The 72,089-nt window shown below is 47.6% G+C and overlaps 1 protein-coding gene across 1 annotated transcript; it reads right to left on the minus strand.

Moving 5' to 3' along the window:
* Positions 1-7,226: 7,226 nt before the first annotated feature.
* Positions 7,227-54,265, minus strand: LOC147737198 (uncharacterized). Its single transcript, XM_086919073.1, has 2 exons — positions 54,151-54,265; positions 7,227-10,911 (listed from the first exon to the last, which is right to left on the minus strand). Exon 2 carries the CDS (start codon positions 10,112-10,114, stop codon positions 8,708-8,710), a length of 1,407 nt encoding a protein of 468 aa, XP_086775199.1. The 5' UTR covers positions 10,115-10,911; positions 54,151-54,265; the 3' UTR covers positions 7,227-8,707.
* Positions 54,266-72,089: the final 17,824 nt, after the last annotated feature.

Below are 72,089 nucleotides of genomic sequence, written 5' to 3' on the forward strand. Positions count from 1 at the left end.
ACAGCGTTCCTTTCCCCCTCAAAATACTATGAATTATTTCGATCAGCAAAATTCTCAGTCCGCACAATATTACAATGACGATTATTGTACTGAAAATGAAAATCTTGATTTCCATACTAGCTAGGACAGCCATGGACAAAGCAAGGGAGTGGTATCAGTTCCAGTTGATCAGAATGGGCCTTATGTTGACGTTGTTGCATTGGGTGTTTCAGAGCCATTTCTTTTGTATACTGGTGCAATGAGGAGTTCTATTATTCACTCCAAACTTCCTGGGGCACCTTTGTCTGGCTTAACGAATGTTTCTGTAGGATTCTCTGGCGCCCCAGTTCGCAACCCGGTTTCTTGCCCTTTGCCTATTTCCATTGGTCCTTATGATTTGGAAGCCCCGCTCATTTTAATGACTGGTTGTGGTGAGAATTTGTTGGGTTTGGATTTATTGAAACGTCTATATGCCACATTCTATTATTCCCCCTCTGGTGTACAACTTACTTTGGGTGATAAATTAGTCTCTCCCCTGTATTTGTCTAAGGATCAACTGCCGCTTGAATTGCGTTCACTTCCTGCTACACTTTGGGCCACGGATCCGAATGATGTTGGTTTGCTTAAAATTCCACTTTACGTGATCACTGTCAAGCCTGATGTTAAATTGCCTCACATTCCTCAGTATAAGATTTCTAATGATGGCGAAAGAGCTTTATTGGCTATTGTTCATGATTTAGTCCAGAAAGGGGTGGTTGAAAAAACGAGAGGAAATGTTTGCAATAGTCCTGTTTTGCCTGTTCTTAAACGTACTGATCCTTCTAAGCCTCCTGTATATCGTTTTGTGATTGATCTTCGCTAGGTCAACAAAATTGTTGTCCCTCAGTTTCCTGTTGTCCCAGATATTACTGCCTTGCTCACAATGATCCCTGCTTCAGCTGTTTGGTTTTCAGTTATTGATCTCAAAAATGCTTTCTTTAGCATTCCTATTGCTGAGAGCAGAGATCTCTTTGGTTGCTCTCTTGGAGGCCGAAGTTTTCGATTTAAGCGTGCACCTCAAGGCTATTGTGAGAGCCTCTCCATTTATAGTCAGGCTTTGAAATATCAGCTTGGCGCTTTCTCTTTGCCTCCTGGTGCTACTCTTATTCAGTATGTGGACGATCTGTTAGTGGCTACTGATTCAGAGGATGTTTGTAAAAATGAAACTGTTTCGCTTTTGTATCATTTGTCTGATTTACATCATAAGGTGTCACCTTCTAAATTACAATATTGCCCCCAGAACGTATTCATGCAATTGCACGGATGTCTGTCCATCCACACAAAGAGAGGTGGGTCCCTTTTTGGGCATTACCTCTTATTGTAGACAGTTGATTCCGAATTTTTCCTTGTTGGCTAAACCTTTGTTTGCACTTACTCTGAAAGATACACCCCAACCTCTTCCTTGGACTGATGAATGTCAGAAGAGTTTTTCAGATTTACGTACTGCTTTGTGTTCTGCTCCTGTGTTGGGTACTCCAGATTATAGTAAGCCTTTCACACTTAATGTGCATGAAAGAGAAGGTTGTGCGTTGTCAGTCTTGACACAACAATTTGGAGACAAACAAAGGCCATGTGACTATTTTTCGGCTACATTGGATCCTGTAGCCAAGGCATTGCCTAGTTGTCTCAGAGCAATAGCAGCAGCAGCTATCTCTACTCGTCAATCTGCTGGATTGGTGTTGGATCACACTCTTGTTGTTATGGTACCACTTGCAGTGGATACTCTCTTGAACAGAACGAAAACGCAATATCTCACGAGTGCTCGCTTGTCTGGGTACGAGTTGACGCTTTTGGCTAGCCACATACATATCAAGCGATGTAATGTTTTAAATCCAGCAACATTGTTACCTATTCCAGAAGAGAAAGATATACAAGAACATCATGATTGTTTTCTTCGTACAGAGAGGGAAACAAAAGGCAGAATAGATTTGAAAGATACACCACTCGTGGACCTGGATGGAATCCTATGGGTGGATGGATCTTGTTTTAAGCTTCCTAATGGCGAGACGACTGCAGCTTATGCTGTTACTACTTTGTATACAGTAGTAGAAACTGCACGCATTACACAGAATTCAGTCTAAGCAGCTGAGTTGATTGTACTGACGAGAGCGAGTGTGTTGGCTAAGGGAAAGAGAGTGACTGTTTACACCGATAGCCAATACGCCTTTGGCGTGGCTCATAGTTTTGGTCGCTTGTGGAAGGAAAGAGGATTCTTTACTTCCCATGGGACTAAAATACAACATGGTCAGTTGGAGACTGACCTTCTTGTCAGCACTTGCCTTGCCTATTCAAATAGCGATTGTAAAGTGCAGTGCACATAAAAGGATCACTGATGATGTGGGTTGTGGGAATGCTTTTGCAGACGAGTTAGCGAAAGAAACAGTGAAAGACGTTAAGAGTCGTATGTATGTTGCAGGTCCTGCAAGATGGGTCAGAGAAGTAGGTATGTGTGAGGACACAGTAGAAAGTGTGAAAATTATTCAAGAAGAAGCAACAGAGAAGGAATTGAGCAAGTGGAGAGAGAGTACGGGAATGTTGGACGCAACAGGATGTTGGACGGAGTTGTCAGAACACCAGCGCTGGTTGTTACCAGATGCCTATGTACTACCTGTAGTTACTATGGTGCATGGCCCAGCTCATATCAGTGCGAAAGGAATATGCAAGCTTCTGGCTCCAGTATGGCAGAATGAAGGTATCCCCAAATGTGCGGAAAACGTAGTAAAGCACTGCATTGTTTGTTTGATGCATAATCCAGGAAAGGGAACCCCCAACTCCGCCAGGTCATTTTGCTCCCCCTACGTATCCTTTTGAGGTATTACAAATTGATTATATTCATATGGAACGTTCCAACAACCTCAAGTATGTCCTGGTGGTGGTTTGTGCCTTTTCCAGATGGATAGAGGCCTACCCCCTAAAGGATAATACTGCTTTGCCCACTGCCAAAGTCCTCTTGAAGGAATTCTTCCCGAGGTTTGGTTTGCCGCACATTGTCTGGAGTGACAATGGAAGTGAATTTGTTGGTCAAATTATGAAGAAGGTGTGTGCGGGTCTCGGTATTAGGCAGAAATTCCATGCGGCAAACCACCCACAGTCAACGGGTTTGGTAGAGGGCTATAATGGCACTCTCAAGCTCAAATTAGCAAAGATTCAGGCCAGCATGGGCCTCGCTTGGCCCGATGCCCTACCTTTGGCACTCCTCTCTACAAGAACACTGTACATTCTCGTTTAGGACTTAGCCCTTATGAGGTCGTTTTTGGGCATCCAGCCAATGTCTGGGGAGTCCCTCGACCTAAAAAGTATTCTGATATTCCATACCCATTGTTGATTGATTACTTGCATGACCTCACCACTAAATTACGTGTTATTCATCAACAGGTCCAAAACGCTTTGCCGGAGGCTTCCTCAGATCCAGGTCATTCCATCCAACCTCGTGATTACGTATGCTTAAGAAACTTCCAGAGGAAAAAGAACTTGGAACCTCGCTGGGGGCCGCCGCAACAAGTGCTCTTGGTGACGCTTACAGCAGTGAAGGTCGTCGGGAAGAAAAACTGGGTTCACGGTGTGCACTGTAAGAGGGTTCCCTTGCCTTTACCTTACGACCAGTGGGTCCGAGAAGGCATAGCCGACAGTGAGAGTGAAAAAGTACCCCGATTTGTACCTTTCAGTAGTGCACACCTGGACTGGACAAGTTCTGAGAAAGAAGATGACGACGTGTTGCAAGAGGCTGTACCTTCACAGAAACGATGGAACACAATGAATCCAGAAACTTTGTTTCGAGATCAAACGATACCTGGCAAGACACAGTACAACCTAAGACCTAGGTTGGCTAAAGACAATTGAACTTTTTGTGTTTTCCATTTTGTTTTTGATTACTCTTGCTGAAAGACATTTCCTTTTTCCACTATCCATCAAGTTGCAGGGTCACGGTATGGGTCTTAGGCTGTGACCTGAGTAGTGACCTAGGTCAGCAGGACTTGCAGTATCAAAGGACGGCTAATAACCACAACTAAGTAATCCAGGAAGATTACCATGAGTAACGCCTTAGAGAATGGATAATAAAGTGGAAGGGAAGGATAAGAAAGTTTCAATGCAGCTTAAGTACAAGAAATTATTGTTTAATAGATGTGGCGTAGCCTTGTGTATTCTAGTATGTTTATGTGTTTTATTAGCTGGTGTGGGTTGGATTATCCACCTTATGCAGCAGGCACCTGTTCCTACTTCTGTTTCTTTGCCTTCTTCTACTACTACCTCTCCGCATAAGTTCTATACACTCCCAGATCATGAGCAAACTAGGAGAACAGAATACTTCAACAATTCATTCATCCAGTTGTTACATCAGCATCAACTGGTAGTTAACACTACTGACTGTTGGGTTTGTGGCTCATGCCCCATAATGCTGAGAAAGAGAAGCCATATTTAGTCCTTCTATTCTCCTATGAAGGTTCCGCTTGGGCTTATTTGGCTGTTTTCTAATGCATACCAGAATCAACTTCGATATCCTCCTGATGGTCCGTATAATGGTGGAGCAGATTTTAGTCATAGTCCTTTGATTAAGGGAACAGTGATCCCTGTTGATGAGAAGCGGGCATATGATGGTTGGAATGTGACTCGTTACGTTACTAGCCTCACAGATAAGGCTAGACAAAGAAGATCTTTGCCAATTTGGACCGTACCCCATAAAGTTAACTTATGTCTACAAATAAATGGTCGGAATAATAATAACAAACAGGAAAAGAGTGTTTGTTCCCATACATACATCTATTCACCCTTGATTTCTTCACCGCTGGTACCATCTCAAGGTACATATTTTGTTTGTCATGATAGAGCCTACACATGGCTTCCCACCTACTTTTCAGGAACATGTTACGTGGCTTTTCTCCTTCCCCCGACATATACTGCTCCTTCAGGTCATCACAGAAAAAGATATGGCAGAGGGGTTATTGATTCTGGAGACACAGCTGGACAAGAGGGAGGAGACTTAATCAAAGGGTTTCTTCCCTTCTGGGGCCCAATGGTCAATAGCGGAAACATTAGACCGCTAGTTTGTGCTGTTGAGGCTACGATAAATGTAACTTCCGGAGCCTTGAGTAATTTGACAGCCGAACTTCAGGCGGATCGCCTTATGACTTTGCAAAACTGAATGGTTTTAGACATTGTCCTTGCAGATAGAGGAGTTGTCTGTAAATTGATTGGATCTAGTTGCTGCATTTATATTCCTGATAACGCCCCTACAGTATACCAAGCCATTTCTAAGTTACACTTGATTGCAGAGTCTATTCATCAGGACACAGGAGATTGGTCTGTGATGGGATGGTTTTGGGGACTACTGTCCACTTGGGGATGGAAAGTAATAACGTTCCTTGGAATGATTTTGGCCATCATTTTCTTTTGCTGTCTTTGTTTGCAGTGTTGCCCAGCCATCTGTGGTCTTTGTGCCACCTTGTGTGTCTCAAAGCCTGTGTCATAGCAGACGGAGAACATCAAAATGATGTTGCAGCAACAACCCAATGACCTCATGACCATTGACTTCGACTCAGACTAACTTGAGTCCTTTGTGTTTTGCCTGAGTAATGGCAAAAGGAGGATCTGAGGTTCTGTGATTTTCGACTTCGCTCTGTATCTAGCCGCCATTTTGTGATAGCCGCCATTTTGTGTTGCCTTTACTCAGGCTGCACGGCGAACATAGTGTTTTTGCCTTTTCAGCTGCTATGCATCTCCTCTGTTAAAAAGTAACCCTTTGTCCTTGCTTACGCAACCGATGTCAGGGTCTGGCCGAGTCCGTTAATCTATGTCTAGACTGATTGATTCCACCATTCTTCGCTTACTGTATCTTATTTGACTGGCCTTCACCATTCTCTCCTTGTATTCTCCTATTACAGAACTATCCTTTGAAGCACACAAATACGTCCTGTCACGTGCAAATTGAATTACATGCACTAGCATTGATTAACTTGAGGGGAGGGGAAAACACGTGGTCTGAAAGAAGGGCGTATTCGAGATACTCAATAGCTTGTTTTCAAACTTTTCCTATTTGTCCGTTTTGTATGTTTTGGGAGTCGATATTGTAAATATGTGTCCTATATAAGAGTGTGCGCCACGGAATTAAGTGGCAGTCTCCTGAGAACTTACCATTGGTGTACTTCTAGGACCACTGTGATTAGCTGCAGCTAATAAACCTGATTTTCTACACCTAACAGAGTGTCTTGTGTCTCTGTTTGACAAGGCAGGTGAACCTGGATATTTTAGGTGTGCCCTGCGCGGCTCGGCCCATAAGGCCCAGTTCTCCAGTATAAAGTTGACACAAGTCGTCAATCGGGGCATTGAGATAATGTGGATATGGTGTGAACCCGGTTAAGACTGACCTAGTGGCCCCAGGAATTGACATGGGACCTAACCGAACCGGCGTTACGGTGTGTGGGAGGGTGCCATTAAATCAAACACGATGCTGCCATGCCGAATTTGGAATCTCTTGTGTCCTATATAGAGTATAGTTCACAGGAATCGCAGTGTGAGTGTATGTATGAAACGTATCCTCATCCGCATTTATTACAGGAAACGTGACCCAAGAGTAGAAAAGCTACGGGGAACGCCGAATCAGCACTCACCACAAAGATAACAGACATACCATCATCTAGTACTTCAAACTACGTCAGATGACGCCGGAGCGCTGCCCAACTATGCTGAGCTATGTCAATATCACCCATGAGGACATAAAGAAGAAAAACAATTTATATAAATTGCAGTACAAAAAAGCATAGTAATTCAAAACGTAAACCTTTCAATAAATCTCATGCTTGAATTAAAATATAACACATTCGTATAGGTAGGTTAATCCGTCACGCATGTTAACCGGAAAAGGTGTTGAGGGTATTGTGGACAGATACAAGCACTAATCAAGACTTTGGGTGCCATGTTGCGGGAATTCTGCTCATGCCCAGAACTATGCGCAGGAAACCAGGACCTCAGTGTATTGTGGTGTACCAAAAATCCACCTCAGTGCCCAGAACCCCTATCCGTCTAGCAACAGTTTCTCATTCATTCTCCGTACTACAGCGAAGCTACCAATGAACAAGCGACTTTGGGACCTCTCAGGAAAAGTGGGAATCAAAAACACTCTTTTGTTTTTATTCTCATAAATGTCCACAACGTGAGCAATCAGAGACACAGTAGAGTTTAAAATGTTTATTTCAACTACGTGCTCAAAGATGCAGTATCTTTGCTAACATAAGTAAAAAGATGCATAAAATCAATACAATCAGTATTGTTACAATTCCATAAAATACAAAGGGAGAAATCATATTATAATGATAGTGGAACCAGGTCTATAGCGCCTTGTGTACCACCCTCCCCTTGCTAGGAGCTAGGTATTATAATAATAGAAGATCTCTAGGTTAAAACCAGGAACCCCATACCTCCAAAGTCAGGTGAAGTGAATCACATCCCAGATCAGCACAGCTCTTTGTCGATTGAAAGTTTTTTTCCAAGTGCTAGTCTCATGCATGCAGTGCAATAATAAAAGCACCCAAGTTTCAGAAATTAGCAGCTGTGTTCGTGTTGTGTCTAGAGCATGGGCCGATCAACCTGCATCAACAGCATACATTGTTATTTTAACATTGAACACTTTGTGCAGACTTGAGGTCGCAGTCTGAGTCTAGAGATGTGAAAAACAGACCGTTCTCATGTGAAGGAAAAGCAAGCAGTTTGTTTTTATAAAAACAGAGACGTAGTGCCATGTGCAAAAGCAGCAAAAAATTGGGTTTGATCAACTAACTCACTTATGCTAATATAGCAATGTGTGCAGGCAGAATCATATTCATCCCTACACTTTTACGGGTAGCATGAACAGGAACACTAGGATGTTTTTCTTTGTAACTCTTCATCGCCAAATAAAAACCACCAGTGTTTCTTTTCTTTTATTCTACATTGTGCTAGTCTACCAGTGGATTTCCTGTTATATCACGTTGTTTTTTCTATGTGTACCGAAGTGAACAATCACTGGGAACAGACACTTTTATTATTCTACAAATCTTTGGTTTTATTCTTTTCTTCTAGTTGTGTCTTCATTCATCTGGTATTTGAATATCCCACATAATTATATATTTGTTCCTGTAATTCCTTCATCTCACAATAACGGCACTGTTCTGCTCTTGTCTATGTCCTCAGTTGAGTCAATATTATTGTTAATGTTCTTAAGTTCTTTCTGAATTCACTGCATATCTGGGATTATTTCTAAGTGAGTTAAATGAAGGTGTGTGTTTGCTGAGGCTATGTAGGATCAGAAATTGACAAAAGCTTGTCACACTTTTTGTGCAATTGTAAGGTTTACCCCATGTGTGTTCGCAATTGACAAAATCACTTCTGACATTCATTGCAATGCCCATTTTTACTCTGTGTGTGTTAGTTGATGTATTCGTAGGTTTAATAACTGACAGAAGATATTCACACATTCACTGCACCTGAAGGATTTTTCTCTGTGTGCATTAACTGATGAATCCTTAATGCAAAAGATTTCCTAAAGATACTTCTACGCTCACTACAGTTGTATGGTATTTACAGAGTGTATGTAAGCTGATGTCTATATAGGCTTGATAATTGGCTACATTTTTTCTCACTTTCACTGCACTTGAAGGATTTTCTTCTGCGCGTGTTCGCGGATGCCTGTTTAGGATTGATAATGGACTTCAGCTTTTCAAACATTCATGGCATTTAAAAGGTTTTTTTCCCCTTTGTGAGCTCGCTGATGATTTCTTAATGCTGAAGAGTAAGTAAAACTACTGCCACATTCATTGCAATGGTAGGGTTTTTCCCCTGTGTGTGTTCTCTGATGTGTGTGTAGGTTTGATAGTACCCTAAAGCTACTTTCACATTCACTGCACTGGTATGGTTTTTCCCCAGTGTGTATTCGCTGATGTCTCCGGAGGTATGATAAGTGACTAAAGCTCTTTACACATTCACTGCACTGGTATGGTTTTTCCACTGTGTGTATTTTCTGATGAGTGTTGAGCTGTGAAATTTGACTGAAGCTCTTTACACATTCCTTGCAGTGGTAAGGTTTTTCTCCAGTGTGTATTTGCCGATGTCTCCGGAGGTCTGATAAGTGACTAAAGCTCTTGACACATTCACTACACTTGAATGGTTTTTCCCCTGTGTGTGTTCGCTGATGTGCTTGAAGTTCATGTAACCGACCGAAGCTCTTCACACATTCAGTGCAATGGTATGGTTTTTCCCCTGTGTGTATTTTCTGATGTGTGTGTAGGTGTGAAATCTGTTTGAAGCTCTTCACACATTCACTGCAATGGCATGGTTTTTCCCCTGTGTGTATTTTCTGATGCGTGTGTAGGTGTGAAATCTGTTTGAAGCTCTTCACACATTCACTGCAGAGGTATGGTTTTTCCCCTGTGTGTATTTTCTGATGTGTGTGTAGGTATGAAATCCGTTTGAAGCTCTTCACACATTCACTGCAATGGTATGGTTTTTCCCCTGTGTGTATTTGCTGATGTGTGTGGAGGTTTGAAATGTTACTGAAGCTCTTTACACATTCATTGCAATGGTAGGGTTTTTCTCCTGTGTGTATTCGCTGATGTGTGTGGAGGTTTGAAATGTTACTGAAGCTCTTTACACATTCATTGCAATGGTATGGTTTTTCCCCTGTGTGTATTCGCTGATGTCTTTGGAGATGTGATAACTGACTGAAGCTCTTTACACATTCATTGCAATGGTATGGTTTTTCCCCTGTGTGTATTCGCTGATGTCTTTGGAGATGTGACAACTGACTGAAGCTCTTTACACATTCATTGCAATGGTATGGTTTCTCTCCTGTGTGTATTCGCTGATGTGTGTGGAGGTTTGAAATGTTACTGAAGCTCTTTACACATTCATTGCAATGGTATGGTTTTTCCCCTGTTTGTATTCGCTGATGCTCTTTGATGGTTTCTAATTGGCTAAAGTTCTTGATATATTCAGTGCAATTGAACAATTTTTCTCCTGACCGTGTTTCCTGAAGGGTCAGCATAGTTAATAAACCACTTGCGTTATTTTGGACGCTTGATTTCCGATTTAACAATAAAATACAAGACTCACTAAATACCTGCCACATTCATAATATAAGTAAGGCTTCCTTGTGGGTGATTGTATCTTTAGATTGGATAATGGCTTCGCATGCTTGCGGGTAAAGCTTAATCTTCCTTCCAGTAGGTGAAAATTGGGACAATACTCTGTACTTTAGAGAGCAGAACTCCCCTTTCCTTTAGCCTTCAGTTGTTAGGCTCCACTTCGTTGTGCTTTTCACTGGTGCCTGTGGTTTGGCTAGAAAGAGTTTGCAATACACCTAGAGCACTGAATGGTGGTCTGTTGCCAGTTTAGATAGCGAAGCACTGCTCTAGCAATATCATGATAATGAAGAGACTTGTAATGTGTACAGCTACTCCAATGAGTGTCCTGGGGCCAAGCACAGGTCAGAAAAGAAAGTAAATCAGTTTGTTTCAAACATGGACAAAAAGCCAAGTTTTCAACCTATTTTAAACATTTTCATGTTGCTAACAGCTCAAAACTGAAGAGGGAGTTTGTTCCAAGCTATGGATCCCAAATAGACACAAGACCTTCCTCCAACTCTCATACCGGCCTCATGATCAAAGCTGGTGTTAGACGTTTGTTTATACAGCAGGTTGTTTGTCAGTTTTGTTGTCTTGGTTTTGTTAAGGTCATTTCTTCGTCTTAGGGTGTCGAGGTGCAGATCTCAGACTCGGACACTCACTGAATTGCCTTTGACTGCTTCTTCCTGGATCTCTCCGATTGCACTGATGTTTTTGGAGCTCCTTATTTTTGATAATTTTTGCAGGTTTGATGTGTTATCTTCATTATTCATAATCAATCCGTGCATTTAAGGCTTATTTTCTGTTGGATGTAAAGAAATGCAATATTACTAAATGCAGATGTAATAGAATGTGAATACACAATATTTAACCAGCTGTAGAAGACATTTCTATACCATATTTGAAATTTAGTAAGGAACATTTTACCATACATGGATATTTCATTAAAACTGTGGTTGAACATGTCACATTGTATTTACTTCTGAAAAGGTAGTGATTTACCATTATTCACTGAGTAACTTACTAAAGAAAGGGCAGCCACAGAGCACTTGTGCTACAGGTAGAGTTTTAGGTAGATATACATGGACAAGATTTCATTTAAACAGAACAGATTGTGGAAAAAGAGAGGTATCAGGAAGCGCTGCCGTTAATTCAGTTTCAGGAAGCATCTACCAAAGGTAGCTCTTCAGGAAGTGTATAACAAAGGTAACTCTTCAGGAAGTATTTAACCAAGGTAACTCTTCAGGAAGTTTACAACAAAGGTAACTCTTCAGGAAGTGTACAACAAAGGTAACTCTTCAGGAAGTATTTAACCAAGGTAACTCTTCAGGAAGTGTATAACAAAGGTAACTCTTCAGGAAGTATACATGACAAAGGTAGCTCTTTAGGAAGTATATATGACAAAGGTAATTCCAGACACCTTTTTCCACAATGCTTTCCTGTTCACACTGGATCAGTTCAAATGCCAACTCCCGCCTTTACCTTGCAGCTTATTAAGAGTCTTTCTATGAGTGCGACGGCCCTCATGATCGCCGTACTCACGGTTGCGGTCAAACTGCCACCATCCAGGCGGACTGACTGCCGTATTATGAGTGTGGTGGAGGGACTGCCCCCCCCCCCGCCAGGATGAAGGATCCCGCTGTGGAGGCGGTCTGCAAACACCCTGAATATGTTGGCAGTGCCGATGCCGTCATCGCCGAGCATATTAGTCTGCATATCCACCTCCCTTTTCATGGCGGGGACCCTACCATGAAAAGGATAAAGGACATGCGGGTAAGGGGGCCCTCACAGGGCCCCGGCCGATTCTGCTCCTGGGGTTGCATGCGGGGGGCACGTGTTGTGCCACCCCATGGAATTGCGCCCTTGTTCCTGCACAGTGTGGCATGCATGACATGGTGCTGGAACGTGCTGCAGGCACTCTTAAGGTGGTGGTATGCTGTTTAGGCTCTCCAATGAGCCTAATACAGCCGCTGCTGCACCGCCCACCCACCCTGGATTAGGTCATAATCCGGCGGCGGGCTCTCAATGGGCTTGGCAGTCTGCCTGGTACCGCTGCTGTGGTAGTCCCATTGGAAGACCGCCACACTCGTAATAAGGCCCCAAGTCACCTTCAACACATTTTACAGCCCTCCGGGCTCAAGCATTTCGGGATCCTTCTAACCTGGAAGACTGGAGCATTATCCCGAGTTGAGGTGAATTTTCTATCAGCGTAATATATATCCATCTCCCTTGAACTATTGACTGATTCTGCCCTGAAAGACAACTTAAAGAATGAGTCTTTAGTTCTTCCTGAACTAGGTAAAGTTAAGATCCTGTTGTATTTCAAACAGCAGCTACTTCCAGGGCTTTCTGTGAAACAGAATGAGGGGCTGATTGCAAAGGCCCGTCTTTATGTTGCGCACGCAGATATGGCAGACAAACATTAAAGCGTGTAATTTATTATTCAACGATATCAGTCATTTATTCCTTATAGAGAATCCATCACAACCAATAATTTAACTGAAATATCAAGCATCCAACAGATGTGTGCATATTAATAATTGTTTCTGTTTTTCAACATTTACAAGATATTTGACTTATTGTTGTCTGTCTGAAGGCCAGGATGCTACTTTGTGACTCATCAGGGCTTTGGTAGAGCGGAGGAGGTGTCTGATGTCCACAAGTGTCATTTCTCCCATCCCATATTTCTTTTATCCAGGTTTACCTCATTCCATGTCCTTCAGCTCCCTACTCCCCTCGGTCTGTGTACTCACTCTACAGGGTTCATTGTTAGCTGTGGCAGGGGACACACGTGAAGAATGCACACAGCAGATGCAGATAATGGCCTGACAGTCAAGAGGCCACGGTTGGCAGTACGGAGCTCACAAGCTTCATTTCAGAAGCTCACCTGGGAGGTACTAAATGAGGAGGTGCACAGGAAGGGGCCTATTAGCTATAAACAGAGAGAGTGCACAGGTGAGTGCTTGAGAGGTATAAACAGATGAGGTGCACATATAGGTACCTATGAGGTACAAACAGAGCAGGGTCACAGGTAGGTGCTTATGAGGTATAAACAGAGGAAGTGAACAGGTAAGGGCTTCAGTGACTCGTGGACTATATCTGCTCCTAGGCCCTCTTCCTATAATGCTGGCTCTTGCTCCTTCTACAACACTTGCTGCAGACATGGGGCCTGATTTAGAGGTTATCGGACAGATTATTTTCTCAAGCATAACAGATCCCGTCCGCTTTATTACAAATGCCACAGGATATAATGCACTTTTAATAGGGTGGACGGGACACCTGCCACATTTATGACGTAATAAACCATCCGCCTAAATATAAATCGGGCCCATGGCGGACATTGTGTCCAGTGTCCTCTCAGTGTTGGAAAGCATCCATTTTATCACTGGCACAGTATCATCTCACCTCTGCTGTGGCTTGCAGTCATAAGGCATTATGAATGGTCTAAGTTGTGTGCCAGAATGCATGAATGTTTAGGAGGGAGATGGGCCTGTATAATAAGCAGGACTAGGGGGCTTTCCAGGGCCTGTGAATAAGCGTTATTACTGTTTCTCTCTTGGTGTCAGTGGGTTTGTCTGTGCCCCCAGATGAGTTGTTTACAGCTTATCTTATTTATGCATAAATATTTGTAGTTTTTAGGGCTAAGCAACTCATTTTACAATGTTTGAAAACAAAACTAGACAGATGATCGCTGCCAGGTGTACATGTTTTGCATGTGTAGAATCACACACTAGTAAATGCAGCACACGCATACTTTGCCTTGTCAGTTTGTGAATGAACCCTAACTTGTGAATAAGTGAGCATTCACAGACCCCAATCTGACTTTTTCTGACACTGGAAACAGTTAGAGTTTCACTTCAACAAAATGCGGGAGTAACTCTCCTTCCAGGGTAGGAAGAGAAATGGATCACCCTCTAAACGTGGTGGCGAGTAGTGCTATAAGGTTCATAGCACCATTTATCCGGGCACAACTGGGGAAATGGTACAATGCACTGGGAAAATGACATGTGATGGCAATGTGACATGATATTTCCACTAAACGTGCTTTTACACTTTTTTTGGGCTGTCTGTGTCCAGTTTATCAAGGCTCAGGGTTTAGTTTCAAGTCAAGAGATAGTGCAGGATTAGACTAATTATAATGTCATTCATTCCAACAAATGCCTTTACCACGTATGTCTTTACCATGCATATGCCTTTACCACGTAACACCTTTACCACGCAAGTCTTTACCATGCATATGCCTTTACCACGTAACACCTTTACCATGCAAGTCTTTACCATGCATATACCTTAACCACGCATGATGATTTACAACAATGGCCCTGCGATAAACAACCTCAAAACGACTTCATTCAAAGGAGGATCAGCCGCACTCTCACTCATCACAAACCATTGTCCAAGCGCTCACTACTGTTTTATTAATTCTATAATGCAGCAACCCTCAACACGCAATGCCTACGCGTTTCGGCTCACGCCTTCAACCGAGCAACCCAGTGTACGACAACCACAGTGTTTTTAAAACAAACATCACATGATCACTGCACATTTAAGGTCTCCAACGCGGCTGTCCTCTAACCATCTATTACACGTTTTGTGATATACTTCTCCAATTCCCCTTGTAATTCCTCATTTCGCCCACATTTTCACACAGAAATGTTGGCAGTTTTCAGTGTTAAAGTATATAGATGCTCTGTATTTCCAGATTTCATATTTACGTGGGGAAGATAACTGCTTTTACCGGCCCCATCCGAACTAAAGAGATTATACGTAATAAGGGTTACACGCTGGCTGACCTCCAGACTGCCCCTGGGCTTGTCTTTATGGCTGCTCCACCTTCAAGTCTCTGTGGTTCGCAAGTAACCTTCCCCAACGGACAGGGCTCTTAGCGCCTTAATATCTCGGCGGGATGGTGTACTTGCTTGCAGCACATACAGGAGATCACCATATCTAATTAAGATGGCCAAACTTTATGACAAGGCCTAGAACACAAGCAAAGGTAATGCGCTGGGCAGCTTCCCCTACTTAGCTGTGTTCACATTCAGTCCTGTTAAGCAGTGCCATGCTCCCCGATGGAACTTCCTGCCACTGACGGGCTGATAATCATTTCCAACTCTAAAGCTGATGTATTTCACGAATAGAACAATATCCAACGAGTCTTTACTCTTTCATACAGCATCCCTCTCGCAAATAACGTTCTCCAGCAAGGCTAGGTGACAGCAGTAGCCAGTGTGTCAGGGGCTCTAGTCCAAGAAAGAAATTCCCTCTTTGACCCATGTTAAACTGTGAAATACAGCAATAATTAGGAGTTCAGTGGGCACTGGTGCCACTGCACCTGCTGCACTAATGGAAGCTACGCCTCTAGTTTGAAAGTAGGAATGGAGGAAAAACAATCCGTGTTTGGGATAAATGTGATTGTGAATACATAGAAAATTGCGGGTGTGCTAATGTCATTTGATATGTTTTTTAATTTGTAAGGCAGGCTTAGGGAATACCTAATTAAAAGAGGCTTTCTATCTTCTACGGCAGAAAAGGGTGTACCTACCAGAAATACACATACAAAGGTTTGCACAGGTCCACAAACACACACACAAAATATGAACACACAGATAAGAGTGGGCGTAGTTGGCGGAGTACCACTACACCGAATTCTGTGGAATTGATCAAAAACTCAGTGAATTCTGCTCCGCAACTCCATTCCGTCTCACCACAATTAAGAAAACAGAATCCTCACATACCCTTGGGAAAACGACAAGTAACATTATTGCATGCCAAAGTGTATATAATCATCTCACAAAAGTGAAAATGAAATACAGCAAGCAGAGAGAGAAGTGATGATTTTGGGGTCCTTCCTAACCTAGGGAGAGGACCAAGCAGAATCCTTGAACACAAACAACACACAATGCTGAAATGATTTGGTGGTGGTCCCATCCTCCTAGGACCACCCCAAGCATAGGTATGGGCAAAAATACAATCCCAACCAAAGGCCCTGCAAAGCATTATGGGACGAAATTCTATAGTGCTGTGAATATTATAGTATCCAATATCAAAAGCCTCCTCAGGGGGCAGGCTCTCAGGCTCAGCTGAGACCTAATATGATAATGTTCACTAAACTCTAGAATCTTGCCCCATAATGCCCCTCTTTCAGCAAGCAAAAAGCATTTTTCCGCTCTTGCTTGCTAGAAGTAGAACACAGTTTGCTGTGGCTTGGCCGGAGTGGTCTAGCTCCCGCCAAGCCACAACTAACACCTATGTCGCCTGGGGTGGGCACCCTGGGAAATAGCAGGAGTCTACCCTAGGGGTGCCCAGGGCCATTATTAGCTGCAGGTTCTTCATTTTTCCCCAGGGCTGCGGAGGGGCCATATGACCCCCGCAATGCATTTAACAAAAAAGAGGTGGCGGTCCCTGGCGTTGCAGGGGGGTCTGTGTGGCCCCCACACATCAATTAAAATTAGAGCCCTGGAGAGGTGGTCCCTGGGTCTCCGGGAAGACCGGACAGGCCCGCCCTTCCAAATTGACAAAATTCCCAGGGAGGTGGCAGGGGTTCTGTGTGGCCCCCGCATTATTTAAAATTAAAGCCCTGAGAAGGTGGCAGCCCCCAGGGTGGAGGAAGGGGGGTCCGCGCGACCCACACTCTGTGTAAAGAGAAAGCCCCGGGGAGGTGGCGGACAACGGGGCAGGTGGGGAGTCAAAGAGCCCCCCTAATTATAATTAAATAAGCACCCGGGAGGTGATGGCTCCTGGGCAGTGGGGGAGGCTGTACAGTGCTCGACAAATCCACTCGCCCCCTCGCATTTGAGAGGGAGAATTGATTAGGACGAGCTATTTTTAGGTCCTACTCGCCCTTTCTGATGAGTAGGAAGACAAACTAACTTTTGTGCTCTGTCTTTGAAAACGGAGCAAAAGTGACAAGATAACAAGATTTAGAGGCATTTTTATTGCTCACAAAGGGAATGAGCAATAAAGATGCCTTTAAATCTTGTTATCTTGTCACTTTCGCTCTGTTTTCAGAGACGGAGGTGAAGTAGGTTACAGTCAGGTCGATTGGATTTTCCAAGGTACTAGACCTGCAGGACTAGTACAATTTTTTGGATTTTTCGATCCCTGCTGTGCGACGCTCCCCTACTTTCATTTTTAAAGAAGCCCCGGGTAGGTGATGGCCCCTGGGGCAATATTCAGCTTCATGGAGGGGACCTGTGTGCCCCTCACTCTATTATTTTTAGAAATGCCCTCTGGACCTGGCCCACCTGGGGCCAACACAGGAGACCACGCTTGGTTTAACAACAAAACATTCGGCAGGGTCCACGGATCCTGCTGAAATTATTCTGTTTAATGCTTTTTTGGCCTTGCGAGGTTCTTGTGGAACTACCACGAAGAGACGCAGTGGGGTCAGGGTGTTTCTACCCGACCCCATTTTCTTTTTTTTAATGTTTTTTTTCTGTGACTTGATTCAAGCAGAGTCACAAGATGGCTTCCAACACTTCCTGGTTTGAAGTTTTGGTAGCCAATCGGATCACAGCACGAGATTGGGAGGGGTTGCGGGTCCTCCGTGTCCCAAGGTATTTCTTTAAATAACTCTGCAACTACTGTACAGATTTAAAGAAATCACAGAAAGGCACTTCCCAGCATCAACATCCATTTTCCTGCCAAATCTGGTGTCATTCTGTTAAGCAGTACAAAAAGGGGGTGGTGATGGACAAAGCATCTGAATCAATCAAACACTCACACCCAGTCAAAAGATCTGGGTTTTAATCCATCATCGTTCGGTAGTTCGTGCTGGACTGTTCCCATGAGGCACAGGGTCAGACTGAATTGCATATAGCCATGTAAAAACTGGGGTGGCAGAGTGGGCTAAAGAACGGTGATGGATTAAACCCAGATCTTTTGACTGGGTGTGAGTGTTTGATTGATTCAGATGCTCCGTCCATCACCACCCCTTTTTGTACCGATTCTGTTAAGCAGGTCAGGGCTGTAGCCATGTCTAAATTTCGGATGGAAATTAACACAGGAAAAAAGCGTTTTGGGACCCCCCCTTTTTCTAAGCCCCCGCTTGACAGATCACCCCAATAAAAGACAGCAGCTAAAGTGAGTTGCAAACTACTTTTAAAAATGTCACGAGGATTCGTCAAATGACACCAAAGTTATTGGCAAATGAAAAAACACTCTTCCTATGTAAACTACATCCTAACTAGAACTACCTATTGGCAGCCGCCTGTAGGTGATACATACACACACATCTGATATATACTTGCCATTTTGTTGTAAAGGCATGCGGGGAAAAGTTATGCGTGGTAAATGGTGCATTGTAAATGCTATTTCCCTCGAAGTCCAGTTTATCAAGGCCTGGGGTTTAGTATCACATCAAGAGATAGCGCAGGATTAGACTAATTAAGACCCCAATTGGTCTCATAGCGTCATGGTACTCAATGGGACATGACCCTAAAGTGAGTCAATGCCGTCTACGGAGTCCACTTCAATGGGCCTTTGCTACCAGTGTCTCATAGCGTCATGGTACTCAATGGGACATGAACCTAAACTGAGTCAATGCCGTCTACGGAGTCCACTTCAATGGGCCTTTGCTACCAGTGTCTCATAGCGTCATGGTACTCAATGGGAGAAGAACCTAAACTGAGTCAATGCCGTCTACGGAGTCCACTTCAATGGGCCTTTGCTACCAGTGTCTCATAGCGTCATGGTACTCAATGGGACAAGAACCTAAACTGAGTCAATGCCGTCTACGGAGTCCACTTCAATGGGCCTTTGCTACCAGTGTCTCATAGTGTCATGGTACTCAATGGGACAAGAACCTAAACTGAGTCAATGCAGTCTACAGAGTCCACTTCAATGGGCCTTTGCTACCAGTGTCTCATAGCGTCATGGTACTCAATGGGACAAGAACCTAAACTGAGTCAATGCCGTCTACGGAGTCCAGTTCAATGGGCCTTTGCTACCAGTGTCTCATAGCGTCATGGTACTCAATGGGACAAGAACCTAAACTGAGTCAATGCCGTCTACGGAGTCCACTTCAATGGGCCTTTGCTACCAGTGTCTCATAGTGTCATGGTACTCAATGGGACAAGAACCTAAACTGAGTCAATGCAGTCTACAGAGTCCACTTCAATGGGCCTTTGCTACCAGTGTCTCATAGCGTCATGGTACTCAATGGGACAAGAACCTAAACTGAGTCAATGCCGTCTACGGAGTCCACTTCAATGGGCCTTTGCTACCAGTGTCATAGCGTCATGGTACTCAATGGGACAAGAACCTAAACTGAGTCAATGCAGTCTACAGAGTCCACTTCAATGGGCCTTTGCTACCAGTGTCTCATAGCGTCATGGTACTCAATGGGACAAGAACCTAAACTGAGTCAATGCCGTCTACGGAGTCCACTTCAATGGGCCTTTGCTACCAGTGTCTCATAGCGTCATGGTACTCAATGGGACATGACCCTAAACTGAGTCAATGCCGTCTACGGAGTCCACTTCAATTGGCCTTTGCTACCAGTGTCTCATAGCGTCATGGTACTCAATGGGACATGAACCTAAACTGAGTCAATGCCGTCTACGGAGAACAGTTCAATGGGCCTTTGCTACCAGTGTCTCATAGTGTCATGGTACTCAATGGGACAAGAACCTAAACTGAGTCAATGCCGTCTACGGAGTCCAGTTCAATGGGCCTTTACTACCAGTGTCTCATAGTGTCATGGTACTCAATGGGACAAGAACCTAAACTGAGTCAATGCAGTCTACAGAGTCCACTTCAATGGGCCTTTGCTACCAGTGTCTCATAGCGTCATGGTACTCAATGGGACAAGAACCTAAACTGAGTCAATGCCGTCTACGGAGTTCACTTCAATGGGCCTTTGCTACCAGTGTCAAAGCGTCATGGTACTCAATGGGACAAGAACCTAAACTGAGTCAATGCAGTCTACAGAGTCCACTTCAATGGGCCTTTGCTACCAGTGTCTCATAGCGTCATGGTAATCAATGGGACAAGAACCTAAACTGAGTCAATGCCGTCTACGGAGTCCACTTCAATGGGCCTTTGCTACCAGTGTCTCATAGCGTCATGGTACTCAATGGGACATGACCCTAAACTGAGTCAATGCCGTCTACGGAGTCCACTTCAATGGGCCTTTGCTACCAGTGTCTCATAGCGTCATGGTACTCAATGGGACATGAACCTAAACTGAGTCAATGCCGTCTACGGAGTCCACTTCAATGAGCCTTTGCTACCAGTGTTTCATAGCGTCATGGTACTCAATGGGACATGAACCTAAACTGAGTCAATGCCGTCTACGGAGTCCACTTCAATGGGCCTTTGCTACCAGTGTCTCATAGCGTCATGGTACTCAATGGGACATGAACCTAAACTGAGTCAATGCCGTCTATGGAGTCCACTTCAATGGGCCTTTGCTACCAGTGTCTCATAGCGTCATGGTACTCAATGGGAATTGAACCTAAACTGAGTCAATGCCGTCTACGGAGTCCACTTCAATGGGCCTTTGCTACCAGTGTCTCATAGCGTCATGGTACTCAATGGGAATTGAACCTAAACTGAGTCAATGCCGTCTATGGAGTCCACTTCAATGGGCCTTTTCTACCAGTGTCTCATAGCGTCATGGTACTCAATGGGACAAGAACCTAAACTGAGTCAATGCCGTCTATGGAGTCCACTTCAATGGGCCTTTGCTACCAGTGTCTCATAGCGTCATGGTACTCAATGGGACATGAACCTAAACTGAGTCAATGCCGTCTACGGAGTCCACTTCAATGGGCCTTTGCTACCAGTGTCTCATAGCGTCATGGTACTCAATGGGACAAGAACCTAAACTGAGTCAATGCCGTCTACGGAGTCCACTTCAATGGGCCTTTGCTACCAGTGTCTCATAGGGTCATGGTACTCAATGGGACATGAACCTAAACTGAGTCAATTCCATCTACGGAGTCCACTTCAATGGGCCTTTGCTACCAGTGTCTCATAGCGTCATGGTACTCAATGGGACATGAACCTAAACTGAGTCAATGCCGTCTACGGAGTCCACTTCAATGGGCCTTTGCTACCAGTGTCTCATAGCGTCATGGTACTCAATGGGACATGAACCTAAACTGAGTCACTGCCGTCTACGGAGTCCACTTCAATGGGCCTTTGCTACCAGTGTCTCATAGCGTCATGGTACTCAATGGAACAAGAACCTAAACTGAGTCAATGCCGTCTACGGAGTCCACTTCAATGGGCCTTTGCTACCAGTGTCTCATAGCGTCATGGTACTCAATGGGACATGAACCTAATCTGAGTCAATGCCGTCTACGGAGTTCACTTCAATGGGCCTTTGCTACCAGTGTCTCATAGCGTCATGGTACTCAATGGGACATGAACCTAAACTGAGTCAATGCCGTCTATGGAGTCCACTTCAATGGGCCTTTGCTACCAGTGTCTCATAGCGTCATGGTACTCAATGGGACAAGAACCTAAACTGAGTCAATGCCATCTATGGAGTCCACTTCAATGGGCCTTTGCTACCAGTGTCTTGAAAGCCTCCAGTAGCACTTACGCTTCTTTTAGTGCTGAGGCAGTTTTGGTATTTGGTTCACCACCGAACGAAAGGCCTGACTAGTCCAGTTGAAACTTCAAATTTAAATTTAGAGAAGACTGTTAATTCAGTTGTCACCTTTGTACATTGACAGGGGTTCTTTTCAGAGCATAAAAATGTGGTGGACGCCCACATTTGATTGTGATGGCAATCCACCAAATGTTTACAAAGTGGGAGTTTGTTTCTGAAAAACACACTGGGAGTTTTTTCACGGGTAGTGAGGATCATTATTTTCTTTTCTGTCCATCGCTACCAGGTTTTACCTGAAGGTGACTAAAAAAAACAAGCATTTGCAATGCAATAGGTCTCGCATTTTCAAGAGTTAGAGCTATGGGCATTACAAATAGCAAAGTATTTTACCTAACTATAAAATGTGAGGTTTGGTTTGATTATGTGTTTTTAAAAATATTACATGTAAACTTGAGCGTATGTAAGGTAAAATAAAAAGTAAATGTTAAATGAAAATAGAATCTAAAGGTATTTAACTATTAAGCACATGTAAGATAAGGAAAACAGTCCAAAGTGAACATATTATAATATGTTATCAGATGATGCTGTGCCAGTAACTTTGTCTTTAACGACCGCTGTTCTTCCTGTAAGATAGCATTTGTGACCGGGTGGTAGGTTTGAAAAGCTCTTTGTGGCGAGCCCAGCAGGATGAAACAAAAGCATGGCCGCTAACTTCAATATTAAGTGGTGTGTGCAGAAAAGTAAGGCGTGGCCGCAACTATGAAAGAATGTGAAAAAGTGAATGAGAGGTGTGACACACACAAGTCACCACATGTTAAACATACCTACAGATGGTATATGCATGTATATATACTCAAATGTACACAATAAAATTAAACGAAAAAAAACATGTATGCACTCTACTAATCTATTATAGCATACCGGGAGGGCAAGGGTGATAAAGCGGGCAGTCCTGTTAAGAGCACTGCTGGCCGGTGACTGCCTGTCTGCATTCTTCCGTGTACCTGCTTCTACCTGGGTGTGAGGTGCCTGTTCTCCAGTACTACACACACACATCTGTGTTGCACTGTTTATTCCGCGTTCAACATTACGTTGTTTGGGTTTTACTGGTATTATGACCTTCTCTCCTGCACAACACTTCATTTAGCAAACAAAATCCTAGGTACGAGAAAGGGAGCAGGAGAGCAAGCCCTCTCACAGGGGCAGGGGAAGTAAACAAAAGAAGACAAACATCTGCACCCAATACACTTGCTGCGTCCTCAGTAGGCACATAATATGGTGTTACTTTCACTATTAGATCAGTTTTATACCAGTTTTTAACTGCACAGTGTTCTTCCCTTTTAAGGCACTGCCTCGCATCTAAGTCAGTCCTAAATCAGTTTTTTTTAAAACTGCATCGTTTTGCACATATCTTATAAAAATGTTTGTTCTGCATATGTACTGTGTACCAGCAGTAGAGGGCAGGAGGGCAGGATACCAACATGTAGCTTCAGCAGTAAACCGGAAGCTACCGGCAGCGGCGTGAGGAAGGAGCTACAATCCTAACCATGCCACACTACAACAAACAGCGACAAATGGAATGCAGTCCGTTCACAAGCTGGTAAATGGAAGCAGATGACGTATGCACATGTCCTGTCCGGGCGCGTGCACATCTCCTGTACCCCTTCCAAAAAGAAATTGACGACAATAGATCTCGCCAAGTGTGCAGCAAATGCGCTGCATCGCTAGGCGAGACCTAAAAAGGACATTACATCACCAACCCTAAATAAGGTGGGCAGTGTAATGCCCCTCCTTTGATGACACCTACTCTGTTGGCTGTCAGAGGAAGCTTGAAACCCTTAAGGTCTGCCATCCAGGCAGTTTATTCTTTCGTGTTTGCAAAGGATTACCCAAACTCTAAATCAGGTCATAAAAGTCTAGGGGACTGTGCTCTTGTTTGGGTAACACCCAGGATTCCAGCCCGGCCCCTGCACGGCACAGTTCTTTTAACCTACCGGGAGGAGCTTCAAATGAGTCAAGATGATAACCTTCAGGCCGCCTGAACCTTCTAGATCCATCGGCCACTTAAGACACTGTTGAACAATTACTTCTCGTTTTGAATGTCCTTCGGTTGGAGGCACCAAGGGCAGCTCTACAATCGTTCTGCTTCTTCAGCGAGGGTGTTCCAACACTGTTGTTCTTCTGCCTTCTTGTTCTACTGCTACTGCTCTGGCAATAGTTTATGGAGGAACCCAAAGGATATGATATCTCATCCTTTCTCTTTAAACCAGATGTGGCACCACTGAGGGGTTAGTCCACTCCTTTGGTCTGAAAGTATTATCCTTTGCTGATGACACACAGCTGTTCCTTAGGCTAAACAGGGATTCTGACAATTCCATCAGCCATCTGAGGGTGTGCTTGACAGTCATTTACTTCCTAATGACTATCAAATGTATAAATATGGATAGAGTTAACACGGAAGTTCTTCTTATTACTAGAGGACTCTCAACAGGAAAGCCAGAGCTTTGTCCCACACCAGTTGAGCCTGAATAGGTTAAAAACCTTGGAAGTACATTTGACAGCGATGTCTGATTTCTTCCTCAAATTCAAAAACGTTTGGTCTTCTTGAGTTTTACAACAGGATTACTGGAATGATTCAACAAAACTACTACCCAATCCTAAAAGAGTTGAGGGGGTAAGAGCTTCTTTTTCTCTCTTGGCTGGACTACCTACCTCAACTTGTGGGAGGCTGCACGGGGAAGACAGCTACACTTTCAGAATATGATGTTCAGAATATGCTGGCAAGGATAGAGTTAGGGTGCAGAACTATCATCATGTCCTATCACTGCCTCCTTGATGAAAAACAGGTCCACTTTAAACTCCTCTGTCTCAATCATCAGACGTCTTACAAAGTACAAAGGTGGTTTGTAAGACGTGTTAGTGCCCGCACACTACTCCTACACGAAGTCTAAGACCCATTGCCTGGGTCCTAAATTATATTCCTCACGCCCAGAGGGCTGGATAGGGGTGGAAACCTTCAGTGACCTGAGGCATCACCTATTGCCCTCGCTTACAGAGGGTTGGATGAGGGTGAAGGACCTTCAGTGATATGAGGTTTCAACTATTGTCCTTGCTTCCAGAGGGCTGGATGAGGGTGAAGGACCTTCAGTGACCTGAGGCCTCACCTATTGCCCTCGCTTACAGAGGGTTGGATAAGGGTGAAGGACCTTCGGTGATATGAGGTTTCAACTATTGTCGTCGCTTCCAGAGGGCTGGATGAGGGTGGAGGACCTTCAGTGAGCTGGTGCATCATCTATTGTCCTCGCTTACAGAGGTCTGGATGAGGGTGGAGGACCTTCAGAGACCTGAGGCATCACCCACTGTCCTCGCTTCCAGAGGGCTGAATGGGGGTAGAGGACCTTCAGCGAGTGCAGATATCACAAACTGAATTTTCTTCTTTTTGTTCCTCGACTCAACCCTTCTCTCATTAAAGTCATAGTGGCTCCAGGAACGACTTGACATCATACTTATTCCGCTGATGTGATGTTCTGTTAGCTTGTACTTTGTCTGCCTGTTTTAATTCTGTCAGTCTATTCTTGGTTCCCCAGTGCCATGACCACTGTGTCAAACCTACGCTCTTCTGGTAACGTGTTACTACAGCTCCAGGGCCCTGGATCAAGTTTGTTGTTGCTTTGGTGACTGTGGCCAGCTGGGCTTGAAGGATCATGTGGTTTGTGGGTCACTCACTGCTTTGAGGCCAAGGCCAGCAAGGACTTCTGTCAGCGGTGCCTTGTGCAGATCTTCCTTCCAGGCAGTTCAAAGGTCGGGTGAGGTACAACTGGCCTACGTCAACTTCTTTATTGTAATTCTACTGGTCAAGCCACAGGGCTCAAGCTGTGAGATGAAAGACAATCTGGATTTTCTAAGCTCCGTGGTAAATTGAGACAGTTCTACCGCATCCACCACATACTGCAAGACTCCAAGAGCTGAAGCCAGAAATACAATTCCAAGGATAAATTCAACCACTCTTTCTGAACATCCCCTTGAAAATGGCAACTAGTAAACATACTGACTGTACCAGCACAGTGCAGAAAGCTTTCCAAGAACCTCGAGGTACATTTATTTTCTCTATCTGTTGTAACAGAAGATTTTGATCCTCGGTAACATCAATGCTCTTTGGACAAGGTCATACATTTTGCAATAAGAATCAAATTAATCCTGCCCAAACACACACCCTCAAGTCAATATTGCATGAAGCTGGGCGGTCTTAGTCCTCAGCAAGCCCTCTGCAAATTGCTGAAATTTTCTTAGACCTCCTGTACAGCTGTGCCAACACACAGACCAACTAAACACCCTCCAGGAGCTACCAATCGATCTACCAGCAACTGTGGGCTCAAAAGCGCTGTGTGGCAGATCAACTACCCCCGCTTCATAAATAATTCATCAGCGGGGGCCTACCCCGCACTGGTGCAGAAGCCGAACTCGCCACCGCAGCCTCTTGGGCCGTCTGAAGAAGCGCTGTTCCTGGGATCACCGCCGCGACCTCGGGTCGCTGATCAAGGGAGTGCCGCTAGTGACTGGATCCTCGCGGCGGCCCCCGGAGCCAGGAGAGGGCCGCCGCAGCATTGAGGAAGCCGTGCTGGGCCTCGCAGCAGCTGGGACGGGCGGCATCACGTGGCTGGGAGCGCCGGCCACGTCACCGGCTGCACCCCCCAGCCGCCGCACACAGATTGGTGGGGCCCCGTGAGGGAGGGGGAACCCGGGTGAAGCCGGAAGTGAGCAGCGACGTTGCTGGGCTCCCGGAGTCTCGAGGGAGCCCTGTGGAGAGCGACCGGAGCGGGAGCCCACCCCGCCGGTCTGTGCCCCACAAGAGGAAACTGCAAGGAACGAGCCAAAGTGCTGTCGGGGCCCCCGCGGTGGATGGAGAGCCCTGAGTGCTGCCGCGAGTCCAGCGCTGTGCTGCAGGGGCCTGAGTGAGGCCTCGTGGGCCCCGTATGGCCTGCATAGATCCCAGGAGCTGCCCAGGGCTCTCATGCTCTGAGGAGAGACCCGCAGAACCCCGCAAAAACATCAGGAGCCCGGTGAGTGGGGGCTCCATTAGACTGTGGTGGGGGATGTCAGGGCACAGGGTCGGTGCCCGCCCCCGGAGACCATTGTGTATTCAGGGAGCCCCAGAAGATGGACTCCCTCGTGCCACCCATACAGGACTGCATTTGCATCTCTGCCCCACTGGACAGAGGGTAGTGACAGCGATTGGGGGCAAAAATCATTTAAGGGCCACCCCATGTAGGACGCCTGACCTGTTAGGAAGGGGGCTATGTTGGAAATGCCTCAATGCTTTACGCCCCGGGATAGGGTTGTGCCTGCAGTAAAGAGTTTGCCTGATCCCATGCCGAAAGTGGAGGTCAGGCTATGAAGTTTATTTGCAGAAGGTCCTGCCTAAGGTTTTGATGCCTAGGGTTTCCCTGTTACCACTGATGTACCTAATGTGCTTTTCTTAAGGGTGAAGCCAGATGTTAAGTTGATGCCCCATGTTAAAGGTGATTCTGCCTGCCTAGGCCAGATGGTAGTATTGCGTGACTGTTGTTCCCTTTTGCAGGAGGTGAAGTCAAGCTGGGTTTATGCCTAATGTTTTATTTTACGCTTACAGCCTACTGCTTCCATCTAATTACCGCCCCATTTCCCGTCTCCCAGAATTAGCCAAGGTCTGTGAGAAGGTAGCTTTTAGACAGCTAGAAACATTTGTGGAGTCCTCGGGTGCCTTGCATTCCGCACAATCCGGCTTCCGAACATCTTTCAGCACTGAGACGGCGCTCGTGGAGGTCACCGAGGCCATTAGAGAATGTCTGGATGGGGGCGGCAGAGCGCCACTGATTTTATTGGACCTCTCTGCCACGTTCGACACGGTAACCCATCTTCAGCTGCTCTCCAGGTTGTCGGATATAGGTATCAAGGGCGCTGCTCTAAGCTGGGTCGAATCATTTCTTAATGACCGTTTCCAGCAAGTGTGGATGCCGCCCTTCCACTCCTCAGATAACAAAGTAGAAACAGGGGTCCCGCAGGGGTCGACTTTGAGCCCCTTGCTTTTCAATGTTTATCTGACCCCCCTTATCTACCTAGCAGAGAGGTTGGGTGCCAAATTTATGGCCTACGCCGATGACACCCAACTCCTCTTTACCTGGAAAGGCAGTGACCTACGCACTGATGAAGCCCAACATTGTCTGTCCTCAGTATTTGCTTGGCTTGCCCAGGCCAGCCTCAAATGCAATGAGGATAAATCCGAAATACTTCTCTATGGCCAATTTCCGATGGCCTTTAAGGAATCACTATGGCCGAATGGATTCCCCTGCCCCAAGGGCGACTGTGTAAATCACGAGACTGGCGGATTCATGCTTCGGTACCCTAACAACCCTAAGGAAGTTTTTTCCCCTTCTGCCCCAAGCTGCCAAGGAGGCAGTAGCCAGGGCGCTGATACTCTCGTGCCTGGACTACGCCAATGCCCTCTACATCGGCTCTCCTGGCTTTCTCCTGGGCAAACTTCAAGAGGTTCAAAATGCACCGGTTCGGCTTCTCTTTGACATCCCCAGGAGACTAAGGGGCATATTATCAAGGGGGTTTATCTCCGCTTTTTTGGCTTTAAAAGCCAAGAAAGCAGAGATAAAATTATCTCCCTATTACCAAGCTGTCGCTAACACCAGTTAGTGACAGCTAATAGGAGATAGCGACCATCTTGGGCCCCACTTTGCATGTCAGTGATATTTATCACTAATGACATGCAAAGTGGGCGTGCCAAGATGTTAGCGACTGGAAACAGTCCCTAACATCGCTATCTCCTATTACCAACTTTTGGAGATATTCGCGCTAAGCGCGAATATCTCCAAAAGCTAACACCTGCCCTGAGCAGTTCTTAGCCATGTTATCCAATGGGAGGTGGATAACATGGCTAAGAGCATTTGCTCGATAATGCATGAATATCGCTGACTTTTCAGCGATATTCATGCATTGCGGCCGTTTTTTATCGCATTTGCGATAAACCTTGATAATACCAAGGTTTATCTGCGATAAAAATCGCCGATGTGCGGCGATAATTTTTGTCTCTAAACAAGTTAGAGACAAAAATTATCGCTAGTTGTTGGTAATATGCCCCTAAGTGTCCGCAAACAGCTTTGCGATCTTCATTGGCTCCCGGTGGCTCAAAGAGTGCGATTCAAGGCGTTGATCCTGACTCACAAAGCCCTACATGGCCCGTGTCCATCTTATCTGAGGGCCAGATTTACGTTCTACCAACTGACGCTCCAACTCCGCTCGGCGACCCTTAGACGCCTGGTGGTCCCCAGATTTAGGAAATCACATCTAGGTAGTCAATCTCTGGCTGTTAGAGCTGCCATCATGTGGAACAACCTACCAGACCTATAAAGACATACCACTGATCTGGCCATCTTCAAAAAACTCTTAAAACACATCTGTTTCAACAAGTAGTTTAACTCCTTAGCACTATCTCCCATTGTTTTTCCCACGCGCCAGGACAGTCTTGACTAACAGTGCGCGCTACAAATCCAGTTACAACATATAACATAACATATAACATACTGCTAAGGCGATGCCAAGGATTAATGCCTGTGTTTGCCCTGCAAGCCTGACCCTATGTTTCATGCCAATTGATAACGTACTTTTTATTTCAGCCTGGAAACTAATGGACTCACCCTTTTCTTGCTTTGCCCATTTTCCCTGTAAATTATCCCCCTGGTATCCATTGCCCTGGCGCCCGTTGGCGCCCTATTGTGATTACTGTGCATTACTGAGTTTTACCTTTGCAGGTTGGACCTAATAAAAAAGTTATTCTTTTTCCAACCAGAAGCGGTGTTGTGTCTCTTTTGTGGTGTGCCTGGTGTGTCATCTGTGCATACTGTGTGGATGCTTCACACATCTCCTCAGGAGTTTGGCCTGCCCGCTCTGCTCCATGCTACCCCCGTAGAATTGGTAACCCCATTTCTAACATACTATTTCTGACCTAAAGAAATCTCCGGTAGACATGTTGTGCTGCCTGTTTCTACATAAATAGTTAATGGACTACTGCTGCAGGAACTGTGCAGTATCCTTGCAGTAAGATACACTTTATTGGGAGCGGGTCGAGCAGATTTGGCTCCCCCCTATTTCCTCCTCCCCTCAGCTGGTCACCACTGGAGTCCCGCAGGGTTCCTCCCTTAGCCCACTCCTCTTTAAAATTTATGTTACGCCACTGATATATCTGGCAGAGGAGCTTGGGGCTAAGGTGATGGCCTATGAGGATGCTACGCAGCTGCTGTTTACCTGGGACAAAACATCGGACACCGTTTCAGCGGCGCAACAGTGCCTAGTTTCCATCTTTAAATGGCCGGCCGATGCACAGCTTAAGTGCAACGAGCAAAAATCTGAGATCTTGCTTCATGGCAAGTTTTCCACTGACTTCCGCAAGCAGCTGTGACCAACTGACTCCCCGCTTCCCCGCTCGTCATGACAGCCCGCCAAAAATCTGGGAGTGTGGTTTGACGAGAGTCTTTCTTTCACAACTCACATCAAGAAAAGAAACTGGCAGGATGTTGTTTTGTCCTCCTTAAGACTCTGAGGACTTTCTTTCTGCTTCTCCCTCAAGCCGCAAGTTTCTTCCTTGGTCCTTTCTACCTCTCCTTGGCACAAGAGACACCACCACAGTCCAACCCACTACAGCGCTCTGGCGGAGGGGCAGTACAACTCCTGTGGTCTCCAGGTGCTCTTCCTCGGCAGAGGGTCGTCTTGTTCGTTCCACAGTGATTCCAAAAATCTGGGGTCTGGGCCCTAATATTTATACGCATAAATCTGTTGTTCTCTGAGGGCAGAGGGTCAAAACCAGTTTCGGGTGCATTCTACCAGCGCATGTCTTGTTCCTTTGTCGAGGTGAGCCAGGGTCTTCAGACTCACCACAGGAAGTGGAGCCAACATTGTGGAAGATGGCCCTGCTCTATTCAGACCCAGGTACCTACTCCTCCCACCACTCTCAGGACAATCAGCCTAGTGCTGTTGCGCCCTACCTCCTGGCCTGCCACTCGTAAAACCCAGACACACAATACACACGCTAGCAGAAGCAGGATGGATGGGGAATGTGACACAAACAATGCAATAACACAGGCCAGGCATTAGGAGAATGTGACACAAACAATGCAATAATACAGGCTGTGTACTAGAAGAATCTGGTGTACACCATGCAATAACACAGGCCAGGCACTAGGGGAATCTGATGCAAACAATGCAACAACAAGGACCAGGCACTAGGAGAATGTGATGCAAACAATGCAATAACAAGGGCCAGGCACTAAGAGAATGTGACACAAACAATGCAATAACACAGGCTATATACTAGTAGAATCTGATGTATACTATGCAATAACACAGCTCATGCACTATGAGAATCTGATGCAAACAATACAATAACAAGGGCCAGGCACTAGGAGAATGTGATGCAAACAATGCAATAACACTGGCCAGGAACTAGGAGAATCTGATGGACACAATGCAATAACACAGACCAGGCACAAGGAGAATCTGATGCAAACAAGGCAATAACACAGGCCAGGCACTAGGGGAATCTTTTGCAAACTTTGCAATAACACAGGCAGTGTACTAGGAGAATCTGATGCAAACTATGGAATAACACAGGCCAGGCACTAAGATAATGTGGCACAAACAATGCAATAACACAGGCCAGGCACTAGGGGAATGTGACACAAACTATGGAATAACACAGGCTAGGCACTGGAAGAATCTGATTTAAACAATGCAATAACACAGGCCATGCACTAGAAGAATCTGATTTAAACAATGCAATAACACAGACCAGGCACGATCAGAATCTGATGCAGACAATGCAATAACAAAGGCCAGGCACTGGGAGAATCTGATGCAAACAATGCTGTTGGAACCCGGAGTCTCTAATTGGCAACAGTATTCACCTTTGTCAACGTCAGGGCAAGGGAGTTTACACACTGTAGATAACCCCTGCTCCCCCCCTTGGTAGCTTGGCACCAGCAGACAGGCTTATCTCAGAGGCAGTGTGTTAAGCATTTGTGAACACATACAGTAATATAGATGAACCACTACAAACGGACACCACACCGGGATGTATCAAAAATAGGTAAGCTTTATATAATTAACACAAGACCTTAACGGCAAAAATCCACAGTACGAATATGCTTTACGGTTTACTCAAAAATAGGTTCTTAGTTTCAAGTGTCTCTGGCAACAGATAATACCAACAGGAGTTATCGCTTCAACGCACAAAAGAGGTCTCAGGGTACAGTCTGCCTGCGAGGAGCACAGCGTTGGGCCCGGAGTCACAACTAGACTCTCACGGAACAGTACCTTTCAGAAAACAAACAAAGGCTCTTCTTGGCGTCAGGGAGCTGTGATGTCGTGTGGCACATTGGTAGAGTCGGTTCCTTGCTTCAGGGGAAAGCGATGTGACGGGACCATAGCTGCGGATGCAGGCAGGGGGCGGCTTCGGTTCTTACCGGAAAGGAAGTGGCGTTACAGCAGCGCCAGCACAACAGGTTGTTGTTGATGTCGTTGAGTCAGTGAGTGCTTGGTCACTCTTTTCGATGATTGGCTCTGCCCAGACGGCGATCTCAGAGCCGGTTGCAGCACAGCGGCAGGCGTCGGTCTACGATGCGAGTCAGAGCAGCGCTCACGGTCTCGTGGCAGATGGGGGCAAAGTTAGCTGGCTTGAGTTGCAGAGTTCCTCTGTAGCGGCTGAAACAGCAGTTCCAGCTTTGCTCAAACAGAGGAGGTGAAGTCGTTGGCATCCCTGCGTCTTTAAACAGGAGGCTAGTTCAACTATAGCCCTCGGGGAATAATCGTCTAGATGATGAAAGTTTCTTCCTTGGTCCTTTCTACCACTCCTTGGCACGAGGGACACCGCCACAGGCCAACCCACTACAACGTTCTGGCAGAGGGGCAGTACAACTCCTGTGGTCTGCAGGTGCTCTTCCTCGGCAGAGGGTCGTCTTGTTTGTTTCAGAGTATTTATTTATTTATTATTTCTTTATTTTAAGGTTTTGTAGAGCGCAAACTTGCCCTGTGAAGGTATCAGAGTGCTTTACATATTCATGGGGTAATACAGAGGCGGGTCATCGTAGGAGAAGAAGAATAATATCAGGGAGGGTCGCGGGGTTTTAAGGAAGGCAGGATATCACACAAGTATAGTACATTAGGGATAGAAGAAAGCTGTACATCAGGGCAATATGATTAGTCAGAGTCATACAAATAGGCAGGATATCAACATGAGTCCTGTACAGGGTCGCAGAAATAGTCTCTCTGGTGGCTGTGGAGCAGATTGTCGCAGGAATGTACCCATGAGAAAGGATTTCGCCTCTTTTTGAAGCGTGCCAGGGAAGGGATCCTTCTGATATCAGGAGGGAGGGAGTTCCATATTCTTGGTGCAGTACCGGTGAAGGCTCGTTTGTGAGTTTTTATTTCCCTGAAGCGTGCCGGCCGGAGGAGGAGGGCCTTGGTCGACCGTAGGGTTCTGCTTCCCCTGGATTTCACAAGCTTCTGTGCAAGGTACGCAGGGGAGTTAGTGTGAAGGGCCTTGTGGGTGATGCATGCCAGCTTGAGGTGGATCCTAGCCTCGAAGGGAAGCCATTTCAAAGCTTTCAGGTGAGGAGTGATATGATCAAATTTCCTGGAGCCTGTAAGTAGTCTAGCGGCTGCGTTGAGGCATGCTTTTAAGGGAGCCAGCGAGGTCTTGGGTAAGCCGTAGAGGGTTGCGCAGCCATATTCTAGTCTAGAGATAACTAGTGATTGGACTGCTAGTTTTAGGTCAGGAGCGTCAAGGAAGGGTTTCAGTTTCCATAGATAGCTCAAGTGGAATCTGGCAGATTTGGCCATTGCGTTGATGTGGTCTCGCATGTTTAGGTTGTAATCCAGGGTAATTCCCAGAGATTTGGCCGAGTCCACAATGCTTGGGGTACAGTTTAAGGCTGTTATGGCTTTAATCCAAGACAGGATCTCAGGGTTGCTCTTGGGTGGAGATATTAGAAGGAACTTGGTTTTCTTTGCATTGAGTTTGAGTTGGTTGGAGGAGAGCCATCTGACGGTCACTTTCAGGGCTTCATTCAAGGTGAGGATCTCCTCCAGTTAGAAGATTTTTATATAGATCTGGGTGTCATCAGCGTACATGTGGAAGGAGATGTTTGCAGAGCGAAGGACTTCGGTAAGGGGTTCTAAGTAGAGATTGAAGAGGGTGGGGGACAACGTTGATCCTTGAGGGACTCCCACCGTGACCACGGAGGGAGCGGACAAATCGTCATTGATAAGGAATCTCTGAGAAAGGTTTTGAAGGTAGGAACTGAACCAGTCAAGGACTGTGCCATCTAATCCCATCCTCTGTTTGAGGCGTTCAAGTAGCATCACATGGTTGACCGTGTCGATGGCCAAGGATAGATCAAGGAGGATTAGGAGACAGGTTTTGTCTTGGTCGAGGGCTTGAAGAGGGTCATCGACAATGTGGAGCATGGTGGTTTCAGTGCTGTGTCCTGGTCCGAAGCCGGATTCGCAGTCGTCAAGTAGATGGAAATTGTTGATGTGGCGAGTTAGCTGTAAATGTACACACTTTTCCAACACTTTGGCCAAGAGAGGAATGTTGGAAATTGGTCTAAAGTTGTCTGGGGAGGCTGGGTCTAATGATGTTTTTTTCAGAATGGGGAGGACTTGGCCAGCTTTCAGTGAGGCCGGAATAGATCCCTGCCGGAGAGAGGCGTTGATTATCGTAGTCCAGCTAGGAATGATGGATTGTGCAACGGCCGCGAGACAGTTTGAGGGGAGCGGGTCGTTGAAATGGTTATTAGGGTTCAGGGTGGAAAGGATTTTTGCGACAGCGTCTTCATCGTAGGGTGTGAATTCGGACCAGTGTGCTAGATTCTTCGGTGAGGACCATGGCGGCAAGGTGAGAGGAGTAGGAAAGTCATGGGATGGAGGGGGGAGTGAGGCCGCCTTGAGTTCAATATCTAAAGTTTTGATTTTGGTTGCGAAATACGATGAGAAGTCCTCGGAGCAGATGGTAGACTTAGGGTTTTCTTTCGCTGTTTTGGATAGTTTGTTCGATTGGAGTTTGACCATCTCAAAAAGTTTGTGTGGTCTGTTCTGGGCATTTCCTAATTCCGCTCTGAAAAACTCTTTTTGAGTTGACAATGTTTTTGTTGTAAGTATTTCTGGCCTGGCGAAGAAGTTTTAGGTGGTCAGCCGAGGGGTGCTGTCTCCAGATTCTTTCGGTTTGTCGGAGGGATCTCTTCTCGTCGTTGAGGGAACCAGTGAACCATGGGTTTCTATATTTGACTTGAGCTCTTTTTAGTTTAAGAGGGGCTGGATCATCCAAGATATTCAACATAGTAAAAGAGTAGTGATCGTTAAGGTCCCTGACTGAGGTGATGTGGTGGGGAGATCGGATTTACAGCGAGTCCCGAGTTCATTGAGGTCAAGGTTTTTGGTATCTCTGGCCCAACGTTTAGGAAGCACCCGTTGTGGTGTCTTTGACCTGCGTGTGCCAGGTAGCAGGAAGGTGATAGCATGGTGGTCTGACCAGTCGCAGGGGTCAATCGATATGAGCTTGATGGTTGTCTCCTTGGAGATGATCCAATTTAGAGTGGCCCCTTTCGAGTGAGTTGGGCGAGGGCAAACTTGGGTTAGGGAAAGATCTGTCATGAGGTCTTTAATGGCGTTGACATGGGGGTCCTTAAGGTCGTTCCAGTGCAGGTTGAAGTCAATGAGGAAAATGTCTTTGGTGTTGGGGGAGTTCTTAGCTGTGATAACGTCCATGATGTAGTCCGTGAAGAATTCGTTAATGCCTGGGGGTGGTAAAATATGTGTAGGTTACAGAGGAGGGTGGTGCTACTGCAGACTGAGAGGGCTAGATAGTCGCAGGCATCAGTGGTATCCTTTAAAAGTTCTGTGACAAGGAGGTTAGAGCGATGGATGCAGGCGATTCCGCCACCTTTTTTGTTATGTGGTCTGTCTAGCCTGGTAATATTGAAGTTGGGGGGGATTAAGAGGTCGAGGCATGGGGATGAAGCGTTGTTAAGCCATGATTCTGTTGCGAATGGCTAAGTCTGTGCTGTTGTTCAGGATGAGAGCAGCGACGTCGACCGCATGCTTTACTGCGGAGCAGCAGTTGATTAAGAGCCCCTTCAAAGCAGGGAGAGGGGTGCTAGCGGGGGTCGGGACCAACAGGGTACGGGTGCAAGGTTGCTAATGGTCATCCTTCTATTGCAGCGGGGGACTGATCTGTATGGGTTAATAGCGACTGTGCAGATGGGGTTTGCGGCACTCGCATCTGGTATACATGGTGGAGAGGTGGTGGCTGCGTTATGGTCTTTGAGAAAAAACAGGATTTCATTATCAGTGAAGTCTTGTGAATGTGTTGAGAGGAGGGAAAGGTTGTAGGAGAGGGCGAGGTCAAGGGTTTCCTCTTCTGATAGGTAGCTGGAGTGCTTGCGGGGGTGAAGATGTCTCAAGGATGTCGGTAGGGGGCGTGAGGGGAGCTCTGGAACTGGAGCGAGTGATAGTTGAGGTAAGAGGTTTGTGCAGGAGAGTTCGGTGAGGTGGAGGAGGTTAGTTAGATCGAGGATGGAGACGTGGAGGCTCTGAATTATTTTGGAGGCTCTGGTGTGTAGAGAGTGGGTATCTGCGGAGGGGGGGTTGGTGGGAAAGGGTGTGCTGTGCTAGACGTTAAGGAAGGGGTGGCTTGCGTGTTAGCTGGGCTGGCATGACCTGCAATAGCAGGAGCCGCTGGGGGGAAGGGGGTAGGAGGCAAAGGGAGGGCTATGTTAGGAGTCTTGGGAGGGGTAGCTTGAGTGTTGGCGGGGCTGGCGTGACCTGCTACAGGAGGAGTCGCTGAGGAGGGGTGGTTGGTGGGCAAGGGTGGGTTTGATCTGCCACAGCGAGGGATGCTGATGATGTAATGGTCATAGAGACCGAGTGGGGATCGTGGAGGGAGGAGACCAAGGGTTTAGGGTTTTTTTCGCTCAGGGTGGTTGAAGGATGCCTGGTGGGGTTAAGGTGAGCTGTGAAGGGATCCGAGGATTTCAGGAGGGGAGCCTGGAGGGGTGGAATCACAGGTCTCAGGTCCAGGGCATCAGAGAGGTTGGTGGGAGTGGTTAGGGGTTTAAGGTGTTCTAGATTTGGCAGGGGGGTTGGAGTAAGGTCGGGTCTGGTGTTGGTCGGCGTCCCAGTGCCATGCACGTGGTTTCGGAGAGTGATAAAAAGGTCTGAGAATTTGTCCAGGTTTTTAGTTGAGGCTTGGATCAGTACAATGCCGCTTTTGTAGAGGGTGATGGTGAGGACAGCTTGAAGGGTTGATGATGGCGCTGTGGTGAGCTTAGAGCCATATGGAATGTTCCTGGATGAACGTACATTGAGGAACGTTAAGAAGGTATTACGCCAAGCGGGGATTCTTCTGGAGTAGAAAACAAGGTCATTAGTGATGGTGCCTATCTCCGCACCGTAATGTAGGTCCGAGATCAGTGTATCGGGATGGTTTTTCAGAGTGCAGTGTTTGAAGGCTTTTGTAGAGGGATTCCAAAAATCTTGGGTCTGGGCCTTAGTATTTATACCCATAAATCTGTTGTTCTCTGAGGTCAGAGGGTGTTTTGCCTGGTCAAAACCAGTTTCGGGTGCATTCTACCAGTGCGTGTCTTCTTCCTTTGTCGGGGTGAGCCAGCATCTTCAGACTCACCATAGGAAGTGGAGTCAACATTGTGGGAGATGGCTTAGCTCTATATTTAGACCCAGGGACCTACTCCTCCCACCACTCTCAGGACAATCAGCCTAGTGCTGTCGCGCCCTACCTCCTGGCCTGTCACTCGTAAAACCCAGACACACAATACACATGCTAGCAGAAGCAGGGTGGGTGGGGAATGTGACACAAACAATCTAATAACACAGGCCAGGCACTAGGAGAATGTGACACAAACAATGCAATAATACAGGCCAGGCACTAGGAGAATGTGATGCAAACAATGCAATAACACAGGCAGTGTACTAGGAGAATCTGATGCAAACTATGGAATAACACAGGCCAGGCACTAAGATAAAATGTGACACAAACAATGCAATAACACAGGCCAGGCACTAGGAGAATCTGACACAAACTATGGAATAACTCAGGCCAGACACTAGGGGAATGTGACACAAACTATGGAATAACGGGGCGTGGCTTCGAGGGCGAAGATGGCGGACGCGGCTCTGTAGAGCTCCTGCCAGCCCGATACTTATCCGCCTAATTATCCTGGCCTCGAACCCTTCACTCTCCTTGCAGAAGTGGTGGTGACTGCTGGAGACCGGGGGCGCCCGTTGGTGTGGTCGCTGAGGCCCCGGACCGCACCTGGAGCGGTGTTTGGTGGCGGTGCCCGCCGGGCTTGCTCACCGCGTTGGTCAATTTTTTGCCCCGCCCGCCGGCTGGCTCTGGGCGGCGGGCGGGCTGCATGCGGCTGAGCCCGTGCGACTAATGCTGAGTCGCCGGAAGAGAGACAACGGTGCACCCTGCCGCTGATACATCCTGCGGGGCGGCGACCCTGTAAGACGACTGCACGGATCCGGAGGTCGCTCGGTATCCACTAGACTGCCGGTGGCGGGGCGGTTGCAGAGCCGACGGTGTCCTGCCGGCCGGGGAAGGGAAGAGCCCGGCCCGGTAGGTGGACAGCAACGGGCCCTGAGCCGGGACCCGGGGGTGCCGATCCGGCGGATTGGCTGTGCCGAATCGGCGGTGTGGACAGCGGAGTGTCGGCGCCCGTCTAGCCCCTTGACTCTGGGCCCGAGATTGGCGGCAACTGCGCCTTGGAGGAGCGGCCTTGCCAGGGGTGCCTGCTTGTAACTTGGCGTGCTGGTGGCAGGTGGGTGACGCGCTGCCCGGTGTGATCCGGATACCCCAGTCTGGGCCCGAGTGGCGGACAATCTAGCCGTGTAAACCCCTATCCGGGTGTGTGCCGCCTTGTTGCCTCTGCCAGAGCCATGACTAGAGGCGGGGATGGCACGACGGCCACCAAGCAGGGGCCCATCGATAAGTTCACTGGCCCCGGAGGCGGTGCCGGGACTGCCGGAGGCCAGAGTGCCGGGCCGGACAACGCGGCGTTGATGGCGGCCATTACGCAGTCCCGCGACATGTTGGATGCAAAGATTGGCGCGGTCGGTGCCAATGTGATGCTGCTGCGTCAAGATCTCCGCAACGCAGTCGCCCGCATCACGGAAACAGAGACCAGGGTCGCAGAAGTGAAAGGCGACGTTGGCACCCTTAAGAAGAAAGTGGCGGACATGGAGAGGATTCAGAGGGGCCTGGCGCTTCGCGTAGAAGATGCAGAGGGGCGGGCGCGACGGAATAACCTGCGTTTTGTCGGTTTTCCGGAGGATTGCGAAAAAGGGCCTATGGATGCCTTCCTGGCACGATGGTTGGAGGGCTGGCTCCCCCCGAACACCCTGTCGCGCTGCTTTGTGGTGGAGCGCGCACACAGAGCCCTGACGCAGAAACCACCGGCCGGGGAACGGCCTCCCCCAATCATCGCCAAAATCCTGAACTTTCATGACAGAGACGTCATACTCCGGGAAGCACGGCTCAAAGAGACTTTGCTGTACGACAACCACAAAATTATGATTTTCTCGGACTACACCAAGCAGGTCCAGCCGCAGAGACACTCATTTCTGGCGTAAAGGCCAAGCTGCGTGGCCTAAAAATCCAGTACTCGCTGCTCTATCGGGCCCGCCTCCGGGTGATCTTCAATTCCAAGACTCACTTCTTCGACTCGCCGGAGGCCTTCTTCCAGTGGACCGACGAGACGGTCAAGCTCCGACCGAACTCCCAGCCGGGGCTGAGCTCCGGGCCCTCGCGCAGCTCATCCCAAGAACGGAGCGACCCGCCCAGTAAAGGGAAGCGACATCGAAAGTCCCGCTCACGTCGGAGGTCCTTGTCCCGAGACCCCCTTTTGGGGGACACACAGCCCGACAAGGACCAATCTGGCAAGGAATCCTGATCGTCCTACGGTATTGACACTTGATGATTGCCTTTGATCCGTTGCTGTATATTGAGGCAGACTGGGCTTGGTTGGTGGAACAGACATTGACTGGTGCTGTATAGACTTCTGTTTTGGCAGTGTCTGGGGCCCTCGAGGCCTGGTATATATATGATGTGCCTTGCCTATGAACCAGAAGCTTGTGGGATTGGGGTTCGGTTTGTGGGCTGCCTCCTCATCTTGGGGTTGGGGGGGTGGTTCTGGGGGCGCTCCCTGTTAGTTAGTGGGGGGACTAGTTGGGATCCATTGGTATGGTTGGCTTTAGGCACTCTGTTCTGGGCCTGAAGCACATCATGCCGCAACAGATACTTCACTGTTCTCTGAGGTATAGGGGTGGGGGGTGGGACTGGGGTGTTTGGTTGCTTGGGGGTCGGGGCTGGTTGAGGGGGTGGTGGGGGTCGGGGCTGTTCTGTATGGGGTGCACGTGATTCCTACGATATTTGCAACTGAGGTGTTGGAGACCTGGGTCGGGTCCTGGGGGTCGCAGGGACTTGCTCATCGAGACAGTGGCTGATTTCCCACTACCGGTACTTGCTAGTACCTCTATGCGGATTTTGAGCTGGAATGTCGGGGGCTCTTGGACAAGATCAAGCGGGGGGCTGTGCTTCGCTGGGCCAAAAGGGATTTGGCTGATGTGCTGCTCCTTCAGGAAACGCACATGTTGGGTACTAAAGCATTGAGTCTACAGCGGTTTGGCTTCCATCAAGTGTTTCATGCCGGGTTTACCAGGGGCTCGAGGGGGGTGGCCATTCTTGTTCACAAGCGGCTGTCCTATACTCATGAGCGTCACTGGCTCGATCCCCAGGGTCGGTTTGTGTTTGTGCAGGGGAAGATTGGCGCAGAACCAGTGGTGCTTGGTAGTGTGTATGCCCCTCCCCCGCTGCAGTGGTCCCTGGCGGAGAAACTGTTTGACTTGTGGACTGAGATTCCCCACTCCCTGGCGGTGATTGGAGGTGACTGGAATGATGTTGGGGACATGAATCTGGACAGGCAGCGGGGGCAGGGGGTCGCGGCTGCGGCCTCGCCTACGCGGCTGAATGCAATGATCGATGGACTGGGATGGGTGGACGTGTGGAGGCATCTGCATGCCGGGAAGCGGGAATACACATATGTTTCAGCAGTGCATGGCTCCCTCTCACGTTTGGATTGTGTGTTCGTGCCGGGGGCCTTCCTTGATAGGGTGAAGGGGGCGGCGATCCGACCTCGCTGGCTCTCCGACCACTCCCCCGTAGCGGTACAGATTGACCTGTGCCAGGCACGCCAACCGTTCCGATGGCGGATGTCCTCGTGGCATCTGCAGCGACCGGCCTACTCCCAGCATATGCGCAGTGCAATTGCCCGCTCCTGGCAGGATAACCTCACGGAAGGGGTGGACGCGGTGACAGTCTGGGAGGCTATGAAGCCCGCCCTAAGGAGTGTTGACATCGCCTGGTGTGCTTCTGCCCGCCGGACTCGGCAGGAAAATATTGTTACAGCGGCAGAGCGGGTGGAGGTGCTGGAGACGCGGTACCGGGAAGGGGGTGACGACAGGGTGCTGCGACTGCTTCTGCAAGCGCAGCAATCTTATTCTTCGGTGTTACTGGATGAGGCTTGCCAGGCGTGGCTGGCTACACGTAGCAGGGTATACCAATGGGGAGACAAGTCCTGCACTATGCTTCATAGGCTCTGTCAGCAGACTATGCAACCGATCACCCTGCCTGGGCTTACAGACGAGGCAGGAGTAGTAATGACAGACCCTGCGGTCCTTGCGGCGAGCTTCGCGCGCTATTACGCGCAGCAGTACGCCTCTCAGGAGACTCTTTCCCCCGAGGACATTGAGGGGTTCCTAGCGGATGTCCCTCCTCACGCGGTCTCAGATGAGGTACGGGATGCCTTAGATCTCCCCCTGACGGCTGAGGAACTGGGTGATGCATTGGGTCAACTTAATGTAGGTAAGGCACCGGGACCGAGTGGGTTTCCCAGCGAATTCTATAAGAAATTTCACTTGCAGCTTGGGCCGCATTACAGGCGGGCGTTGGAACTGGCGCGGGAGCGTGGCAGCCTGCCCTCGGACTGGCATCAAGCCGAAATTGTGGCCTTTCAAAAACCGGGTAGACCCCCCGACCGCCACGAGTCCTACCGCCCTATCTCCCTAATCAATTTTGAAGCCAAGCTCCTGGCAAAGCGCTGGCAAACCGCCTGCGGCCGCATATTATGGACCTCGTCCACCCGGACCAAGCGGGCTTTATGCCGCACCGGGCGACGAGACACAACATTCGTCGTGCGCAGGCCGCGATAGACGCAGTGGGGGCGACCGGGGACCGGGCAGCGCTGTTGCTCGCTGACATAGATAGGGCGTTCGATTCGGTCAGCTGTACCTATCTCTTTGCCCTTCTGCCGCTTCTCAACCTGGGGCCGGTGTTCATCTCCTATGTGAAATTGCTCTATACAGACATAACTGCCTCGGTGCGTGTCTCTGGAGCGATCTCCGAGCGGTTCCCCATTGCCAGGGGCACTCGTCAGGGGTGTCCCCTCTCCCCATACCTCTTCGCGTTGGCCATGGAGCCCCTGGCCGCCCGAGTGCGCCGGGACGCACTTTATCGGGGCTTTGTATGGGGGGCGGACCACTCAGATCGCATAGCCTTGTATGCAGACGATGTCCTCTTCTTCATGACCGATTTGCATCGCACGGGCCCTCGCATACTGGCTATGATGCGGGAGTTTGGTGAAGCGTCGGGGCTCTCTCTTAATCCACGCAAGTCGACCCTGTGGCTGCTGGGGGGTGAACCAGTGACATGCCCGTGGGCCGCGACCCTCCAAGTGGCTGTCGATGGCTTGAAATATCTGGGCGTTTTCCTCTCAGCCTCGGCTACGGTGGCATGGGATCGGAACGTACAGCCAGTGTGGGATAGGGTTCAGATGGATGTTAAGACCTGGACGCGCATGCCCCTCAATATCTATGGTAGATCCGCCATTTTCAAGATGGTGGCCCTGCCACGGCTTCTCTATCAACTGCAGAATCATCCGTATATAATTGACCCGCAGTGGTTCCGGCGCGTCAATTCAGTGCTTGGCCGGTTTTTGTGGGCCGGGTGTGCATCCAGGGTGGCACTGCGGACATGCTTTCTCTCCACATACTGTGGCGGATTAGCTTCCACGGACCTTCTGTCCTATTACCAGGCCTCCCACCTTCTGGTGCTCAATGAGTGGTGGTATGGAGACCGTAGTGATCCGGCTTATGCATTAGAGCACTCTCTGATGGGAGGTGCCACGCTCCACACCCTACTGTACTCGGCCGGACGGAGGAGGACACTGCCGAAGGTCACCCAGGTGATCTTCACGATCTGGAGACAAGCTTTACGCCGCATGGGTTGGTGGGGCAGATTGACCGCTGAGACTCCGCTGTGGAATAACGGTTTGCTTCCGGCGCTAGCTTCCCTGTCGGGGTTTGGAGGCTGGGACGCGATCGGAATCTCGTCCCTTGGTCATGTCCTCACTGGGACTACACTTAAGTCCTTCCAAGACCTTAGCTCTGAATTCAATATGCCTAAGTCCCAATTTTTCAGGTACCTCAAGTTCCGCCATGCCCTCGGCCCTAGCCTGGTGGGTTTAGACCAACTCCCTGACTTTAGTCCCATTGAAGCTAAACTCTTTATGGGGGATCTGGGCGACAAGAAGGTTTCTCAAATATACCGCTCCCTGGTTACGCACTGCTCCTCTTCCCTCTTGACATTGAAGGCCTCCTGGGAGACTGATGTTGGCCCCTTGGATGAAGATGACTGGCGGGAGGCCCTTGAATCCCCCCGTGGGGCTGCTATAGCTGTCCGTCTTAGGTTTATTCAATTTAAATACCTTCACAGGGCATACTACACTAGGGAACGATTGTGGAGGGCGGGCCTTATTGCCGCCCCGGAGTGCCTGAGGTGTGGAACTGAAAGGGGGACGCTCTTTCACACAGTGTGGTCTTGTGGGGGCCTGACCAGATTCTGGACTGGGGTCTGGGACTGCCTATCGGAGGTGTTGGGGTGGGACCTCCCTCGTACCCCTAGATTGGGCCTCCTCCATGTCCTGGAGAACGTTGGGGGCAACATTTACAAACAACATCTTTTGCTATTGGGGTTGGTGGTGGCTAAACGGGATTTGGCTCAGGCTTGGAAAAGTGAACGTGCCCCCCCACTCAGCGCCTGGAAGGCGGGATTAGGCTTTCTCATGGGGCTGGAACTACCTGTATTTGAAGCCAGGGGGTGTCCCCGGAAGCACTACAAAATCTGGAAACGGTGGGCGGACTACAGGGGGCTTACTCTTGACCCCCGATTGACATTGATGATGTGCTACCTCCGGATGTGGACCCTGTGACTTAGGTTGTTGGCCGACACCTGCATTGCCTTACATCTAACGTTGCTACTCTGTGAACACGTGCACTGGGTTAGGGTGGGATAAGGGGTGGGTAGTTGGGGAAGGGTGTTGGGGGGTATTTTTGGGGGTTGGTGGGGCAGGGGGTGGGGTGGGGATTGTTTCCTAAATTTGGATTCATAGTCATGCTACTACTTGCATATTGTTGCCAGTATCCTCCTGATTGTGGAGAACTGTATTGATATTTGCTTGAACTCTCAAATACGGTTTTGAAAAAAACTATGGAATAACACAGGCTAGGCACTGGAAGAATCTAATTTAAACACTGCAATAACACAGGCTGTGTACTAGGAGAATCTGATGCAAACAATGCAATGACACAGGCCAGGCACTAGGAGAATCTGAGGCAAACAATGCAATAACACAGGCCAGGCATGAGGAGAATCTGATGTAAACAATGCAATAACACAGGCTAGGCACAAGGAGAATGTGACGCAAACAATGCAATAACACAGGCCAGGCACTAGAGGAACCTTATGCAAACAATGCAATTACACAGGCCAGGCACTAGAAGAATCTGATTTAAACAATGCAATAACACAGACCAGGCACAATCAGAATCTGATGTAGACAATGCAATAACACAAGCCAGGCACTGGAAGAATCTGATGCAAACAATGCTGTTAGAACCCAGAGTCACTAATTGGCAACAGTATGCACCCTTGTCAAGAAGGGACCCTTTGTCTACGTCAGGGCAAGGGAGTTTACACACTGTAGATAACCCCTGCTCACCCCTTGGTAGCTTGGCAGGAGCAGACAGGCTTATCTCAGAGGCAGTGTGTTAAGCATTTGTGAACACATACAGTAATATAGATGAACCACTACAAACGGACACCACACCGGGATGTATCAAAAATAGGTACGCTTTATATAATTAACACAAGACCTTAATGGCAAAAATCCACAGTACGAATATGCTTTACGGTTTACTCAAAAATAGGTTCTTAGTTTCAAGTGTCTCTGGCAACAGATAATACCAACAGGAGTTATCGCTTCAACGCACAAAAGAGTTCTCAGGGTACAGTCTGCCTGCGAGGATCTCAGCGTCGGGCGCGGAGTCACAACTAGACTCTCACGGAACAGTACGTTTCAGACAACAAACAAAGGCTCTTCTTGGCGTCAGGGAGCTGTAATGTCGTGTGGCACATTGGTAGAGTTGGTTCCTTGCTTGAGGGGAAAGCAATGTGGCGGGACCATAGCTGCGATGCAGGCAGGGGGCAGCTTCGGTTCTTACCAGAAAGGAAGTGGCGTTACGGCAGCGCCGGCACAACAGGTTGTTGCTGATGTCGTTGAGTCAGTGAGTGCTTGGTCACTCTTGTCTGCCCAGATAGCGATCTCAGAGCTGGTTATAGCCCAGCGGCAGGCGTCGGTCTACGGTGCGAGTTGGAGCAGCGTTCACGGTCTCGTGGCAGATGGCGGCGAAGTTAGCTGGCTTGAGTTGCAGAGTTCTACTGTAGCGGCTGAAGCAACAGTTCCAGCTTTGCTCAAACAGAGGAGGTGAAGTCGTTGGTATCCCTGCATCTTCAAACAGGAGGCTAGCTCAACTCTAGCCCTCGGGGAACAATCGTCAAGATGATGAAAGTTTCTTCCTTGGTCCTTCCTACCTCTCCTTGGCACAAGAGACACCACCACAGGCCAACCCACTACAGCGCTCTGGCAGAGGGGCAGTACAACTCCTGTGGTCTCCAGGTGCTCTTCCTCAGCAGAGGGTCATCTTGTTCATTCCAGAGTGATTCCGAAGATCTGGGGTCTTGGCCCCAGTATTTATACCCATAAATCCGTTGTTCTCTGAAGGCAGAGGGTCCTTTGCCTGGTCAAACCCAGTTTCAGGTGCATTCTACCAGTGTGTGTCTTCTTCCTTTGTCGGGGTGAGCCAGGGTCTTCAGACTCACCACAGGAAGTGGAGCCAACATTGTGGAAGATGGCCCTGCTCTATTCAGACCCAGGTGCCTACTCCTCCCACCACTCTCAGGATAATGTTATGTTATGTTATGTTATGTTAATAACTATTTCTAAAGCGCACGTACACCCATAGGTTTCACGGAGCTATTTGTACGAGACACTAGGCACAGTTCTAATCGTAAGCCTGTTGGAAAAGCCACTTTCGAAATGCCAGAAGATCATTGCTCTGTCTGATAGATAGCGAAAGGGAGTTCTAAAGGGAGGTGGCCAGATAGTAAAAACAGCTGCCACCCTGGTGTTTCTTCTTAAATAGAGGGACAGTTGCAAGGCCTAGGGGAGTGGAGCGTAAATTGCGCTGTGGCTTATAATTAGGATAGACTTCCTAATAAATATAGGGCCGTTGTCGTGCAGTGCCCTGAAAGTGATACATCCTGCTTTGAAAGCGATTTGCTGGGCCACTGGCAGCCAGTGGAGTTTTCCCAGCCCAGCCCTGATTGCCACTTGGGTTGTTTCCAGATGAGCCTTGCCGCCTGGTTTTGGACCATATGGAGACGTTTAAATAGTCCTGTTGGAAGGCCCAAATAAAGGCTGTTTGAAAAATCCAGGCGGGAGAGTACAAGGGCTATCACTACTTGAATAAGTGCTGAGTGTATTAAAAGGTGGGCTATTTTGCTGATCTTTCTAAGTAGGAATAAACTGGAAGAGACCACCGTTCCTAACTGTCCTTTAAGAGATAGATCTTCGTTAAGAATGATCCCTAGACTTGAAACCGAGTGGGTCTTTGTGGGGGGACTCCCAAATCAGCTGGCCAAAAATGCCGACCCCAGCTCCGTTCGCTTTCCCCGGGCAAGGTCAGTTCTGTCTTGCCCGGGTTGAGTTTGAGATGATTAAGGGTCATCCATCTCTGTATATGTGACATAACAGCCAGGCATTCGGCGGCTGAATCCGGGATGTTTAGGGGAATGATTAACTGAAGATCATCAGCATAGTTAAAAATAGTAATTTTATAGTTTTTTAAAGAATATATCAACGGACGGAGATATAAATTTAATAATAAAGGAGAAAGTGATGAACCTTGAGGTACCCCACAGGTAGATGACGTTCTGGGGGCTGTGAAAGTCCCTAAACTCACTGACTGTGTACGATTTGTAATAAAAGAGGCAATCCAGTTCAGAGTGGGCCCCTGAGGCCGGCCTGCTCGACACGGTTAATCAGAAAGTTATAGTCAACCGAGTCGAACGCGGCCGACAAATCAAGGAGCACCAGGGCCTGATGGACGCCCTTATCTTCATTAGATCTTAACGTATCCTGGACAGCCAAAATGACAGTTTCTGTTGAGTGAGATGGTCGAAAACCCGCTTGGTTTGGTTCTAGGTATTCAGAGTTTTCGATAAAATTGGACATACACCTAGATACATGAGCCTCAAGGAGTTTAGAAAGAAAAAGGAGAAGGGAAATAGGCCTATAATTGGCTGGGTCTAGGGGGTCTGCTCCTGTTTTTTTCAATAGTGGGATCACTGTGGCATTTTTAAATTTGTTGGGGACCTTGCCTTGTAAAAGTGATTTATTTAAAAGGGAGAGGATTCCTGATGCAATGGCTGAACACACCTCCTTTAAAATATGAGGTGGGCAGCTGTCGTTGGGCGAGCCAGATTTGACGCGAGAAAGAAGTTCTGAAAATATTTTTCCATCAATAAATGACAATGCGTCTAGAGGAGCTGGATTATAATGGATATCTTCAATGGGATCCCAGCAGGGGAGGGTTTGAATACTCTTTTTTATGGTGACAATTTTGTCTATAAAAAAAATTGTTTAGTGAGTTGCAAAGTTCCTGCGTGGGGGCCAAGGGAAGAGCAGTTCTTTCGCTATTACACAGGTCATTCACTATATTGAAAATGTCTTTAGATTTATTTGGGGAATTTAAAATTTTTCCAGAGAAATAATCAGTTTTACTTTGTAAAATAATCTTTTGATAATTTCTGCGAGCAAAGATGTATTCCTCCTTGTCTTGGGGCTTATATTTTGCTCTCCACTTTCTTTCTTTCTGGTGCACCTCGAGTTTTAAGTTCTTAAGATCTGAGGTGAACCACTTATGGGCATCCATGTTACGAGTGAATTTTCATGAGGCACGTGTGTGTCAGTAGCCTTTAGGAGCCATTGTGAGATCCCCTCCTCCATGAGGTCTACCTCCTTACAGGGTGCTGGCAGCGTAGATGCCAGTGTTTTTATAAAGGCAGGTGTATTAATAGCTTTCCATTTCCTGGTTTCTCTGCCCACCAGGGGCGGTGGTTTGGTGTGCCCACTAATAGTTATTATGAACTGAATTAAAGAGTGGTCAGACCAGATGCAGGGCATAATGGAGAGTAATGAAAGAGGAAGATTGTGGGACCATAGTTGGTCCAAAGTATGACCTTTTACATGAGTAGGGGAGTGTATATGCTGAGTCAAATTGATGTCTGAAAGTAGTTCTGAGAGTTCCATTGTCTGGGGATCACCAATGGTAATATCAAGCCAGTAGTTTAAATCACCGACCAAGAGTATTTTCAGATAGTTAGTCACAAGAGGAGCTATCTGTTCTGCCAGGGACATGGGAAAATTAGTCATGGTTTGAGGGGGTCGGTAAAGCATGACAAGTAATAAAGCCCCACTGGCCGTGTCAATTTTAATGACTATATTCTCCGTGTCGTTCAGAGTCAGAGAAGGGAGTAACACAAATTTGTAGTCTTTACGAATAATGGCAGCTACCCCCCCACCCCTTTTACCCATCAGACGATTCTCTGCTGTGATGTAATACTCAGATGGAAGAGCTGCAAGAATGTCCGGTAGTGAATCTTGGGTGAGCCAAGTCTCTGTGACCAAGAGAATATAAGGTTTTTCGGTGGTGAGTAATAAAAATATATCCGTTTGGTGCTTAACCATAGATCTAGTGTTAAGGTATAAGCACCTAAGTTTTAGTTGAGGGTCAGTCAAGGACGGAGTATTACTATATTTAGTGTTTGAATGGGATAGTGTATCCTGAGAAATGCCACAAGTTGCGGTACGTCTCAGTATATGAGGGGCAAAAGAAGGGTAGAGGTGGGAAGGAGGTCTAAGAAGAAGTAGCTTACCAGACGAGTATGTGTATTTTTGGCCATAGTCCATGGCCCCAGGTCCCAGTCGGGCGCCGACGGGCTTGCCTTAGGCGCGCCATTGGCGCGCCCGCTGCGCTCGTCCGCTGCGCGTAGCCGCCAAGGTGTCTATGTACGTATGTGGCAGGTTGACCACTAGAGCGCCACCCTGCCACAATGGCAGCTCTGCGCGGCTCCACCAGGAAGTGAGTGCCTCAATCCACACAAACAGCACGAGATTGCTGTGGTGGACCGGGGAGAGCAGTCTGATCAAAATACACGCTAGCACAAAGTATGCAGGTAATTTACAGAAAAGTATTTTAAAAATAAGCATTAAACATTCAGCAATTTAAAACCATCACAAGCGGTTTTAAGTTCGTGGGGCTAGCGCAAGGAGTTGTGCGTTGTCCTCAAGCGTGTCGGCCCGTCTGAAACTTTAAATACTCTGAGGCTGGTCGACCACTAGAACGCCACTCTGCCACAATGGCCGCTCTGCGCGGCTCCACCAGGAAGTGAGTGCCTCCCTCCACACAAACAGCACAAGATTACTGCGGTGGACCGGGGAGAGCAGTCTGATCAAAATACACGCTAGCACAAAGTATGCAGGTAATTTTTAGAAAATTATTTTAAAAATAAGCATTAAACATTCAGCAATTTAAAAGCATCACAAGCGGTTTTAAATTTGTGGTGTTAGCGCGAGGAGTTGTGCTTTGTACTCAAGCGTGTCGGCCCGTCTGAAACTTTAAATACTCTGAGGCTGGTCGACCACTAGAGCGCCACCCTGCCACAATGTCCGCTCTGCGCGGCTCCACCAGGAAGTGAGTGCCTCCCTCCACACAAACAGCACGAGATTGCTGCGGTGGCGCCCTACTCCTGGAGTCCCCCAGCCCTGTCACTCACAAACCCAGACACACAATACGCACGCTAGCAGAAGCAGGCTGGATAGTTAGGCAAGAAAATACCGTCTTTCTAAAAGTGGTATTTTCAAACACAAGATGGTAAAACCAACTTTACTAAAAGATGCATCTTATCATTCTGAGTTCAGTCATACTAAACTCGACTCTCCACCTGGTTCTCTGAGTCAGTTAGAAATTTAGGATGCTATAACCAAACTGCTCATTCTGGCCTAGGGGGAACAGGTTGCCTTACAATAGGGAAAAATGCGCTCAGGGTGATTCACTACTAGGTCATGCCACACACTCCAGGGCCTTCTACATACAACCCACCCTGCCCGCAGGTCTTCATTAGGTGTGACCAACATGTAGTGAAGGGAAGGTTCACAGACCGGTGAGTGGTTGCACTCGCCGAGTCACTCAGCAGCCCAGGATGTGTACGGCACTCCACAGTGGCAGGCCTGAGTCATACTTTAATAGTTGCCCCGGCGGGTGGCACATCTGGTGCTGCAAGCCCACCAGCAGCATTTGATTTACAATCCCGGGCACCCCTGTGCACGATACTAAGGCCTGACAGTAAATAAAATACACCAATCATGGAATCTCGAATTAAACACCAAGATTCCAAGGAGCACTTGCACTGCGGCACTGAATGGCAGTGGCGCAGTGCCCAAAGCGTCTAAACCAGCAAACATCAAAAACAGAGGAGGCAATCCGTCAAAAAGAGGAAGGGAGACCCACGCCAATGGTACTAGGTCTAACAAATGCAATAAGACAGGCCGTGTAATAAAATAATCTGATGCAGACAAAGCAAAAACAGAGACCAGGTACTAGGAGAATCTGCTTCAAACAATGTAATAACAAAGACCAGGCACTAAGAGGATTTGACGCAAACAATGTAATTTCAGGTGCAGAGGCTAGCTCTGTACACTATAGGTACAGATTTAAACCAAGTCATGGTCTCTTTGCATAGTATAAGCCAACACGTTTTCTGCCCCACGACTGTTGGTCTTACGGACTCTATTGTGACAGGCATTAGGTGGGACATGGCTCTAGTTCACTGGGTCACAAAGGAGCCTCTGCTCAGGGCTCAAATGGGTTCTTCAAATACCAAGCACTGGAATTGCCGATCTGAGCTCTACTGTGAAATGATGTCCGTCACATTCTCTTTCATTCATTATAGGTACCCCTTATAATACAGTGAAAAGCAGTGCTTTGGACACAGATTTCCTCTTTTGTAAACACCCCTCATTGTGTTTCCTCTGTAAATGTCCCTGGTAGTGTAATACACAGCAGTGCACTGCACACAGCTTTCCTCCTGTTACTGCCCCTCATAGTATGGGTAAAAGCAGTGCAGTACTGACAGATTCTCTCTGTAAAGGCACTTCAAAGTGTCAGTGAACTGCCGCAAAGAGTGCACAGATTAACTCTTTTGTATACACTCCTCCTTCTGGTATAAAATAGATTTCCTCCTGTAATCCTAACACTGCTTCGAGTGCAGGGCTCAGACTTCCTCTTCTGTTAACGAGCCTCGTGATGTAGTAAAGAACAAAGCAACGCGCACAGGACATCACTTCTGAAAATACCACACTTAGGGGCCACCCTTGAGCCACACAATGCAGTGCAAGAGCGACGCAACTCTTAACTTATATTTATCAAGCCACGCAAGGCCACCTTGCATGGCCCTGCGCAGCCCATGCAATGGAACGCAAGAGAGACGCAACTCTTAAGTATATTTATCAAGCCACGCAAGGCCACCTTGCATGGCCCTGCGCGGCCCATGCAATGGAACGCAAGAGAGACGCAACTCCTAAGTATATTTATCAAGCCACGCAAGGCCACCTTGCATGGCCCTGCGCAGACCATGCAATAGAACGCAAGAGAGACGCAACTCTTAAGTATATTTATCAAGCCACGCAAGGCCACCTTGCATGGCCCTGCACAGCCCATGCAATGGAACGCAAGAGAGACGAAACTCTTAAGTATGTTTATCAAGCCACGCAAGGCCACCTTGCATGGCCCTGCGCAGACCATGCAATAGAACGCAAGAGAGACGCAACTCTTAAGTATATTCATCAAGCCACGCATGGCCACCTTGCATGGCCCTGTGCGGCCCATGCAATGGAACGCAAGAGAGACGCAACTCTTAAGTTATATTTATCAACCCACGCCAGGCCACCTTGCATGGCCCTGCGCGGCCCATGCAATGGAACGCAAGAGAGACGCAACTCTTAAGTTATATGTATCAATCCACGCAAGGCCACCTTGCACGGCCCTGCGCGGCCCATGCAATGGAACACAAGAGAGACGCAACTCTTAAGTATATTCATCAAGCCACGCAAGGCCACCTTGCATGGCCCTGCACGGCCCATGCAATGGAACGCAAGAGAGACGCAACTCTTAAGTATATTTATCAAGCCACGCAAGGCCACCTTGCATGGCCCTGCGCGGACCATGCAATGGAACGCAAGAGAGACGCAACTCTTAAGTTGTATTCATCAAGCCAAGCAAGGCCACCTTGCACGGCCCTGTGTGGCATCATATGCAGCGCAAATCACTGCGCTGCGTTACTCTGCCCCAGTGACGGGTTCCATGGGGGGAGCTCAGGTGTTCCCACGCATCGCCCCATAGATTTTGGTGCATTCCCAGATTCATATCAACACAAATGACCGGGTCCTTCTAGGCCTTTTCTTATCTTATCAGACTTAATCATTTGTTTATCTCCGCTTGCTTAATGATGTTAGGGGTAGAGAGTACACTATTTAATGGCCACTTTAAAAAAGAAGGTGCCCCTTTCTGCACAAAAACAATCCTGTTTACAAGGCACGCACGCTTGCACCATGGTGCAGGGGTGCCGGCTTTGGCGCTAGGAGTGTTAGATACAGGCAATGTTAGATTTCCCTATCACGCAGCGCAGCTAGGTGACTTGCTGTGCTGCGCTGTGTGCCCCTAAGTGTAGTAGAAGGAAGTGCAGTATGGACAGATTTATCACACTGAAGAGTGAAGAGCGGTGCAGCGCGCCCAGAGTTTCTCCTTTTTAAACGCCCCTCAAACTGTTGTAAATAGGGATTCCGTTTGCAGACCACAGATGGGCTCTAAGCACCCGGCACAGAATAGTAAAAGGAGTCTACACAGATTTCCTCTTTTATTTTAAATACCCCTCACAGTAGTGAGTGAGTAGTGCGCACACTAGCTTTCCTCTAGATGCAGTGCAGTGTGCATAGATTCCCTCTTAAAAAAAATGATGACCACAAAAACCACCAGGGCAAGAAGGAACACCCCCTCTCACCTCCACCCAAAACGTCCCCAGATAGATGAGCCCAGCTCACTCGAGCTCCTGCCAGTGATTTTTCATAGTTCCATAAGATGCAGTGCAGTGACAAAGATACCTTTTAGTGTAGTAAGATAGATACAGTGTAGTGCACAAATTACTCACAGTGCAGTAAGATGCAGTACAGAGTGTGAAGATTCCTCATAGTGCAGTAAGATGCAGTGCACAGATCCCCTTTTTAACACAAATGATGCCCACAAACACACCCAGAGTTGGGAGTAAAGCCCCCCAGGCGCTCCCCGATAGAGGAGCACAGCCCCCCCTCCGGGCCCCTGGATAGAAGAGCCCAGCTCAGCCCCAGAGGCCCCCGGATAGAAGAGCCCAGCTTAGCCCCAGGGGCCCAGGATAGAACAGCCCAGCTCAGGGGCCCCCGGATAGAAGAGCCCAGCTCAGCCCCTGGGGCCCCTGGATAGAAGAGCCCAGTTCAGGGGCCCCCAGATAGAAGAGCCCTGCTCAGCCCCAGTGGCCCTGGATAGAAGAGCCCAGCTCAGCCCCAGGGGCTCCCGGATAGAAGAGCTCAGCTCAGCTCCAGGGGCCCCGGATAGAAGAGCCCAGCTCAGCCCCAGGGCCCCTGGATAGAATAGCCCAGCTCAGCACCAGGGGCCCCGGATAGAAGAGCCCAGCTCAGCCCCAGGGTCCTCGGATAGAAGAGCCCAGCTCAGCCCTAAGGGCCCCCGGATAAAAGAGTCAAGCTCAGCCCCAGGGGCCCCCAGACAGAAGATCCCAGCTCAGCCCGGCTGCTGCAGAGATTCCCTCCATGAATATTCAGTCTATTTCTACAAACACAGCAGAAGGTGCCAACAATCTCCTACCTGAGCAGAGACCTGTGCAGGCATGTCCAGGCTCTCTCTTCCCCCTGGGGCCGGGGGGGGGGCGATGTGGGGGGAACAGATCTGGGGTCTGAGGGGAGTCTGTGAGGGTCTGAAGATGGAGGTAACTGCACAGACAGACAGGGCACACAAGAAGAGGCCGAAAGTGATGTCACCACTGCTGCTGGTGCTGTCTCTGCCGCCGCTGACCCAGAAGAGGAAACCCTTCTCCCTTTCATCCAATGTGCAGCTCAGTGGTTTTCATCATCAGGCGAGGAGCGCCCTCTGGTGGCCACTGACGGAACCGCCGCCTCTAGTCAATTGGAAATGACAGTCTCTATTTCATTAAATATATGAAAATGTTGAAACTGCCAGAATTAAACTGGACAGCGTTTTTCTAATTTCCCTGTTTCTGTGGGTAATTCTTTATATTTGGTAGGGCTGTGTATATTCGAACAGCATTCCAAATTAACTTTTGCATTTCTCTGCGTTGTTTACCTGCTCACTCCCTCCCTTCAAAGGTTCACTTATAAAATAAAGAAAGAAGTAGATTGCAGTCTCAATAAATTCATAAGACAGAAAAATCAGGTTTGACTCTCAGAGGTTTCTCCCTCAGTGGATGGTCCCATGGCAGTGAGTGACCGGTGCCGGGTCTGAGGACAGGGCCGGACTGGGAACCAGAACCGGCCCTGGCAAAGTGCTCGGCCGGCCCCCCTCTCCCCCTCCGGGAGGAGAGGGGAGGGGGGAGAGGTGCGACCGCGCTCTGTCACAGGGCCGGTTTTCGGCTGTTTTTGTTACAGGGCCGTTTTTGCAGCATAACGGCCCTGTAACAAAAACGGCCCCAGGGGCCCAAAACCGGCCCCCAACCATGCGGCCCACCGGAGGATTGCCCGGTGCGCTCAACGGCCAGTCCGGGCCTGTCTGAGGATGAGAGGGTATTCCAGCACTAACTAATGTCAGACTCCTACATACAGGCTCTTATTAGAGTTACCACCTTTGGTCATGTTTTAAGGTTTTGCAACGGCCCGGATATTAATTTTCAATAAGACTTTGGATAAAAGTATTTGTATTGATTTTTAAAATGGCTTTTCTGTCTTTGTTTACTTTAACTATCAGTCATGATTCGTTAAGGCAGCTCTAGATCACATTTTAAAGTGATTTCTGCTTATATTTGATATTTTAAGTTTGCACTGATTAGAGGTAAACATACCAGCTTTAACTTATCTTCTTACTTTTGCACTCGCCGGAACATTAAAATACAGTCCATGCGGCTAAAAGACCGGCCAGTTGGTAACTCTCTCTCCTATCATAAGTCACTCCTCGTCCACGCACCATCAATGTGCTGGTGCAGGAGGGCTTCGTAGCACTGTCAGGAAAGTTGCATTTGTTGCCTCTGCAGTGACATCAGATCCAAACCACACACACACACATCAGAGCCTTCAAATCTCACTCATCATGAGTGAAACTGACACATTTAGAGGTTGTGCTGAAGTCTCACTCACACCTTGCTGAATCTTATAACTCGGAGAAGGGGGAGGCTAGAACTAGAATTCCATATGTGACTTTGCTCGTACTTCTACTGTGTGCAGAGTAGCGGTTTACAGTCAAAGAGGGAGATACTATTCATTTCATAGAGTTCAGCAAAACCACTGGCATACATATTGATAACAGTACATTTTCAATATTTCACCTTGACGTCTGAACAGATTATACATTCGGTGTAATGTCAATTTGGATGTCTGTATCAATGATTTGGATGTTAGCTGTGCACTCATCATTCCTATAATTTCACTAATATCTCATCCGCTAACATTTTTTTAAAAGTTTTTTTTATTTTTTTATTTTTATTGATAAATAAAGTGTAATTCCATTAAGATCCAATACATATTCAGTTGATACATTATACATATATAAGATTCCAAATGTGCAATAAGTTAGTCAGTGTGAGAAGTTGGCCCGATATGCAGTGTTCACTATTCTAGCGACCACTATGCATCGGTCCAAACGACCCTTATGGTGATTGGTTGTAAGTCAACCTTAGACCAGCTATCCTAGTAGCGTGGATACAAGCAGTCTTCGGGCTAAACTCTAGAGGGCGTGTTAAGCCAGCTGTTATACCATCACATACCCCTTGAACACCAAGTGAAAGGACACCACACAAGTGTTATGAAAATAAACAGTGTATTTATTAGAATCACAACAGCCCTGTACTCTTTATGAGGACAGGGTACTAAGCACACAACGAAACTCTTAGGAAAATACTTCAAGTGCACAATCAATACAAGTGCCCGAGGGCACGTAAAGTTTAGTGGTCTCGGGCGGACCCTATAAGGGAAGTCGGAAGCGAGGGACTCGGGACCCTTAAGTAAGGAGGCTATGCGGGCACCGAAATGCCGAAGTTACCTAGCCCCAAGGGCTGCGGCTGCACAAGTCTTTACAGGCGTCGGGGGTCTTCGCTGATTAGCCGGGAGCCGGAAGGAAGAAGTTGCTGGCCGGCGACCAGAAGAGATAGTTCGTAGGGATCCAAGCCTGGATCAGAGATGGATGACACCTGAAAGCAGAGGGGACCAAGTTCGTACTACTAGCCAGTAGTCAGAGGGTACCAGGAGGGCACCGGATGATCGTCACCTCGACCAGGTGAGTGGGCGATGCTAGGCTCTGCAGTCTCACGGACCAGGAGGCGTTGTCGGCGACCAGGATGGAGGTGCGAGTTGTCCCACGAAGATTGATGCTGTCGGCGTCGCTGGGCCCAAGATTGGGGCAACAAGCCTTGGCAGATTTCAGGGCCATGTGGTGGGCCTAAAATGGCGTCTTGAGTGGACCAGGAGGGTCCGGGGTGCTCCACTCGCAAAGGGGAGCAAAGGCCAGTCTGGAGCAACCAGACCAGCAGCGTTGGTTGTCGGATGTCGTCAAGAGAGTCACAAGCCAGCGGCTAGTGATCGGACAACGTGCTGAACAGCGAAGCAGAGGGCCCCACGCAGATCGTGGAGATGCTGGGAGGCTGCACTTCGGTGCTGGAGCTGCTCAGGGTCGGGGCTTCTCGGACCCCAGAGCACTCACCAGAGGATTCCTTTGGTGGCCGTGCTGATTTAAGAAAGCGTGCAGGTTTTGATGGTGGCCGGTCCCTCAAGGTCTCGTCGCACCCACAGATCTCAGCTGAGCTGACGATGTGGGTAGAGGTCAGAGGTGCCAGGGAAGCCGGTTCTCGTCGAGCTGGGCAGTCGGATTCCTGAGGAAGGACTTGCAGCAAACCGCAGAGTTCTTAGATGGTGCCTGCGGATGCAGGGTGACTACTCCTTAGCCACAAGGGAGAAATCTTAAGAAGAGTCTCGAAGTCCTTTCGTAGAAAGTATTCTTGATTCAAAGATGATCTAATTTGGAAGGGTCCCCGCTCCTGCCTTTATCCTAAAGAAAGGGGTGGGTACATGACTAGGTCCTGCCCTAGGGGTGAGACCAGGAAGGGGGGTAGTTACACCCCTCTCCCCTGCCGGACTTTCCCCAGGTCAGGGGCTGCGTGCCCCTGGAACTGGTTCTGACCGGCAGATGCGTAGTGAGCAACGGTGTGCCACTCCGCAGTCACCTTGGTGCAAAGCCCTGCCTACCCAGGATACACAAAACCCTGTCTGGGATGGTGCGAACACCGCCCTGGACAGGAAACCCTTTGTCCAAGCTCTCCTCGCTGGAAGGACTCCCAGCAGCAGGAGGTCAGACTCGTGTCTGTGGTGGCAGCGTCCATTTTGTGGAGCTGAGGCTTCAGTTAACTTTAACCGGGGTTCACAGTTACGTACATGTCGTGTCCCTCTAGAAGGGCGGAATGCTAACCTCGTCGCCAGTATTCGGGTGTCCGTTCTAGAGTTAGATATAGGGATACTATACCTAAAGCCACGGGCGAGTACGCCACGTTGCCCCAGCTGTCGCGCAGCCAGTTGTGTCAGATTTAGAGGGCCATCCAGGGGTGGCATAATACATGCTTCAGCCCCTGGTAGGCCCTGGGTACACCGATGCCCTGAGTTACAGGGACTGACAAGGTGGCCCATTTCCAATTGGGTAATGCACCTAAGGTACACACATCAATTTAGCGAGAGAACAGCTAGGCTGTGGGTCTGATTGGCAGGCCCACAGCCCGAGAAAGTCGTAAACCAGTGAAACAAAAGCAAAAAGTCTGGGTGATCATAGGATTGCAGACCCTACTCTCCTGCATGACCCCCCCCCCAAACGTTGGGACAATAAACTAACCTTGACCAGGTGAGTCTTCTTGTTCTAAGTGGAAATACCTGGAGAGCCCATCTGCATTGCCATGATCAGTGCCAGGTCTATGCTCCACTGTGAAGTCCATCCCCTGTAGGGAAATGGACCACCTAAGCAGTTTGGGGTTGTCACCCTTCATCTGATTTAGCCATAAGAGGGGCTTGTGGTCGGTCTGAATCTTGAAATGAGTGCCAAACAAGTATGGCCTCAGTTTCTACAGGGCCCAAACCACAGCAAAGGCCTCCCTCTCAATAGCTGACCAATTTTTCTCTCTGGGGGTCAGCTGTCTGCTTATAAAAGCAATGGGCTGGTCATTACCATCAAAATTCAGTTGAGATAGAACAGCTCCCACACCCAACTCAGAAGCATCTGTTTGGACAATGAATGGTTTGGAGTAGTCTGGACTCTTGAGGATAGGTGCCGTGCACATGGCCTGTTTTAGGTCATCGAATGCTTTTTGACAGCTCGCTGTCCACTGAACCTTTTTTGGCATTTTCTTACTTGTCAGTTCATTAAGCGGAGTCACAATCGATCCGTAATTTAAGACGAACTTCCGGTAGTAACCAGTCAGGCCCAAGAAAGCTCGAACCTGAGTCTGGGTGGTTGGAGGAGCCCAGTCCCTGATTGACTGTATCTTTCTCTCCAGTGGTTGAACTTGGCCTCCACCGACAAGGTGGCCCAAGTATACAACCTGTGTCTGCCCTATCTGGCACTTGGTAGCCTTGATAGTGAGACCTGCTGCTTGCAGAGCCTCTAACACTTTCCGCAGGTGGACCAGGTGATCCTCCCAGGTGGAGCTAAAGACAGCAATATCGTCAAGATACGCCGCACAGAAGTCATCCAGCCCAGTGAGAACATGATTCACCAACCGTTGGAAGGTGGCAGGTGCATTTTTCAAACCAAAGGGCATTACCACAAATTGATAATGCCCACCAGGGGTAGAAAATGCTGTCTTAGGCTTGGCGTCCTCAGCTAACCTGATTTGCCAATACCCAGCTGTCAGGTCAAACGTACTTAAGTAGTTGGCAGAAGCCAATCTATCTATAAGCTCATCTGCCCTTGGTATTGGGTGGGCATCAGTCTTAGTGACTGCATTGAGACCCCTGTGGTCTACGCAGAACCTCATCTCTTTCTTACCACCCGGGGTGTGAGGTTTCGGCACTAGAACTACGGGACTAGCCCAAGGGCTATCCGAGGGTTCAATGACTCCCAACTCCAACATTTTCTGCACCTCAGTCTTGATGCAGTCTCTAACGTGATCGGGCTGCCTGTAGATTTTACTCTTGACGGGCAAGCTGTCACCAGTGCCAACCTCATGGGTACACCAATTGGTCTGACTGGGTGTTAGAGAGAACATATGCCGGAAGGATTGAAGAACCTGTTTACAATCCTCCTGTTGATGTTCGGAGAGGCTGCCACAAAAGACAACACCGTCTACCGATCCATCATCAGGATTCTGAGTGAGCAGGTCTGGGAGAGGGTCACTCTCTTCCTCCTGTCCCTCATCTATGGCCATGAGCAAGCTCATGTCCTTCCTGTCGACATATGCCTTGAGCCTGTTGACATGGAGCACCCTGTGGGGGTCGCCGCCACCGATGACATCCGAGCCCTGATGGACAATGGAGAAACAGCGGCCCTCATCCTCCTAGACCTCTCCGCGGCATTCGACACTGTCTGCCACCGCACCCTAGTACAGCGCCTCAGCAACGTTGGAATCCAGGACAAGGCGCTGGAATGGATCATCTCCTTCCTCGACGGAAGAACACAGAGAGTCCGCCTACCACCGTACAAGTCAGAGGCCTCCGAAGTCATCTGCGGCGTCCCTCAAGGGTCATCTCTGAGCCCCACCCTCTTCAACGTCTACATGAGCCCCCTCGCGGCCATCGTACGCAAACACAACCTCAGCATAATCTCCTAGGCCGACGACACCCAGCTGATCCTCTCCCTGACCAACGACCCCGCCTCCGCCAGAGCCAACCTGCACGAAGGGATGAAAGAGGTAGCCGAGTGGATGACGACCAGCCGCCTGAAACTGAACTCTGACAAGACGGAGGTCCTCATCCTGGGCTCTTCACCCTCCGCCTGGGACGACTCCTGGTGGCCCCCCGCCCTGGGCACCGCACCCAAACCGACAGACCATGCACGCAACCTGGGCTTCATCCTGGACTCCTCCCTCTCCATGACCAGGCAACTCAACAACGTCTCCTCGGCGTGCTTCAACATCCTACGCATGCTACGGAAGATCTTCTGGTGGATCCCCACCGAGACCAGGAAGACCGTCACCCAGGCCCTCGTCACCAGCCGACTGGACTACGGCAACGCCCTCTACGCCGGTACCACCGCCAAGCTCCAGAAGAGACTCCAGCGGATCCAGAACGCCTCAGCCAGACTCATCCTCGACATCCCACGAACCAGCCACATCACCGGACATCTGAGAGACCTTCACTGGCTCCCCGTCAACAAAAGAATCACCTTCCGCCTCCTCACCCACGCACACAAAGCCCTACACGACCAGGGCCCGAGCTACCTCAACAGCCGAATCAACTTCTACGCTCCCAAACGCCACCTCCGATCAGCCAACCACGCCCTCGCCGCCGTCCCCCGCATCCGAAGAGCGACTACGGGAGGAAGGTCCTTCTCCTACCTGGCCGCCAAGACCTGGAACTCCCTCCCACCGGACCTGCGCCTGACCCAAGACCACCTCTCCTTCAGGAAGAAGCTGAAGACCTGGCTGTTCGAGCAGTAGCGGCACCCCCCCCCCCCAGCGCCTTGAGACCCTACGGGTAGGTAGCGCGCTATATAAGTGTCAATGATTGATTGATTGATTGTGGGGGCTCCGGGGAGTTCCAAGGTCTACCAGGTAGGTGACCTCTCCCTTTTTCTCCAGGATGGTGTAGGGCCCGGACCATTTGTCCTTGAGTGCTGCTGGGGCTACTGGCTCCAACACCCACACCTTCTGTCCTGGCTGATAAACAGTCAAGACAGCCTTTTGGTCATGCCAAGCTTTTTGGAGTTGTTGGCTGGCCTTAAGGTTTTCGGATGCCTTCTCCATGTACTCAGCCATCCGGGAGCGGAGGCCAAGCACATAGTCCACTATGCTGGTTGCAGGCTTTTTGAGAGGTCTCTCCCATCCTTCCTTCACCAAACACAGGGGTCCTCTTACAGGATGCCCGTACAAAAGTTTAAAAGGGCTGTAGCCAACCCCCTTCTGTGGGACTTCTCTATAAGCGAACAAAAGGCAGGGAATCTGGACGTCCCATCTACGCCGAAGCTTTTCAGGTAGTCCATGAATCATCCCTTTTAGGGTCCTGTTGAACCGCTCAACAAGCCCATTGCATTGTGGATGATAGGGTGTAGTGAACTTGTAGTTGACACCACACTCCTTCCACATAGCAGTCAAGTAGCTCGACATGAAGTTTGCCCCTCTGTCAGAGACAACCTCCTTAGGGAAGCCCACTCTGGAGAACACTCCAACTAGGGCTCTTGCCACCACAGGGGCTGTAGTGGTCCTAAGGGGAATAGCTTCAGGATACCTGGTGGCATAATTCCAAAAGGGTCAAGGCAGCAGACCTAGGTCAAGCACTACTGGTTCTATATTTCTAAATTTCGGGTGGTGCAAACTTCTTCCTACACCTGCTACCAATAGGTGTTAAGGTCAAGGATACAAAAACATAAGATGGAAGGTGCACACAATCAGAGTCCAAAGGAAGGATAGTGTATTGTATATCTTCTTCTTTATTTAACAGTTTTTCCAAATACAGGCACAGCCAACGCGTTTCGTTCCATTAGCCTTGTGGAACTTCGTCAGGGCGAATTGATTCAATTTTGGAATTTTTGTCAATCTATTTAAACACACAATGTGGATCAGACAGCAACTGGCACTGGGACTTCAAGGCATGTAACCTTCTTATATTCAGAGATGATGTTCAAACTGGAAACGAGTGGGTAGGCCCAGTGAGTATTCAAATGCTGTATCCAGCAGAGTTCAGAATATTGGAGGACCAAGTATAAAGATAATTCAAGGTGGTGTGAACGTTTGTCAGAGAGTCTAATTTTCGCGAGGAAAGTTTCTTTCTTCTATTTCTAATGTCCAACTCCGGTACGGGCATAAATTGAAGCTGTGGAGGACACCGGTCCGTAGAATAACGTGGTGGTCGTGGTAATGACCACCGAGCACCTATAGGAATAGCTGACAATGGTAGCACAGGAAAGTAACTTCAAAGTTGACTGGCGGGGTCCAATGATGAACCTCTGTAGAATTTCGTAAGCACTGAATGAAACAAGGTAAACCACGTCTGGCTAGACGTCCTCAGGCGGCGTAGGTACCTGGTGGCATGATCCACTACCACCAGTATAAACTTGTGCCCTGATGCTGTTGGGGGTTCCATTGGACCGACAATGTCAATCCCCACACGTTCAAAGGGCACCCCCACCACAGGCATTGGTATAATGGGGGCCTTTGTCGTGCCACCTGACTTACCACTGGCTTGGCAAGTGACACAGGAGCGACAAAACTCCTTGGTATCTTCGTTCATGTGAGGCCAGTGAAAGTGCGAGACAAGCCTGTCCCACGTCTTCGTCTGGCCTAAGTGTCCTGCTAAGGGAATCTCGTGGGTCAAGGTAAGAAAGAAACCACGCTGAGACAAGGGGATAACCAGCCTCCTGGTCATGCCAGGCATGGGGTCTCTTGCCTCAGTGTACAGGAGTCCATCCTCCCAGTATACCTTGTGGGTACCTGTGGCGTTCCCAGCAGCCTCAGCAGCAGCCTGCTGTCTGAGGGGTTCAAGGGAAGGGCAGTCTAACTGGTCCTTCCCCAGGTCTTCTCGTGTGGGTCCCCCTGAGCCCAGAAACTCAACTTGATCAAGTTTGAGTTCTTTAGGTTCAGTTTCTCGCAATTCCTGGAGGTCAGCCTCCTCTGAGACTTGATCCTCGACCTGGGGCAAGGGGGAAGGCGCTGCCTTAACCCGACTGCTCTTCTTCTTGGAAGGTGTTTGGTCCGTTGTTCCAGGATCCAGCACCTGTTCAGTGAGGCATCGTCTGACCTGTGACCTAGTCACAGCAAGCACATGTGCTGGCAAGACTAACATCTCCATGTGAGTCCGGTGCTCCACTTCTGACCATTGCAATGACTCCAAGGATTGTCAAGGCCTGCCATAGGAGTGACTGACAGGAACTCGGGTGTCCATTCTAGAGTTAGATATAGGGATACTATACCTAAAGCCACGGGCGAGTACGCCACGTTGCCCCAGCTGTCGCGCAGCCAGTTGTGTCAGATTTAGAGGGCTATCCAGGGGTGGCATAATATATGCTTCAGCCCCTGGTAGGCCCTGGGTACACCGATGCCCTGAGTTACAGGGTCTGACAAGGTGGCCCAGTTCCAATTGGGTAATGCACCTAAGGTACACACATCAATTTAGCGAGAGAACAGCTAGGCTGTGGGTCTGATTGGCAGGCCCACAGCCCGAGAAAGTCGTAAACCAAACCAGTGAAACAAAAGCAAAAAGTCTGGGTGATCATAGGATTGCAGACCCTACTCTCCTACATGACCCCCCCCCAAACGTTGGGACAATAAACTAACCTTGACCAGGTGAGTCTTCTTGTTCTAAGTGGAAATACCTGGAGAGCCCATCTGCATTGCCAACTTATCGTCTCTCCTCGTAGAGTGGGCTTAAAGGCTTCCCACACGTTATTCCGAGAGGCACTATTCCTATTAATATCATAAAACTCCAGAGCCCATTTTTTAAGATGTTCAACAAATCTGGTATCTAATAATAATTTTCGCTCAAAAGACCAGCTGGTTCGTTTCCTTTCCACTTTAGGCATATCATAGTACAATACTAGAGGATTGTGGTCTGATATTGATTTTGGTAGTTTCTTGATTCGCACCATATTCAACTCCGTTGAGGAAATCAAAAAGTAGTCTAGTTTGGTATATTTCAGATTGGGGCAAGAAAAATAGGTGTAGCCTGGATCTAAGGGTTCCCTTACCGCCCACACATCTTTAAGACCATGTGACTTCATAAGGGAATCGAGAGCTCGGAACACTTTGGGTTTCCGCCCAGAGTAATCATCTGCTTTGTTCTAGTCTACTGAAATATTTAAATCCCCACAAACCATTATGGGTGTGGGCCAATTAGCTAGTTCCCCTTCCAAACAATCAAAGATTTCCAGGTCGTCCTGATTTGAGCCATATATCACACATATTATACAGCCTAAATTAAGTTCAACTATCACCCATTTCCCTGCGCTTTCAGCCTTGTAACGTTTTGCTCCTCCTACAATAGGTTTAGCTAAAATGGCCACTCCTCTGATTGTTGACGTTTGAGATGAACAAGCTAAGATTTCAAGCCCCCTGAATTTCATCAAATTTCTTTTTGCCCAGGGAAGGTGGGTCTCCTGTATGCAAAAAATATCAACATTATTAAACTTAGAAAAATGCTCCACCCTTTGACGTTTTCTCGCATCATTCAAGCCACCTACATTAGCTGTACAAATTTTAATGCTTGACATATTTTTGTATTAAGCTTCCCTGCTGAATTTTAATGTTAACAATTTTTACCTTGATACACCTTATTTTCTCTTTTTTAGATTTTTCTCCTAACCCCTTGCACCCCCTCTCCGCTGGCTGCCCAGCAGCCCCCACCACCCAACTCACCCACCTCCCCCCTTACCCACCCTCTCCCTACACCCCTGCTCCCTAGCTAGTGAGGGGTCAGACCAAGTCTGTGCGTGTGATGGTCACAGTGAGAGCAGTGGAGCTCTTGATATTATATTATAATCTGACTCAACATTCTGTAACCCCCTTGGGACATTTTTTTTAAATAGACACCCAGACTACAAATTCACCTGAACCTTCACCAATATTTCCATAATGCTAGAGACAGAGACGTACACCACATATATCCAGAACCGTTCTATTTCCCATAAGAGTCCAGATACTCTCTAGCTTTAATATCAGAAATAAAGTACATAGTTCTCACCTCATTTATGACTTTCAGTTGGGCTGGATTAATTAGATAGGCCTGCATTTTCTTCTGCTGAAATGGGTTAATCAGTTGCCTGAGTCTTCAGCGTCTCTCCACTGTTATATGGCAAAAATCCGGGCGAACAGAGAACGAGATCCCATCCACGTTCCTCTTGGCATCGGGTCTTGCCTTCTCCGCAATTGCCTGCCTCAGCACAAAATTACCCAAGAAGATTAGGATAGCTCTAGGTTTGTCCCGTTCTTTGGTGCCTTTTTTGATCTTAAATGGAGTGCAGTGAGCTCTCTGGATCTCTGCTGCCCAAGTCCAGTTAGAAAGCTCTGGGAATGCTTGTTCAAATATGTTGATGATGTAAGCTCTAGCATCAGATCCTTCCACCCCTTTTGGAACCCCGAGAACCCGGAGGTTGTTCCGTCTCATCCTGTTTTCAATGTCTTCCAGTTTCCATTGAATATCTATAACTTGTGCATTTTGGGCTTCAACCTTGTTGACTGCGGCTGCTGCCTCCGCCTCCGTAGATACAACTCTATCCTCCAGATTAGTTACCCGATCTCCCAGATTAATACAGGCCTTAGACAACTTCCTAACAGCCCCCTGGATTTTCTTCACGGCTGCTTGGGATTTTCGACTGTCCTGCCGGGCTTCCTCTCTGTGAGCCAGGATCTTGCTGTGGATAGTCTCTAATAGCGACATTTGTGCGGCACCTCCCCCCGGGCTCCCCTGCAGGGGCAATGCTGAGGAATGGTCCCAACTGAGCTCACTCTGAGGGAACTCACGCTTTTTTGGTGGTTTAACTGCTGTTACGCGGGAGCCGGGCTCGAGATCACTTTCTGCATCTGGATCTGAGACCACATTGGAACCAAGATCCTCATCTTCATCGTCCTCTGACCACTCCCCCCCCTCCGACATTGAGAAGAAGCATTCACTCGGAACCTTTTCCTTTTCTTTCCCCTTCTCAGCTTCCCCACTGGCCGCAAGATTCTCCTTTATAGGTGCGCCATCATTCCTGCCCAAAGCCTCCTTGCACCAAGCTCCTCGTCCCGACCTGCAAGCCTCGGCGATCTAGCCTCGAACGCCGCTCTGCTCCGCGGCACCCGCGAAGCTTCGCTCGAGCCCCGCCCTCTTGCTCTCCGACTGGAGCACAGTGAGAGAGCCGCCCGCGTCAACTCCTGGAGCAGCCGTACCGTCGAGCCGCGACAGGTGAGCGGTAGAATCATCCAAAAAGTTTTCCAAAAGTTCCGCCGGATTTATTGTATTTATTTTGGATTCCGCATCTGAGGATTCATGCGATATAGACAGCCATCGCCGTATGTCTCCGTTGGGGCAATTTGTACGAGCTTCACTGGTCTGCTGCTTCGGATGCAACTAAGCAGCCGCCATCTTGCCCCTACGAGCTTCACTGCTCTGCTGCTTCCTTTTTTTTTTTTTTTAAGTTTGAGTTTATTGAAAATGAGAGAAAACATGAACAGAAGCAGGACTGAAAAAACAATCAATACAATAATTCATAAAGTTATACAATAACGGTAAAGAATATGGAGTGGCATATAATAAATATAAATAAAGAAAACAATGAAAATATCCAAAGTCATGCATATAGAGTGATAAAGCAAGCATAATAAATTACAGAAAACAGAACAAATTGAAAATAGCAGGGAAAATAGCAATAATGGGAACATTAATAAGTAGTGGTGATTTTAAAGGCAATGAGGGAAATTAAGGTGGTTTGCGTACCTCTGTAGAGTTAACATCATGGGTTTTGGAGGAAGGGGCAGAGGAGGAAAGATAAGCTACTAGAGGAAGCCAAAGGAGATCTCATTTAATTGCTAAAGGAAACAGGAGAAACATAATTAGTGTCTAGACGGTGGTGGAAACACACCCCATACCACCATGACCTAAAAAAAACATTAGTGGCTTGTTTTCAATTAGAGGTAATGTGATGAAAAGCAATAGCTATCAAAAGATCAATGAGAGATTAGTGTTGGTGAGAATGGGGGTGTGCAGGAGATAGAGAGCCTAAAGAAATGTGAGGGAGAGAAAAAGGAATCCGGAACTGAAAGATGCGTTGAATTTGAAGCCAAACTAGTTTCCAAAATTGGAGAATGGAAGGATATTCAATTAGCATGTGTTTTAAATCTGCAAGTGGACAGGGACATGACCAGCAAGTAGAGGGGGTGTCAGTGGAGAAGGTGGACAAAACAGAAGGAGTGAAAAGAGTACATGTGTAAATAAAATATAGAGTTTGAGTTGTATTGGCAGCTCTAGAGGTCTTATGAATCTTAGACCAGAATTTTTCCCATAAGACAATTGACCATTCTAATGAGAAGTCACGTTCCCAAGCCAATTCAATTTTAGATTTGGGCCTGTCAGCAGATAATCGAGCAGCGTTATAAAGAAACGATGCGGAGGGAGAGGAGGCAAGTGCCAGAGAAATGGGATGAAAAGCGGCAGGAATGGGGTTGGAAATCGGTAAGGAAGCAAGATAAGACGTAAGAAAGGGAAGCAGCGTGTTGTATTGAGATTGGGACCTAGATGGTAAGGAAAATAGAGATTGAAGATCTGGAAAAGAAATGGGAGTATGATTGTGAGAGAGAAGTTGAGAGATCCAGCGAAGGCCATGTGAGTGTCAAGATTTCCAAAAGAAAGAGCGGTTACGGATCTTGAGTTGTTTATTATGCCAGATGGGTTGATCAAAAGTGGAAGAGATAGAAGGATACAATGAGGACAAATAAGGGAGAAGGAGATTGCGAGAATGAGAGATGACAGGATTACAAAAGCAAGTCAGACAAGATGTGAAAGATAACATTTCATGAAAATCAAAAGGAGAGATAAAGGAAGACTCAATCTTTAACCAGAGAGGGGGATAAAGAGGAAGATCGGTGGAAAGCCAACAAGCACAATGATATGCCTTGAAATCAGGGAAGCGAACTCCAGACTGAGATTTATCCTTCTTCAAAGAGGCGAGAGCAATGCTGGGTCATTTACCATTCCACAGGAACTTTAGTAGGATAGAATCCATTTTCTTGAAATAATAATCGGGAATACGGATAGGTATCATAGAGATAGTGTATAGTAGAAGGGGTGAGAGCATCATTTTAATGGAATTCAAACGTCCCCACCAAGACAGGAAAAGTGGGTGCCAACGAGTGATGGCATCATCCAATTTCTTGGAAACATAATAAAAATTTATTTTCAGAATATCAGATAAAAGAGGAGCAAACCAAACTTCCAAATATTTAATTTTGGAGGGTTTCCACGAAAAACCAGAAGAATCAAAAAGATGTTTTTGGTAGAGGGAATTTAAAGGAAGAATTTTGCATGTGTCTACAATAAGGCGTTAGCCAGAAACAGCGGAGAAAGAAGAAACTTGTTGAAGAAAAGAGGGAAGAGAAGAGCTAGGATCCGAACAGTAAAAAAGAATATCATCTGCATAAACCGAAAGTTTAACTTGTTGAAAGTCAAAGTGGAAACCAGAAATTGAATCATCCTGACGAATTTTAGTAAGAAAAGGTTCTAAAGCCAAAACAAATAATAACGGGGAAAGAGGGCAACCTTGTCGGACGCCTCTTTGAAGTTTGAAATAATCTGAAACTACGCCGTTGACAAAAATAGACGCTCGAGGGCCAGAATAAAGTAGAGAAATAAAAGAGAGAAATTTGGGTGGAAAACCAGCCCAAGAGAGAGCGCGAAACATAAAATCCCAACTAATCCTGTCAAAGGCTTTCTCGGCGTCTAGTGAAATAGCAGCTAGGGGAAGATCAAGAGAGGGGCCTTTACTGAGAATATCAAAGAAGACTCAGGAATTTTCAGAGGACAAGCGTCCTCTGAAACGAAACCAGACTGCTCAGGACCAATTAAGTCGGGTAGGAAAGGGTCCATGCGAAGAGCTAAAATCTTTGCTAAAATTTTAAAGTCGGTGTTGACTAAAGAGATGGGCCTGTAATTCTTACAGAGAGAATGATCCTTATCCTCCTTAGGAATTAGACATATTAAGGTTTGTTGAAAAGAACCACTTCAAAGGCCATAGACAAGAAAAGATTGAAATAACAGTAAAAGTTTTGGTAGAAGGAGAGAGGCAAAGTGATTTAATATTCAATTGGTAAACACATCTGGGCCGGGGGCTTTACCATGGCACAATTTTGAGACAGCATGGGAGATTTCCGATAATGAGATGTCAGCATTTAAAGATCCAAAATCTACATGGGATGAAGGAGGAGGAGGGATAGATTGGAAATAAGAAAGTAGGTCGGCTGAGTCAGGAACTGATTCTGGGGTGTAAAGAGTTTTGTAGAAAGTCACAAATTCATTAGGAATATCCTTATCCTCAAGTAAAGAGTCACTTCACTTTAATTAGTCTTTATTCGATATATTACAATCATAAAAGACATTTTACATAAAGAATTTGTTGTTTCGTCCCACCCCCTCCCCCCAGCCCCACAAAGATACAGGATCCACAGTGATTTGATACAATAATAAACAAAACAAAAAAGTCTTCTTATCTCATCCTATTTACATTTTTACATGGTCTTAAAATATCCTATTTACATCTTTACATGATCTTAAAATATCTATTAAAATACCCAAAACAGTAAAATTAGAAGCTAAATTCATTACTACCAAAATGCAAGATTAAGAAAGAAAGTAACAATTGCTTATATTGTTTGCATAGTTAATCATTAGTTAATACTGATTAGCAATTCAAATAAACTCAGACAGTACGGCAGACATTAACAATCCTAAAGTTACTCCAAACACATTTTGCGTGCCCGAATTATCCACATCCAGTGGAGAAGAAATTTTGCCATGGCTATGACAACGGGCTGAGAGGTATCTGTTCTTAAAATCCTAACAGCCTCGTTTGCCGTTCTTAAACCTAACTGGATGCAGATTGGTTTAAGCCATGAGCGTCTGGGCATTCTGTATTCAGGACAGGCAAACAACACATGTCTGATGTTTTCATTTTGATCTGGACAAAAATGACACCTTGGGGTTTGTGCCTTGTTCCATTTCACTATTAGGGCATTTAAAGGTAGAGTCCCCACCCTCAACTGATGGTACCTCTTCCGGTCCCCTGGTACCGTAATCCAATCCCAATAGGATTCGAGGGCCGGTGAGTGCTTAAGTTCCAGGTAATCGTGTGTAAAGGAGCGATCAATATGGTTCCTAAAACATTTAATCTCTAACATGGTCCAATAGAGTTCACGGAGTGTCCTTTTTGGTGGGAATACATTGTTTAGGGGATCATCCCACAATTGGGATAGACCCAGTGCCCTATATAAAAGTTTAACCTCTTTCATCCAGACTATCTTGCAGCCTATATCCAGGGTTCTCACCTCTAGGAAGCCTTGAGCATACTGGGAGAGTTCTGGGGTAACCCATAGCCTTCTCCAGTAGGCCACGATTCTGTACCTGGCCATGTCCCCGAAACTATAAAATCCTAAGTCGTAGGTTAGAGGTATCAGTGGGGTTGACATAGGTAGACCAGTAATGTTGCGGAGAAATTTGTTCTGTGCTACCGTCAACTTGGTAAGATTACTGGACCCCCAAAGTTCAGCTCCGTAAAGAACTGCTGCTCCAACCTTTGCGTTGTAAATTTTTAGGACAGGTCTAATTGGTTTGGTATGAGATGAAAAAAGCTCCTTTGAGTCACCAGCTGATGTTTTGATCATTTCAATTTTTGTTCTTTCCTTTCGAATTTTTAGATAGTTAGCAAGTAAAGGCCCCATTTTATTTTGGCCACCGTAATAACGTGAATTACACTTCAGTAGTAAATTGGAAGCAGCATCAGTGGTAAATTTATTAAAGGAAATGTTGGCATCAATAATATCTTTATGGGAGGATTCGGAATTCAAGGACTGGTAGGTAAGCTCTAAGTGTTTGATATGAGAGAGTAATTGAGTAGACTTAGCTTCGTTGAGTTTTTTCTTTTGCGAAACGAAATTAATTATAAAACCTCTAGAGGCTGCCTTAAATGAGTCCCAAACCATGACATAAGAGGAATCGGGGGAAGGATTAAGTAAAAAGAACTCAGAGGTGAACTTAGTAAATTCTGTGTAAAAAGTGGGGTCAAGGAGTAAGGAGTTGTTGAATCTCCATCTACCGTAGTGTGGGGAGAAGGGAATGAGGTCAATATCAACAAGTACAGGAGCATGATCTGATATCAAGATGGAGCCAATATCAGAGTGAATGGCGTGTTGAGTCAAGGCTTTGCTAAGAAACATGTAATCAATTCGGGATTGAAAATTATGAGAAGGGGAATAAAAACTGTACTCCCTATGATCGGGGTTACACAACCTCCATAAGTCTACTAATGCATTATTTTGAATAGTTTTGGTGAATTGGGAGTGCATTCTAGAAGGTGAGAATTTAACTTTGGAATGACGGTCAAGGATAAGGTCAACAATTTGATTGCAATCACCACCAAAAATAATATAATCATTTGTCAAAGTAGACAATTTATCTGAGATAGAAGGCCAAAAAAGCTTGTCAACGCCCGTAGGAGCATAAACATTAAAAAACACAATGGGAATGTTATCAATAAGTACTTTAAAAAATATCCAACGACCATTAGTGTCACATTCTTGAGAAATCACAGAGACATTTAACTTTTTATGAAATAAAATCAGAACACCATTTTTCTTATCATTAGTAGGAAAAAAGAAAACATGTCCTTCCCAACTACGTTTAACTTTGAAAGCCTCAGCCTCTGAGAGA

Source organism: Lissotriton vulgaris, chromosome 1_1 (genome assembly GCF_964263255.1).
Source record: "Lissotriton vulgaris chromosome 1_1, aLisVul1.2, whole genome shotgun sequence".
Taxonomy (NCBI): domain Eukaryota; kingdom Metazoa; phylum Chordata; class Amphibia; order Caudata; family Salamandridae; genus Lissotriton; species Lissotriton vulgaris.

Coding starts and splice junctions, on each gene's coding strand:
- LOC147737198 (XM_086919073.1), bottom strand. CDS start 10,114: ATGTGGCAGGTATTTAGTGAGTCTTGTATTTTATTGTTAAATCGGAAA.